Here is a 72,089-nt window from a genome sequence, read left to right on the forward strand (position 1 = left end):
TAAACCTACTCATTTATTGGAACTATCACCATAACTACAACAAACAGACCTTGTCACCAACTCTTAAGAGACTCAACCTTAATCCCAAAGATTATTCTCCATTGTGACATTACTCATTCCTGATTGCTTTTGCAAGAAGAAAAGGTGTGTGTGTGTGCATGGGGGGGGGGGGGGAGGCCCAGGGCTTTAATGACGTCTTTTTCTTTCAAAATCATCCCCAGCTGCAACATAAAGATGCTGTGTGAAGAATTTCTCATCTCAAAGAATGCCTTGTAGCCCCATCAGCAAAGTAGCACACTCTGGGAGGACAGCCAGAATGTGGAAACGCCCTCCTATATAAAACTGGGGTTTTATTATGTATATTGAAACCGGAGTCTACCTGTATTGCCGTGGTTCTGTATTAATGTCCTCAATGCTTTAGGAACACAACATTAAAACAGATTTCCTTTTCTTTAAAAAAAAATAAATTATCAAAGAAGGCAAACCAGATTTTAAGACTTTTCCCCTAGATTTCTGGCAATAGCTCAAGAACATTTATGGAGGTGCTTTGATACTTTCTCTGGCTAGAAAAGTTTCTGCAAGCCAGGCTGGAGAACAAAAATCTATATTGTGCCTTGGGAACTCATTTTGGCATACACCGAGGCAGTCGGTACCCGCACCGGTTTTTTGTTGTGTTTTTCTGGTACACCAGGTTGAATAGAAAACATTCACTAGTAAAATAACAGGCGGATGTGGAGAAGGCGACAAGGTTGGAATTCGACGACCTTGAGGGCCATCAGGCCTGAGAGCTGTCTCTCAGGTCTGGTGGTTCCCCCCCCCCCGCTCCTCCTCCCCGCCCTCCTCTTCGAAGCCTAGGCGGCAGGCGGGCAGAGGGCGCGGTGGGCTAGGCAGGCTCCCCGGGAACCCGCGCCCTCCCCGCGCCAGGCACCTGCCGCCGCCCCTGCTCCGTGCGCTCGTCCCCGGTGCGCGGACAGCGACTTCCCGCCGGACGCCAGGCCCCGCAGCACCCTGCCCCCCCTGGCCGGCCCACCTGCAGCCCTGCCCCGCGGGGCGGACGCCTCGTCTTTCCTTCCCCGTCCTCCCTCCTCCCCACCACGACCCTCAAGTCCGGCCGGCTCCCGGGGGCTGCCCTTGGAAATATTGTACTGGGGGACATGACGCACACTCCCGCTTGGATCTCAGCGGCCCGCCCGGCCCGGCGCCGTCCCCGGCGGGGAAGCAGGCCCCGGCGGCGGCCGCTGCACCCCGCCTCCGCCCCGGCGCCCCGCGGGACTCACGGGAGCCGCCCCCTCCGGGCGCCCACTTGGTTCCTCCCAGCTGCCGTGTGAATGGGCCGCGCTCCGGATTCCGGGGAGGGAGGGAAGGAGGGAGGGGGCGGTGGGGAGGCCGAACCCGGCGGCTGCGCCCCCGCCCGCGCTCCCGCCCGCGGCGGCCCACGCAGGGGTTGCGTCACTCGGCCGCGCGGGGGCGGGAGCCGGCGCGGCGACTGTAGCAAGCGCGGAATCTCCCAGCGTGACAGCGCGGGAGGGCGGGGTGGGGGGGGAGGCGGAGGCGGACCGGCGGGGAGGCGGCGGGGGCTGCGCGCGCGCCGGGGGCGGGGTGAGGGCCGCGCGGAGGGAGGACGCGGCGGGGGAGGTGTCGCCGCCGCCGCCGCCCGCGCGCCCCAGCCAGCCAGCAGCTGCCGCCGTCCCCGCCGCGGCCCCGCGCGAGCGCCGTCGGGGCGGGCGGGTCCCAGCCTCGGGTGGTGTTGGAGGAGTGGGGGGAGGACCGGGAGAGCGCGCCCACCGCGTTCCCTTCCCCCCCCTCGATGGGAGCGGGGGCGTCCCGGCCGCCGCAGCCGCCTGAGGAGGGAGAGCCGGGGGCCGCCACTTCGGAGTTGGGGCTGAGCAGTCCTCGGGGAGCGCGCGCTCAGACCGCTGCAGCCGCCGGCCGGGTACGTACCTCAGCCGCCGACGGCGGCGACTCCCGGGCCGCGCGGGCACCCGGGGGCGGCGTCCGGGGAGGCGGGAGCGGCGGGCCCCACGCGGCGGCCGCCGGGAGGCGAGGGCGGCCTCGGGCCGGAGTGGGCGACCCCCGCGGGGCGCGGCGTGGCGGGGGCGCGGCCGCGTCCACTCTCCTAACGGGCCGGGGTCGTGGAGGGCGCCCTCGGGGACCGGGCGGTGGCCCCGGAGCGTGGGAGCCGCTGTGGCCGGGCTGGGGGGTGGGGCGAGGGGAGGCGGCAGGATCGCCCCGTTTGTTTACTTCAGCAAAGTGCGGCCGCCGCATCTCAACTGTCTTCCCCCGCGTCCTCCCCTCCCGAGCCTAGTTTTCTTCCTCCAAGTGGAGGGAGAGTTTTGCCTGGAAGTGGGGCTTTCAGAAACTTGGCACCACCGAGGCGCAGGCAGGGAAGCCCGAGTGTCTCTCTCATTGTTGCCTTTGAGGCCCAGTGGGCAGGCAGACGTGCGTGTGGGATCGGGAAGCCCGGGGGTGTCGGGGCGAGGTTGAAATAGTATCACATACTTGTGATTTGTCGGGGTGCACGAGCTAGGAGACTTATGGCTCTCAGTCTGAACGTTGCAGCATTTTGGGGGGGGGGGGTAGAAGAGTAGACTTGGAGATTCTGCAGAGCAAGTTTCGCAGCAGGTGATCCAGAAGGATCGTGGATTGGCCTGTGTTCGTCTTTTAGGTCCCTGTGAGATACCGGGCCGCTGGGGAACATTTGGGGGGTGACCGTTAATTTACCATTTCATCCCAAAGAGCCGGTTGGTAGTAACTTGTCACACTACCAGTTAGTTTGCCAATGACGTGTCGGCCAACTCGAAAGGAGTGCAAAGATCAGGGTGTGTGTGTGTGGGGGGGGGAGGGAATGCTCAGATTTTGTTTAAAAAAATATTTGGGCAGTTTTAGTAGATAATACTAGATTGTATAGGAGCAGAAGAACCGAATGTAAAATACATTAGTCACATACGAATTGCTTAGCTGTTTTGTTAGAAAAGTGTACACACACGGAATTAATTACCTTCCTAGGTTCTCACTTTCTGAGGTTTGGGGGTTTCCCCCATTTATAACATAACCGATTGTGGTGTTCCTATGTTATCTGCGGGTCTCAAGAATGTTGGGGAGATAGGATATCCTAGGATTTGCAGTTGTGTTCTGGGTGGGTTGTCTTTCTGATGACTTGAAATAGCTGCTTCCGATCCAGTCAAACTGCCAGCAAAAGTGGCTGTGAGATTTACAAATGTCCTTTCTTTTCCCTTGCATTTAGATATTCAAGAAAATTTGAATTTGCCTGCCAGGTCAGCCTTCCTTAGTTCTGTTTTGGATTTAGATATTGGAACATTAAGGTCTTCAGTGACAGTAATTTCAAGAAATCTTTGGAAGATACTTTTTTTTTTTAAATGTTTACCTTCTTCCACTAAAGCTCATGTGTCATCACATTATTGGAAACGAATTTTTCTGACTCTGGTAATCTGTTTTTGTGTGTGACTACATCTGTATAAGAGCAGGCAGTGTCGATTTTTTTTTCATCTGCTTATTAAGGGGTGTAATTTAGATGGCAAAGTCCTTAGGAATACTCTAGCTGATGGAGAGAAATTTAGTGAATTTGCCTGTGGATACAAGTTCATATGTCCAATATTTTCTCATATCAAAATTAGCAGTTATATAATATTAGCTAAACTTAAACATTTCCTTTCTTATGACTAGTAAATAGCATCCATTGCATTATAAGAAAGAACAGGTTTTAATTCTTGTTATTTAGTCCTTTTAAAAAACATGCTGATTTATCACTGAAGGCTTTTGGGATTTGCAATGTGAAAGCCTTGGGGGAAAATTTTTAGAAATTTGATGCATGAACTTTTAATATAAATCAAGGTTGGATAGAAGTGCAGTATGTCAGATTTTTGTGTCTATAACTTACACTGTTTCCTAAAACTTAGGGCTCATCTAGTTCATTGTAATAAACCAGTCATAAGCTTTTGTTGTCATTTTTGTTATTTGTTGTTGTTGCCATTTGTGTACTCTTTTAAGAAATGAAAAAGCCTAAAATGTACCATTATGTATGAAACTCCATTTTGGATATCATAGAACCCACCATATGCTTGTGTTACTTTCATAGAAGTGACCATTTGACAGTGTAAGATCATGCGAATGTGTAATCATCTTGTCTGTGCAGTTTTATTATGGAATTGTTTAAACTATATGTGAGCATCTTATATGGTTTGTGTAGCTCCTTTGGTTTGGATTTATTTTTATGTGAGCTGCTACTTTTGAATAGTGGAAGGAAGAGTAATACAGTTACTATATTAAATGCAAATTTCAATTCTACTGTGACGCGTTCAATAACTTGTACAATAATATGACTTATTCCCCTAAACTTAATAATAGAGCATGTGGGAAATTCTAAAAAGTTGATGTATGTGTGGTGGGGGGGCATTAATCCTTGCGAGAATTCTCACAGCTAAAACATACCATTAAGTTTTCAAATAGTTTGTCATTTTTCAAAACATTGTATTTAGGGGGCTGCACATTAATTTTCATGGTATGTTAATTCTTACAGAGAAACTTTTGAAAAGATAAACTTTATACATTGTATTCAGTGCTCTTAATGATTGTTGAGCAACTTGACTTTTGAATGTTTGAGCAATTTCTAGCCATTACTTGAAATGCTAGTTTGTGCATATTGGTATTAAATTAATGCATAGTGTTGTTAACAGCCAGTGGATCTGATTTACCCTTTTCTAAATATTGAATACTTTGACTAAGTATACTTTTCAGCTGAATACTTTGAATACATTTTAAGAGGGTCTCTACATTTTTTCCAGCTATATTCAGAAAAGAATCAATAGGCGTTCAACATTTTAAGCTTCTCAAATTACTATTAATTTATTAGAAGGTATATGTTTAAATTCATATCCATGAGGGTAATAAGACCTAAAATGTTCTTGACTTAATATACATTACTATGGGACTGGAGGTCTAGCTCAATAGTAGAGCATGTATTTAACTTCCTGAGGCCCCTGGATTCAATCTCCAACACAAAGAAAGAAAAAGAAAAATATGTCACTGCATGCCTCCTGCTAAGTGTACCTCTCTTGGAACTTTAAACACACAGGAATTAATATCTAGGCCAACCCTGCCATCTTAAGTAACTCATGAAATATAACTGAACTACATTTAATCACTTTTTGTGTAGTAGAAGAATAGTAGTTATTGTATTAAATGCAAATTTCCTTCTGATGTGACATGTTCAATAACTTGTACAATAGTATGAGTTATTCTGTTAGACTTAGTAATAGAACAAGTGGGAAATTTAAAAAGAATTCATTTCCTAGAAGCTTATCCTTCCCTGAGCCAAAAATTTTTCAAAAAACTTTTCAGTTGCAACCTTCAGTACATCCATTTAACCCTTCCAACAGATTTCTTTACTTTCAAGTGACACGTTCCTAGACATAGTAGTCTTTAAATGTAGTTTTTGTCCGCAGATTTACAATTTCCTTTTGTCCCCATTTCCCATTCGAGCCTTTATTCCCTTGAAGTATGCAGCAAATCTCATGTAGATGTTGAGAAAAACAATCTTAGTGGAACTAATTCATCTTAATCTGTAAATGGCTCGAAGTTTAACCAAGCTTTTTTATGTCTGCAAGGGGTTGCTCTTAGCTCAAAGAATTTTAAAGTAAAAATTACAGGCTATGTTGGGAGGAAGAAATTTGTCCTCTACATAAATAAGTCAGACCTTATTGGGATTTTGCTTTTAGTTTTTATCTACTCATTGAAGAATTATCTCTTCCTAGGAATGTACACACTTCATAAAAATGTGTGTGTGTGGGTCTGTAGACGTGCATGCACACATAGTACGCACTAAATGTATATGTTTATGTAGTAGCAATTTCTATAACATGGGGGGAGCTATCTAAGAATAGTGATTATGAATCCATTCGAATGTAATGTTGAGGTTGATATTGTTTGTAGATGATAGTGTGACACCTAGGAACATCAGAAAAAAGGAGTCTAGCGTTCTTGTTGAGCTTGAATTTTTAAAAATATTGCTGTCATGGGTGAACTCACACATCGATGTTATAATTCGAACTGTTATATTTGGTTACATAACATATACAAATAAGGTTGTATTTATCCTGGGTATGTTGTATGCATATAATACACATGTATATTTACTTGCAAGAGCATATCCTTTGATTGCTTGGAAAAAATAGCCATATTCTGATTTACCATGTCCTCTCTGGACACACTGAGGTCACAGGACTGAAAAGGATTGGAGATAAAGCAACATGATGAAGCAGACTGTGCTGGCTATTCCATTGGGACACCAACTTATCCAGAGGTGTCCTTTCTAAAATCTGAAAAGCTTTTGATCAGATTCTGATGCATAAAATTTCTTTCACTAAACAGTCTTTATAGAGATATTTTTCTACATATAACACTTTGTTAGGAATAAATAAGAATAAAAGATTAAAGAGACCTAATTTCTATCTTTTAACCTAATTAGTAATAACTTGTTTTGCAGAACTAAGTTAAGTCATCTTTATTTAGTTCTTCATAATACCTTGCTTAGCATTTATCAGTGCTTAAGTGTCTGCTTCTTTGTCTCCTTCCTCTTAACTAAGTCTTCATGAAAGAACATCTTTATTCAGTATCTATAGATCAGCTTGTATTTGCATATTGGAATAAGTGGGGGGAAAAAGAAAAGTGAAGTTAAGGATACATTTATTTGTTTAAAATAGGGAAGAGATGGGGGAAGGAAACTGGTACAAAAACATAAGAAGGGGTATCAATGTGCCAGAAGTAATGTACGTACTACCTGATGGATGTAACTGTAACCCCCCCATATATTATCCCGAAAACAAAATAAATTTAACAAATTACAGAATTCAAAGAAGGGAAAGAATAACAGTTAAGGAGGTGGGCAAAAAGGCCTTATGTAAAAGGCTGTGAGAGCTGGGAGGGAGGATATCTTAACACAGGACAGGAAATTGGAAGGTACTTTTTGAGGAATGCCCAGTGGGTTTGTTTGGCAAGAAGGATCATGTTAAGGAACTGAGAACTTTGAAAGGTATGGTCTGGGAGATCTACTTGAGAAGTTGGGTTGCCTTCTCTAAACAAAGGGGAACATTTGCACAAAGAATTGAAAAGCCAGGCCTATCCTTTAGGAAGGTAAAGCTGGCATCGAAATATGGGAAACATTCAAGGTGAAGAAGCACTTTCCCATTTGTCAGGAAACAAGGAAAACCAGAATTAGGTACATCTGCGCTAGGTAAGATGGAATGTGTGGCCTAAGGATATGTGAAGATCTGAGCAAAGAGGAGGAGCAAACAAAGATGGGATCCAGACTTTCCTTAATCTAGGAAACAGAAAATGGAGCACTGACACTAAAAGGACCAGGAGGTTGCAAGGAGTATATTGGAATCTGGAAGACAAGAAGAAAATGAGGTAATACACATTCTTTTGGACAGGTCAAACTTGAAGTCCTGACAATCCTCAGAATGCCAGAATTATAGTTGAGAGCAATTCGGGCTGATGAGTCTTAACCTTTTCAGGTATGAGGATAACTTTTTTTTTTGCCAGTCCTGGACTTGAGCTCAGGGCCTGAGCACTGTCCTTGAACTTTCTCAAGGCTAGAGCTCTACCACTTTAGCCTCAGCACCACTTCTGTCTTTTTCCTATGTATGTGGTGTCGAGGAATCGAACCTGGGTCTTCATGCATGCTAGGCAAGCACTCTACCTCTAGGCCAAACACCTGGCCCTTTTAACATTGTTCATTGAGAATCATAATATTTTCAAAATAACATAATCAGTTGTAGTTTCAAAACCAGTTTATATTTCTTTTTAAATAGAAGTATTTATTTACATTTTAATTAAAAAATTAAGTAGTTGTACAAAAGAGTTTCCATTCAACAAAGCAGTTTATGAATATAGTGTGTCTTGACCAATGTTACCCCTTTGGACATTCTCACTCACCTCTCCCAACTCACCCCTTCCCTCTCAATTATTTTAGGATTTGTGAAAGAATGTTTGTCATTTAATAAAGCAGTTTATATATACAGTACATCTTAAACCTGACATCTTTTTCCCTCAATTATAACTAGAGATTGGTTTGTATTTGGATTTGAGAACACCTTGCAGAACTTCAAAGGTCTTTTTTTTTTAAATGAATGGTTTGATTAGTACAAAGTATAAAACAATTGAAGTTTCAGAATAGAAGATATAATCAAATGATAACATGGACAGAGTAGAAAATCAGTAGCCTGGTGCCAACAGCTCATGCTTATAATCCTAGCTACTCAGGAGACTGAGATCTGAGGGTCAGGGTTCAAAGCCAGCCCGGTATGAAAATCCACGAGACTCTTCTTTCCAGTTAACCACCAGAAAAGCGGAAGTGGTGCTGTGGTTCAAGCAGTAGAGTGTTAATCTTGAGCTGAAGAGTTGAGGGATAGCATCCAGGCCCACAGTTCAAGCCCCATGACTGACAAAAAAATAAAAATAATTTAGTAAGAAATCTTGGAAGCGAAATGTGGTAGCCCATGAATGTTGTCCTAGTACTTGGGAGACTTAAGAGTAGAGGATCACTTGAGACAAGCTGGTCAACCTAGTGAAATAACCTTGCTTTCTAGCTGCTACACTCGTCCCACACAGAGTAAGCAAACAGAAACCTGAAGAGAGATTTGGCAATGAGAATATAGTAGGAAAAAAGCCAAAATAATGTGTGACGTTACTAAAGTCAAATGAAGAGCATTTATTTCAAAGAATAATGATATACAGTAGAGAGATTGATAGAGAAAGGCTGTGGTGGTAGGTAACTCACTGTTACTGGAGATCAAGGCTAGTTTGGAGGAATGAGTCTTCTTTTTAGATACCATGAAAGGCCTCTCTGCCTGCAAATCCTCACATCACAGCTTGGAGAATGTCAGAAAAAAATTGGTTTACCTAACAAGCAGATTTTCAAGTCATATAGACTCTTATTTTACTCAGAATAGTTTGTAAGATGACTTGCTACTTTTATGAGGAGTTAAGACCATTTAAAACGGTGAAAAAGAGCAAGTGGGCTTATCTACTTTTTGTTTCTCTTCTTAATACTGACAGTGACAAACATTTAAGGGGTTGTAAGTAAAAGTTTGCTCTACAGGCACAGCAAGGCCTCAGGTTATCTTTTGGACACAGAATGAGTAACTGGTTTTTCTCAACTGTGGAATTCATGAAAAGGTCAGACTCAGCATGGTGTTCAGTATATATTGGAAAAGTTAGGTAACAGTAGTTTTCAGATGAGTGACTTAGTATACTGTAAGCTGCCAGTGTGTGTGTGTATATATATATATATATACACATACAGATATACATATACATATATATACATATATATGTATATATAATCTGACTTTCATGTTGAAACATACATAGGTACAGATTTAGTGAAAACAAAAAATCCCCCAAATTTTTCTTTTATACTAAATCAAGCTAGTGTATGAGGTGATGGGTATTTAAATTATTATAGCAAGATTTGAAGGAAACAAAAATATCTTTGTAAGGCAGAATTTTAGGGAGAAATTTTTCTTAGCAGTGTGAGCCTTGAGAAAGCCTCCTGAGACTCTGAATAGTTGTTTTGTCTTTCACCTATTTCTTGACTTTGAAAATTTACACTTAATCCTGACATTCCTTTTAATTTATAACCATTTACTAGTCTATGAGGGCTTCGCTATAAGAATTTGGGAGAAATGGATTAGGCTTAAAAATTATTTTCTAAAATCATTGCCTCATCTCAGAAGACTATAATTTAGATATTTTAATTTTTTTAAGTTTCTATTCTGTACATCCACACATTATCTATATATAGAGATAGATACTTTATATTTCTAATGTTCATAAAATTAAGTAGTCTGTTACCTGTATTCCATGATCTAGAGAGTAAATGCAGTGGTTGATTAATTATTCCACAAATTTTACAAAGTTACAGTCCTTTTATGAAAATGATGTGCATATATATTTCTATATGTATATTTCTATATGCTAGTTGAAGCATGTGGAGGAGTACATTAAGTGTGTGGTAAGAAAATTTCTTTCACCTCCAACATTCTCTGGAAACCTTTCTGTTATATTCAGTAGCTTTTAGAGACTTGGAGTTAGTTAGAATGTATCTCCTGGCACAAAGCCCTGAATTAATCCATAGCACCCTAAAAGAGACAACAGTGGGTGGGGCAGAGATACAGAAGTAGATGGGAAGGAGGGACTGAAAAAGCTGGATTTGTAACTCTCAAGAGATATGTTCTGGTGTCTAGTGTCCAACTAGATGATTAACTCTTTTTTGAATTGTAAAGATAAGTTAGGTACTCATTTAGGTGATTTACAAGACAGAAGAAAGAGTGGTATGGGCATGAAGATAATCATAGACCTGTAGAGTGTGTTGTCTGGAGTACACAGTATCCTAAATAGGAAATCTTTGTTTTTTGTTTTTTGTTTTTTTTTAGTACTAAAGGTGATGTACAGGGGGTTACAGTTACATTAGGTAATGAGTACATTTCTTTTTGAACAGTGTCATCTCTTCCCTCAGTTTTTCCTTCCTGACCATCCTTCCACACAATTTGTATAGTTCATGTTCAACATAGCATCTAGTGTGTATCACTGTTGAATGATTACCTTTTGTCTCACCATTTCTGTGCTTCCCCTTATCCTCTCCAAAACAGACACAATACAAAAAGTACAGGAATATGAGGGAAACCATTGAGCCTATGTTCCTTTGGGTCTGGCTTACTTGTTTTTTTTCCAAGACAGATGGGGCAATGTCATTCTTTCTAATGCAGCATAGAGCTCCATTGTGTATAAATACCACATTTTGATCCAATTGTATACTGAGGGACATCTGGGTTGGTTCCATATCTTTGTTATGGTAAATGGTGCTGCAGTGAACATCATTGTGCTAGTGGCGCTAGTATGTTCTTATTTCTGGACATTAGGATAAATGCCAAGTAGTGGAATTGTTGGATCATAGAGGAGCTCAATGTTTAGTCTTTAGAGGAATCGCCATACTGCTTTCCATAGTTGTTGAACGAGTTTGCAATCCCACCAACAGTGTACTAGTGATCCCTCCTGGCCACATCCCCTCCAGCATTTGTTGTTATTAGATTTCTTGAATGGCCATTCTAACTGGAGTGAGGTGGAATCTCAAAGTTATTTTGATTTGAATTTTTTTTTTATGGCCAGAGATTCGAGCATTTCTTCATTTGTTTATAGGCCATTCTTATTTCCTCTTCAGGGAAGTCTCTCTAAGTCTTTAGCCTATCTTTTAATGGAGGGTTGTTCCTTTGAAGATTTGTTTTGAAGAGATTGAATTTTTTTAACTATAGCTATATTTTAGATATGAGGCCTTTGTCTGTTGTATGGTTAGTGAAGATCTTCTCCCACTCTGTAGGCTTTGGTTAGTGAAGATCTTCTCCCACTCTGTAGGCTTTCTATTTAATAAACTTGCTAGCTATGTCCTTTGCCATACAGAAGCTCTGCAGTTTAATGCATTCCCATTTGTCCAAACTATCTTTGATTTGTTGTGTTTCTGGGTCTTTATTAAGAAAGTATGGACCTGTGCCAAGGAGACCTAGTTGGGACTTTCTTAGCAGAGGATTACAGTAGTGTAAAACCTAGATACTTAAGGCCATATAACATGAGGCTAAATGAAAGGATCTCCAGGGTATGGAAATAAGAGCTTTATCTTGTATGACAGTTGTTCTTTTTTTAAATTATAATTAATAAAAGGGTTACATGATATTTGCATCAGAAGGTGCATTAATTCACATACATTGATACCCTTTTACATGTCTTGGTACCCTTTACCCTCCCTCCCACCCCCCGTCTTGGTTTTCCCCCCTTCCCTATCAAATTTCAAATAACCAAATACAAATAAATTCAATATACCAGATAACAAAGTGAGGTACTGTTATTCTTAGTGTACTGTGTTATTTCTCTTCTCTTTTGTTGCCCTTTGGTTAATCGTATATTGTTACAGTATCTGATTTTGTTACCTGTCATATTGTATATACATTTATTTTTTTTATTTGAAATAGGAAAGGGAAGAGGTGGGATGTGGGGAGGGAAATGGGGACAAATACATGAGAAGGGGTATCGATGTGTGAGAAGTAATTCACCTATGATCTGGCGAATGTAACTGTAACCCCTCTATACATTACAATTTATAAAAAAAAATTACAGGAATAAAAAAGTGACAAAATGTGAAACAGAACTACCACAACAAAATAAAAACAAAAACCTCTAGTTTCCATTTCTTTGAGTTCATTTAGATCAGCATTAGAGGACATTACTTCTTAAAGCTTGATACCCCTTATCCTGTTTTTGTCTCATGTTTTCTAGTGATTAATTGGACTCATGGACTTCAGTACCTGGCTAGGCTTTGAACCTCAATCCTCAGATCTCAGCCTCTGAGGATTCATATACACGTAGATAATTGAGCCAAAAATACCCTCCTTTGGTCTCACTGTATGAATATTTAGAGTTCTGATTAGTTTATCATGTCCAGGTAAAATTTGTTGTGTTTTACCATCCATTGTGTTTGTTTACTTGAGAATTTATAGGCACATTCTAATTACTACAAGTGAGAGAAACCATACAAGTTGTGTCTCTGTGGGTCTGGCTTACTTTTTTTTTTTTTTTTTTGCCAGTCCTGGGCTTAAACTCAGGGCTTGAGCACTGTCCTTGGATTTTTCTCAAGGCTAGAACTCTACCGCTTGAGCCTCAGCACCACTTCTGGCTTTTTCCAAGTATGTGGTACCAAGGAATTGAGCCCGGGTCTTCATGCATGCCAGGCAAGCACTCTACCACTAGGCCAAACTCTCGGCCCCTTCTCTTTTTTTTAATTAATTTTTTTTTTGCTAGTCCTGGGGCTTGAATTTGGTACCTGGGCACTGTCCTTGAGCTTTTTTTGCTCAAGGCTATAACTTGAGACAAAGCACCACTTCTAGGTTTTGTTGTGTATAAGCTACTGATGACTTGAACCCAGGGCTTTGTGCCTGCTAAGGTATGCATTCTACCATTAGGCCAAACTACTGGCTGGCTTATTTCCCTTAATATTATTTTTTCAAGTCTTTCCATTTTCTTAATAATGGGGCAATGTCATTCTTTCTAATGGAAGCATAGAATAATCCATTGTATGTAGGCACCTCATTTCTTTCTTTTTTGGGGGTCATGGAGCTTGATCTAGGCCTGGGCATTATCCCTGAGCTCTTCAGCTCTAGGCCTATGGCCCTACCCCTGGGCCTGGTTGTTATCCCTTAGGTAGCCCATTTCTTGATTCATTCATCCACTGAGGGGCATCTGGGTTGATTTCATATCTTGGCTATGGTAAATAATGTGACAAGTGAACATGGATGTGCTGGTTGGTAGCTTTAGTGTGGCTTGGCTTGTGGTCATTTGGATAAATGCCCAGGAGTGGAATTGCTGGGTTATAGGGAATCCCCATGTTGAATCTTTGTGGACCTCCTTACTGCTTTCTAGAGTGTTTGAACAAGTTTATGTTGTATATCCTGGTGTATATCATAAGTAGGAAATCTTGAATAGTTTGCTTTTATGTGCCAGTTCTGGCAGTTTACTGAACGTAACTTAGGGACCTAGGAACCTTTTTCAAAAGCACCTGAGGTGATTCTCTGAACGTTGAGAGTTACTTTGTTGTGTCTCTTAGAAAGTCAACAGGCTATGATCAATGCCATAAGTGATAGCACTATTTGGGCAAAATAGATTCCAGATGACATGATTTCAAGATTCCAGTAGATACAGCTTTCTTGTAATTAGTTTAACAGTGATAGGAAGACTCATTCTTCTTGATTGGGATAACCAAGGTTAGAATCTCATGTAGCTTTCTAGCTGGTGGAATTTGAAAACTAGGTTTAAGTGTGGTGATATTTTGGCTATCAGGATTGTTCTGCTTCCTTTGTCTTCCAGTAGACTGTTGCTCTGTACTGAGTTGAGAATGAGTCTGTTGCTTTTCTTTGATATGTGTATTTTTTCTGGCTTTCTGTAATTTTAATCTGAGGGGTGCACTGATTAGAACAAGTTTGTTTTTCTCAAATGGAAGTATTTGGGCAACTTTTCTTTGTATGTGGGAGGTCTCCAGGCAACTGTAAACAATTTTTAAAGGCTGTGAAGAGGTCAACAAGTACTTTGCTGGATCTGTTTGGTCTCTTTTAAAACAGGATTTTCTATCTTGTTTGGACTCTAGAAGTGTATTTCTTCTGTGACTTTGCCTTGTTCTCTCTGCTACTGCTGTGGAGGGCTTGCCCGCATTCCAGATTTCATTCTGCATCTGTATTCCTGATAGATACAGATACTTAGAACTCAGTCTGTTATTCCACATGTAGGGCAGTTCTTTGTACGCATTTTAACCTTTGCTGTATTTGAATGACATACGTCCTTTTAAAGGAAACAAATATTTTTTATTTTTCTATCTTATGACTGTCATAATTCTGTGGAATTGCATATCTAAGAGTCCAAAATCATAGTAAGTTTTAGAAAATGGTAACTATAAGCCTCTTCTTACCATTTACACCTAAGTAATCTGAAGTTTTCCTAAATATGTCACTTATTAATTTAACTCATGAAAATCTGTATTATATCTTGCCAGTTTTTCTTTATATAATTACTTACATGATAATGTTTTTTTTTTCATGTGGTAGGCTATTGTTGTAAGGATTAACCATAGTGTGGTATAAAGTGTTTCTCATATCATATGGAACCAAGTAAGCAGTGAATGATAACACATACCTCTTATTCCTGCTAATTTTGATTATCTTTGCTCCAGAAAAGTATATAGCTAAAATAATGGGAAGTAGATCACTGTGGGCCTTGGTTTGGTCTTCAGTTTATTTCTTACTAGCTTTTTCCTGTTGGCAAAATAGCTCAGTTTAGTTATCAACGTTTAGGATTACTTGAAGTTCAAAATGACATGAAATATGTGTAGAGGAAGAATATTTCCTTAACAACTACTTGTTTTTTTTTCTTTTGCTGTGTTCCTAAATCCTATAGTGTCTAATCTATTTAGTTTAAGAAGTTTAAAGCAAATGTAATGAGTTTTTCTTCTGTTGTTTTTGTAGGTTAAACCCATCCACAGTAATGGCCTCGGCCTTACCCAGGACCCTGGGGGAATTGCAACTGTATAGGATACTTCAAAAAGCCAATCTGCTTTCTTACTTTGATGCCTTTATCCAGCAAGGTGGAGATGATGTTCAGCAACTCTGTGAAGCTGGAGAAGAGGAATTTTTAGAAATCATGGCACTGGTGGGCATGGCTAGCAAGCCCCTTCACGTTAGAAGGCTACAGAAGGCATTGAGAGACTGGGTTACAAACCCTGGTCTTTTCAATCAGCCACTGACTTCCCTTCCTGTCAGTAGCATACCTATCTATAAGTTACCGGAGGGATCTCCCACATGGCTGGGAATATCCTGCAGTAGTTATGAAAGGAATAGCAATGCCCGGGAACCTCATTTAAAAATCCCCAAATGTGCTGCCACCACCTGTGTGCAGAGCCTAGGGCAGGGGAAATCAGATGTGGTAGGGAGCCTAGCATTGCAGAGTGTTGGTGAGTCCAGACTCTGGCAAGGACACCATGCTACTGAGAGTGAGCACAGTCTCTCCCCAGCAGACCTTGGCTCCCCAGCTTCCCCAAAGGAAAGCAGTGAGGCGCTAGATGCTGCTGCTGCACTCTCTGTGGCTGAGTGTGTAGAGAGATTGGCACCCACACTGCCAAAAAGTGACATGAGTGAAGTCAAAGAGCTGCTAAAAACTAACAAGAAGTTAGCCAAAATGATCGGTCACATCTTTGAGATGAGTGATGATGATCCACACAAAGAGGAAGAAATTCGAAAATACAGTGCAATATATGGCAGATTTGACTCAAAAAGAAAGGATGGAAAACACCTCACACTTCATGAGGTAAGAAGAAAAATGTTTTCTTTTTCTGTTTATATAGTATGTTGCTACTTCTTAAAGTTTGATAGCAGTTTGCAGGGAGGGAAATACACTTCCTGTAAACAATTTTAAAAACAATTATACTTCAACTCCTTTGTGGAAAGAGACTGCTTATTGAGTTAGGGTTATTTTGTATTGAACTCAAATGAGTTTGAGTTTTGAAACTACAGGCAGGGTAAAGTGATTTAGAAAAAATGTCAGAAGAATATGTTGGAAATGAACTTTACAACCTGAGAGGGGGTAGGGAGAGGGACAGTGAGAGAACAACATAGAAAAGGGTAACAATGTTCAGGAAGTATTGTACTCACTACCTTACATAGTACTTGTAACCACTCTACACATTAACTTGACAATAAAATAAAATTTACTTAAAAATAAACTTTATTTTAAAAAGATCTCAATCATTTTGCTACTGGAGAAAAATAAAAAAGAAAAGAAAAAGAAATTTCAGAAGTTTAGTAGTGATAGCATAACCTCTGCACTTGTAAGTCAGTTTATCATTATCCAGAAACATTCTGTGTAAGTTTTTTATATATATGTGTATGCTTATATATACCTATTATATATGTTGTATGCATACCTTGTGTATGAATTTATAAACTTTTGAATTTACATCGTTTCTTCTTTATTTGGCTACCCCATCATCTTTAAAGTTAAGTAAGATTGTTTTCTGTTCTCTTTCTTTCCAAGTCATTGGAATTTTTATTCCCTTATAAACTTTCATTACAGTAGCTCTGGGAAACTTTACTGTATTTATTTGTATTGTGGTCTCTCCCTTTCAGTGTAGTTCCAGTTTCTCTGCGGTCTTATGTTTTGTCCTGAGTCTAATGTATCCTATAGGTACTTAGAAAGTATATGTCCAGAAGTATCCTGAGTCTAATGTATCAAGTAGGTGCTTAGAAAGTACATTCCAGAAGTAATAAAAAGCATTTGATAGTTTTTTTTATGTCCATATGTATTTTAGAAGAAAGGAATAAATTCTCAGAAAAAATGTTGAAGTTGAAAGCAGTATTTCAACACCAGAACTTTTCTTCTATATTTCTACTGTAACATGAAAAATCCTCACTTTTTAAATGACTATCATCAGATTTTATGTATTAATATTGTTTTCAGCAATTTCACCATCTGGTCTTTATAATAAATGATTTTAGATATGAATACTATAGCTTAATTCAGAGAACTGACTAGCAAGAATCACTTAAATCATAGTAATTCTGACTTGTTCTGTTTTGTATGTGTCATTTGCAATTATCATGTATCATTATTGCCACATAATAATTACAAGAACCCATGAGTAGATCTGGAAGGTATGGTTAGCATTATAATGAAAATTAGCCAATGGACGAGTCCAGGAAAAAGGCTAAAAGATGACTGCCATTAATAGAAAACAAAAGGTGAAATATGTTGATGATTTTAGTATCATACTTTAACCTAGTTTTCAGTTAATTCTTCCAACATGCAGATAAATCATAAAAGTTGAGTCAAAGGGCCTGTATTTCTATCAGAGTGTGTTTCTAAAGATTCAATAAATGTAATCAATCTTGCTATTAAAAAATTCCTAGACTAAAAAAAAATTCCTAGACTTTTTTTTAATTCAAAAAGAATCATTCTTACACTTGGCTTTTGCTAAGAGTTTCTTTTGTTGCTTCTTTAGATATGTAGGTACAGATAATATTTAAGTAATGAGACCATCATTGGTTTCCCAAAATACAGAGACTCTCAAAGTGAACACCAGTAAGCTGAGATATAGAAGTTTGTGAATGAAGAAACTTTCTTCAAACTAGTACCTTAAGATAATGGAAAACATTATGAAATACTGAAAAAATTAAAAGTACTAGTTAAATGTATCTTTTAAGTATTATGAGAATGGTGCATCATTTAACTATTTAAATCAGAGAAAGACTTCATTTAAAAAATTTTCTGAGATTAAAGAATGCTACTAGTTTAATCAATAGCTTCCAAATAAGGAACTATGTCTTAATTACCTCTCAGCTTAATCTAACTGTTGTGAGAGTTTTCTTTATAGAAACATGGATACTGTTTTTTTCATCTGTGAAGACACATTTTTATATGTAGGTCACTAGTAGATGAAAATCAAGAAGCTTTCTATACCTGAAATTTTTTTCAACCCTTACAAGTACATTTTCTTCCTGTAAACATTTTGTCTTTTTATAATGTATTTTGCACTGTACAGTAAAAAAAATAGGGAATGAATCATCACTTTTGTTTTTAAAGCTGAAGAATCAGTGATACTTTTAGACTGACTACATGTAGTTTTGTTTATAAGAGTCAGACCATGAAGAATTTATAGGAGTTAGACCCTTGTTTTTAAAGCTGAAGAATCAGTGATACTTTTAGGCTGACTACATGTAGTTTTGTTTATAAGAGTCAGACCATGAGGAGTTTATGGGAGTTAGATCTTGAAGAGTGTGTTGGGGATGATAAGCTTAGAACCATAAATTGTTGGTATGGGTAAGATGCTAAGATGGATTAGAATTTCCAAAACGGCAGAATATTTAATATATTCAAAAGTACACATGCAGATAGTTGTTGGTAATTAGGTAAGTAGTGTGCCTTAGATCTTAGTGAATGACAAGAGGTTAAAAAAAAAGTTGGGAATAGCAGTTTCATAGAGAACTTAAAATGAAGGAACTGAGCTGCAAGTAGGTTACTAAGGTAAGGACCCAGGCCCATACAATAAATAGTCTTGCCAAGCTTAGATCCGTTACCACTGTATGTGTAGCATTGAGAAGTCAAGACTGAGATTTTTTTTTTTTTTAGAAAAATCCAACCATTTGAGAGAAGAGGAATGTAGAATGTGGGAGCCCACAAACCCGGACACGTTGTTATTAGCAAGTTATACTTTTTATTCTGAACTCTCAGCTTTTTTGAGTGGATCGCTCTCAGCACCTAACACTTGAAAAGAAATGCTGCACATTTCCTTTGGTTGATTTTGAAAAATAAATGATATGACTGTTAAGGCTATTTCTTTTTTAATCACTTGTAAATTTCCTTTTAAAATATATTGATATGAAATTGTTTATAGTTTTTTATTTTTACTTATTTATTTTTTGCTGTTCCTGGGGCTTGAACTCAGAGTCTGGGGTCTGTCTCTGAGTCTCTCTGTGCTCAGGCACGCTACCACTTGAGTCTCTGCACCACTTGGCTTTTTCTCTTTATGTGGTGCTGAGGAATGGGACCAAGGGCTTCATGAATGCTAGGTAGGCACCCTATCACTAAGCCACATTCCCAGCCTTGTTTGTGAGACCTAATATGTTTGAATATTTATCTCTCCTCTCCCTTTATCAACTTTGCTGAGGTTTACTGATACTTATTTTTTAGCAATACTAAAATATAATCATCAGGGCAACCTTAGCCCACCTCCTTTTTTTTAAAGTAAACTTTTATCACAACATAGGCTTTGTCTATTTCAGTTATTTCAGTACTATCTGAGGTTGTATTAAAGCTGCAATGGCAAAGTTAATTACCTATGGCATAGACTGGCCAGTGAATCCTAAAATACTTTAATAAATCTCTGGAGTATAAGCAAGAGAAAGAGAAAGAGACAAACACACACACACTGTCTTCATTCATTTTGGTTTGCATTGTCCCTACTCTCCAGCTCACTGAGACTTTAAGGTTATATCTTCCCCAGCACTTTAACTTTCACTGAGAGGTCCTTCACTCTTCCGAGTGCTAGGGAGTCCTGACTGCCTCTTTTGAGCTTCTCATTCATAGCATTCACAGTGTTTTTTATACCAACAATACTTAATTAACAATTCTAATCGTTTGATTATTTTTTCTGTAAAGAAAAATTTTTGTAGTCATTTAACCATTGTTTCTGAAGATAAAAACGACTGAATTCACTTCTTAAAGCCAATCATAAGTTCTATTACATATAAAGCCACTTTAAGAATTTTTTCTGTGAAGATGTGGATGAAATTTGGTATTTTGGTCTATGAAAATAAGTAGGGGAAACAAGCCAGCAAGTGAGAATATGTTGTTATTTTATATTTTCATGAAATTAGAACATTGGCATTTTAGGAAAAGCTAACATAGTGTTGGAGCTAGTTACTGCTGTTTGGGAGTGCTTTTTTTTTTAAGTAGATAATATGGTTACCAATGGGTCTATGTCATATGTGTTTGTTTTTTTTTAATCAGTTAGGGAACATATAATGTAAATAACACTGACAGACACGTGTTTTTGAGGAAGAGACTTCATGAATTGGCTTTTATTATTTTAGTGGTACTGGGGTTTGAGTTCAGGCCCTCGTTCTTGCTAACCAGATGCTGTGTGTTTGAGCCACTTTGCCTCTTTTGGGATTAGTTATTTTTGAGATTGGATCTCTCATGTATGTTGATTCCTGTGTGGACTAAAAAATCCTCCTATTTGTATTTCTTCACGTCACTGGATGACAGATGTGCCATCTGGCTTAGCCATTGCTGGAGATGAAATCTACTGAATTTCTTTTGCCTGAGTTGGTCTCAAATTACCATTTTACACTCTTTATAACCCAGGTAGTTAAAGTAATAGGCTTGAGCCATCATTGCCAGCGTGAATATACTTCTTAGTAATAAGAACTTGGGAGTGAGCAAAAATTATTTCTCCACCCTTAATTTTCAGCTGCAAGGCTCCTTAAGTGCAGTCTACATATTAAAATGTCTGTGCTTAATTTTCTTGGTTTCTGATAAGAAAATAGGTCATATTAGAAAATGGTTTCTAGTTTATGATGACATTGTTTTTTTATGGATATATGCAAGCCAGTATGTTTATTTTACATATCTTCCTGGTAATCAGAAGTTCCATAGAAATCTAGAATTGTAAGTATTTTGTACTTTTTTTTAAAAAAAAAAGGAAATAGATACTTTAAAAAGCAATTTGAGAAGGGCCTTCAAGGTTATTAAAGCTACTACGATGTCAAAATTACAGTTTACTTAGGATATCATTTTTTAAAGTACATTTCACTTGTCTACAGTAAATTGAGCCTTTCAAAAGCATTTAGGGAAAAAATATCTGATTATTCTTTTGGAAGAAGGGAGAAGCCTGAAAATATATTATTCCCTCATAAAGTTATGAGTTTAAAATAAGAGGCAAATTAATTGAACAACTAGTATAAGCTGCAGTTGGAAATTTGAGGAGGAAGAAGTTGCATATAATATATACCATAACACATTCTAAATGGATTAAATACATGGTAGAAAAGTTAAACTATTAGGCTCAAATTTGAGGAAATACATGTGTTTTTAGGATAAGAAAAGTGTTCCTATGCCTAGCACCCAAGGCAAAAACTAAAAGGCTCTTGATATATCAATAGCTCTTAAAGGCGTCAGGTATAGTGGTGCTTATGTGTGATCTCAGCGACTAGGGCATCAGAGATTGGATGATCATGGGCTGAGATCAGTTCTGGAAAAAAGCAAGACCACCATCCCCCAAAACAACCTCAGAGTTTCAGTGCATACACCTTTTATCTCAACTACAAAGAGGATATCAGTAGGAGGATCACAGTACAGGTCTGACACAGATTTAAAAAAAATCTATGATGGGCTATATACTCTATAGATATAGTATTTTATTACATACATTAAGATGAACCTATGACATACAAACCCTCAGCTAATTTTTAATTATGTTCTAAAATCTAAGTGCCAGTGATTGTATATAGAGATTCCCTTCTTGAATACTTGTTTGTTAAACATGACATTTGAAATATGATTTAAAAATCAATGTTAATAAAATTTTTAATTAAAGATACAATACCAAATCTAAAAAGCAACCAAAGCTAAAAGAGTTAGAGGGTGTGTTTCAAATGATAAGAGTGAAGCCCAGAGTTCAAATCCAAATATTTCATGAATAATGTCTAAAGTCCATCAGAAAATGAAACACTATAGTAGAAGAAACTGGCAAATGCCACAGCAAGTAGATTTTAAAATAAACCAAAAGCATAGGAAAATTGTTTATTTTGTAGTCAAATAGTTGTGACTTGCATTAATAGTTGTTACATGTATACTTAATATACATGAATTAGTAAGGCTTTTAAAAAATAAAACTAAATGGGCAGGATTCCAGGATGTGAACTTTTCATATAATTGTTGATAGCCTTTTGAGTTTAATTTGGTTCAACATATGAATTTCTTTTTCTTTCTGTCTATCTGTCTGTCTGTCTTTCTGTTTGTCTGTCTATGTATTCGCCAGTCCTGGGGCGGCTTGAACTCAGGGCCTGAGCACTGTCTAGGCTTTCTCAATGCTAGAGCTCTACCACTTGAGCCACACAGCATCACTTCTGGCTTTTTTCTATGTATATGGTGTACATGGGAATTGAATCTGGGTCTTCGTGCATGCTAGGCAAGCACTCTATCTCTAGGCCAAACTCCAGGCCTCAAATCTTATTATTTTATGTTTTTATTGTCGGGATAATGTATATAGAAGGGTTACAGTTACATTGGCCAGGTAGTAGGTTTATTACTTCTCACACATTGATATCCCTTCTCATGTTTTTGTCCCCATTTCCTAATCAACTTGTTTACCCCCCTTTCCTTTCCTATTTCAAATAAACAAATAAACGTATATACAATATACCAGGTAACAAAGTCAGATACAGTAACAATATAAGATTAAACAAAGGGCAAAAAGAGAAGAGAAATAGCATAGTACATTAAGAACAACAATCATACAAGATAAAGCTCTTGTTTCCATAACCTAGTTCCTTTCATTTAGTCTTATCTTATATGACCTTATGTACCTAGATTTTGCGTTATTGTAATCCTCTGCTAGGAGAGTCCTAGAGGTGTACTAATTATTACAAATGCGGGAAACCATTGAGCCTATATTCCCTTGGTTCTGGCTTACTTCACTTAATATGATTTTTTCCCCAAGTCTTTCCATTTCCTTACAAATGGAGCAATGTCATTCTTTCTGATGGCAGCATAGAATTCCATTGTGTTATAAGTACCACATCTTCAAATCTTTTTTTTAAGTTATTTTCTTTTCTTACTCTTCCTATTGCCTGCAAGCCCTCTTTCCTAACAAAAGAAAGCACATGAATAAATAAAGCTAAGTAATTTTGAATTGATGTAAAATAGTCAATGAATTCATTTTTTCTCAACTTTGACATTAGGGATAAATATCACCTTAATTATAACACATTATTATTTCATTATGTAAAGATGTGAACATTCATGTTTTTAAGTGAACTCATTTATATATTGATCTAATAACCTAATCTTAAAAATTCTATCTTGGCACTTTGGATATCCAGCTTACTGTTAATGAAGCAGCTGCTCAGCTCTGTGTGAAGGATAATGCCCTGCTGACAAGAAGAGATGAACTTTTTGCCCTGGCTAGACAGATTTCTAGAGAAGTCACCTATAAATATACTTACAGGACCACCAAGTAAGTATTAACTAATTGACAACTTTTTTTCTCCTTTGTATTGAGGAGTGAAGCCAGGGCCTCATACTTACTAAGAAAGCACACTACTATTTTAACCACACCTCTGGTCCTTTCCTTTTTTCCCCCCTTGGTAGTTAGGGTTAACTTTACTTATGCTGCCTCTGTCTCCTGAGTAGAAGGAATTACAGGCTGTAATTGATGATATCTTTTTTTTTTTTTTTTTTTTTGCTAGTCGTGGGGCTTAAACTCAGGGCCTGAGCACTGTCCTTGGGCTTTTCTCAAGGCTAGCATTCTGCCACTTGAGCCACAGCACCACTTCCAGCTTTTTCTATGTATGAATTGAACCCGGGCCTTCATACATGCTAGGCAAGCACTCTTACCACTAGGCCAAACTCCTGGCCCCTAATTGATGATATCTTTGCATTGGATAGTTGAAGTAGAGCTTGAAACACTATCCACTGATAGAATATAACATTTTTTGAAAAGGCAGAATGTGATTATAGTTCTATAAACTTAAACAATAAATGAATTAAAAATTAAACAAGTAAATTCAGAAAATTGATGAAAACAATTTAACTAAATTAATTTTTAACTGGCACATAACAAAAATTATGGCTTATATCAGTATATACTCGCAGTCTGAAATTCTTAAGAAGAACATCTTATTGTTTCATTGTTTATAGTGAAAATCTTAAGAATATCTAGGTTTTTACAATATATAGTATATAATTATTATCACAAGTTACCCTACTGTGTAATTTATCACACCAAAACTTCTTAGTCTTACCCAACAAAGTGATGTGCTTTGTTTTCTTCAGTTTTCTGTCTGAAAGGCATAGTTTCTTAGTATTAATGTTTTATTATTTACTTATTAGTAGTAATGTTTTCTTTGTAATGGATTAGACATTTTCACACTTTGATATTGTGATGATGGTATTTAAATAGCCATTATGGACATACTACATTCACTACATAAACATGCTGATCTCTCAGGAAAACGTGGTTATTTTACAAGTACTTACCATCTGGTAGTAAGTAATTTTTTGTAAAGGGACTGCAAATCAAGGTCCAGTCCTATGTTGATATATACTTGGCTGTGATTTCTTTATTATTGGAAACAATACCACAATAAGTAAGTGCATACATATATTTAGCTGATTTCATGAGGTATTTTACAGTTTAACATCTCATATGTATAATGTAGCTGGACACCCGTGGCTTGGGCCTGTAATCCAAACTACTCAGGGGGCTAAAATCTAAGGATCATGATTTGAAGCCAATCCAGGAAGGAAAAAGGGGGGGGTATTTTAAGTGGTAGAGTGCTAGCTTTGACCAAAAAAGCTCACGGAAGCCCAGCACTGGTGGCTCACATCTACAATCCTAGCTACTAGGAAGCTGGGATCTAAGGATTACTGTACAAAGCAGCCTAGACAGGAAAGTTTGTGAGACCCTTATCTCCAATTAAACACCAGAAAGTATAATTGATGCTGTGGCTCAAAGTGGTAGAACAGTAGCCTGAGCGCAAAAGCTCAGGGACAGCATCCAGGCCCTGAGTTCAAGCACAGGACTGGCAAAAAAGAAGTGTAATGCAGAATGATAACTGAAATATGTATGTCTTATTATTGTTTTTCATTTTATTAAGTAGTTGTACAAAAAAGTTGTAATTCTATTAGTCAGACTATGAGTAAAATGCATTTTGTGTCTTATGATGGATCAGGTAGTATTTCACAGATACATTAGAACATCTGGGATAAGTTCCCAGTAGAAAGATTTCTAACCTAGGGTAACTATATTTATTAATGGTGGTAGAAAAGCAAAATAACATTTTAATTTCATGTTACATTAAGCATTTATTTATAAGTAATTTTTTTTCATTTTATCTTAAATTGTTCCTGTTGAACCATAAAGGGATGTTGTCTTGGTATTTTTTTCTCTTCTGTTGAATAATAATCATGTAATATTTATCTAGTGTCTTCTCTAAGGTGTGTCCTTACATTGGTGGTCTTTTAAAATGTGTCTATACATTCCCGAATGTTAGTTTAAAAATATTGAAAAGTCTTTTATTGTTTGAATGTATATCATTTTTCATATTGAAGTTTCAGGATTACATATTTTGGAGGAAGGTTATAGACATGATGAATTATGAATGAAATTTGTTACCTTTTGAAGTTTTCCTTTATTCCTTTTCCCTTAGATCAAAATGTGGTGAGAGAGATGAATTATCCCCAAAGAGAATCAAAGTGGAGGTATGATTATGTATATTTTATTATGTGAATACTGTTTGTTTAAAAATCTTAGAGAAATTGGGTCCAGACAAAAAGAATGCTCCCTTAAACTAGTCTTAGTATACAATTTTGTTACTCTGAAGTATGTGTAGTAATTTGAATTAGTAAGCCAAGAAAATTCTTGAAAAGTAAGTATATTGATATCCAGTTACAAAAAGAAAGTATATTGATTTCCAGTAACCAAAGATTATCTTGCAAATTAATGCTCTTGCCATCTAAAACTTTCTAGTTAAACAGTTCCTTTTATAATTTTGTGTCATTAGTCTTTATACATTTCAGAAAAATGAACTTTTAGTTTCTTTGTATTATCTGAAGGAAATGACAATTTGGGTAGCTTTCTTTTATTTTTTGGCAGTACTAGAGTTTGAACTCGGTCATGTGATTGCTAGGATCTGCTCTACCACTAAGTTATGCCTCTAGCCTTCAGAAAATGATAATCTAATAGCTATAAATTTTGGAAACTTTCCTATAATAAAATTTCTCCTGATCCAGACTGTTGATTTTAGACTTGAAAGTAGTAAGGTGAGAGATAAATAAGAAAAATGTGCTTTCTTTAGCGCTCATAGAAATATAGAGTGGTTTCAGAACTACTGTTCCTTGTCTACAGTAGAGTAGAATCTAAAGTTAGACTCTTCAGAGTATTGGTTCTCTTTTAGGCATGCTTTTATTTAATTTCAAGTTATAGCAGGTAATTTTTTTACTATCCTAAATTTTCATCAATACATTATTATATTTACTAAGTATTTGTACAGCAATAATCTTATATGAACATAAACCACTTTTAAAGACTCTCCTCCATGATCAGATTCTAGCTAGCTTCTCTTCCCTTGTTTGTTCCCGAGTGCCCTCAGGTGTTCCAGCGACCCAGAACGGCATTCTGTTCTAGAACCTGCTAAACCCATTTGTAGTCACCATTTGTTCCTCTACCTAGAGTTATAGGTCACAGCTGAGTTTTCCTTTCTTCCTGAGTCATCCTTTCTGAAGGGACTTTCTGTAAAACCATACTTAGGACGGTTCTTCTGATGGTTTCGTTTATTTCATACTCCTTAGCGCTGGAACCAGTGTGTTATTTGGGTTTAATTTAGTATCTGTATGCACCTAGAGGACAGAGTCTTATCTGTATATACTTAGAGTTTATAACAGTGTCGTATTTAATAAAATCTGTTGGAAAAAATAATAGATGGTTGTAAGTAAGCTTGTTTGACAAATAAAGATTTTATTCTAAAGTAATAATTTTCAAAGAAGAAAAGTATTTTGTTTCCAAAAGGGCAAATCTTTAAGAAATTGTAGGTTAGGCCAGGTGCAGTAGCTCATGCCTGTAATCCTAGTTACTTAGGAGGCTGAGATCTGAGGATCACAGCTCAAAGCCAAGCCAGGCACTACAAAGCCCATGAGACACTTATTTCCAATTAATCATCAGAAAACTGGAAGCCAGTGCAGTGGCTCAAGAGGTAGGTCAGTAGCCCTGAGCTGCCAAGCCCAGAGTTCAAGCCTCAAGACCTATGAAAGGAAAGAAGGAAGGAAGGAAGGAAGGAAGGGGAAGGGAAAGGGAAAAGGAAAGGGAAGGAAAGGAAAGGAAAGGAAGCAAGGGAAATTGTAGTTTGGGTGTGGTGACTACAGCCTATAATCCTAACTACCTAATGATGAAAAACCCATCGTTTGAGACTAGTCTGGGCAAAAATGCACTGAGATCCTCATGTCAGCCAGCAAATTGAGCTAGGTCCCAGTTACTTAAGAATCTGTAGGTAGGAGGACTGTGGTCAGAGACCATCCTCAAGAACAAAACTTGAGATTCTGCTTGAAATATAGCTAAAACAGAGAAAGAGTAGAAACACAGCTAAAATGGTAGAGCACCCACCTTCAAAGTGTAAGGTTCTGAGTTAAAACCCCTATAAAAGTGAAAAAATAAAAATGAATGAACCAGTTAATTATTCCTAGTCTAAATTCTGTTTAAGTCACACTTCAAATACCAGACATGTTCATTTGGTTTTAAAAGCTGATGCCATGTAGAGTAGATTAAAATTGGCTACAAAGGATTTTTACTCCTTTAAGACTTAGCACTTAGTATGTTAGTGCTTTGTGTTTACGTATGTCTTCTGTGTGGCTTCTGGTTAGAGGGAGACAGTCTAATATAAGAAGAGATTTGGATAGGGAGCTCTACTGGAGATAAGTCATTTGAGCTGGGTTTTAAAAGAATGATAGGATTTCAGAAGATAGGAATGTTGACCAGTGGGTAAGTGGCACTGTAAAGGAAAGCTACCATGAGCAAAGATTACAGAGTTAATCAAAATATTATACATGATCTCAAAATAGTAAGTGTGTAAGTTTGTTTAGAGAGGTAATTGACACAAAAGACTTCATAAATAAAACAATTTAGAACTGTTTGAATATATTTTTGCTCTCTGTTTTAATATTTCTCGGGCAGTATGTAGCTTCTTCGTTTCTCAAAGGAAATAACAAATTTAGATTCATTATGACTTAGGACCAAATTAATTAGACAATTACTTCTTTTTACTTTTTTGTATTTTTTTTAATCTGCTGCACCAACAAGGAAAGCACTACATGTCAAAATGGTCATTGTTTTCATCTTAAAGACAATTTTTACAATGAATAAAAATAAAACATCCAGTAGATAAGATAGAAATGATAGTCAAATAAAGAGAATGTTTTCTTGCCTGCATTAGGTATACTAGTAGGAGCAGTGCAGTGTTCAAGTTCAGTAGGATCTTGTTGCTAAGTGTAGTACTTCCCTATATCTTTGTACATAAAGGAAATGGAATTTTAATACTTTTTAATTTTAATACTTTTCTGATTCCTCCTCCCTCAACCCCCAGAAAACACTTATTAAATACTAGTTTGTTCTTTCATAAAGATAGCTACTATTTGAGTTTTTTAATGTCAGTATAACACATTGGACACATAATGTGTTAGCCTTAAATACAACTCCTCCCTATAGGATATATTAATTATTAAAAATATAGAGACTTTGAGCTTTCTTTCTCCTAATTCCCAGAGGTAAATGAAACAGCTACAGAGAAAAAGAGAAAAAGATGTAAGCCTTAGTGAAAGCATCTCTTGAAGCCTGTGTGTTGACTTGGGAAACATCTGCTGGGACTAGATTGGGCAGCTGATGTGAGTCCACTTTGAGCTAAATTGAAAGTGTGTTTTCTTTTCTTTTTCATTAGGATCACAAATCTAGCTGTGAGGAAAAATTGTAAAAATGATAGTTTTTAGAAAAATTTTTACTATTATGTGTCATTTGCTGCTAGGCATTTAGAATTCTTTGTCACAAACCTTATCTACACTATTGAAGCTTAAATATATTCATTCTATGACCCTGGAGACCCAGACAGTGACCTGACCAAGTTGCCCCATTGCTGTCCAGTGGCTGAACAGGGCTTCCATTGTATGACTCATTTCCAAACTTCAGTGCAGTATTACCTTTCTGGGTACGAATTTGCATTCACAAAACACTTTAGGTGTGAAAAGCACTATTGGTCATAGACATTTCCTTCTACTCATATGATATAAAGGGCAAAGTGTGTATAGAATCAGTGGTGTTTGAAGAGGGAGGGAATGTAATTACCATTTTCTAATCCAGACAAGCTTATCTATAAACAATTGAAATGGCAATTATAAAATATATGTAAAACATTGCCATGTGCTATGCCACTTATTTGTAGTGACTAAACATGTTACATTTGGCATATAAAGTAAACTGAGAAAAATTAGTCGACGTATTTGTACTCTGCCTATGACAACATGAATTTTGGGGATAGCTTGACAACTAGTTGAAGGACATGAAGGATCAAGAGCCAAAGTAATGTTTGTTTCTTTTTCCCTACAATTTAAAAATGTGAGCTAACAGTAGACTCAATTAGTGACTTTGCCTTTTTTCAGTAAGTTCATCAAGTTCCCTGAACAAACTTTATCATTACCTTTAGTGTGGTAAGGAGCATCTTAGAAGGGATGAAAGGCATAAAATCTACTAGTCCAGTCCTTGGATTGTTGATGTCGATGGCAGCTGATTTAATTGATGGATTGTTACTGTGTGTATGTCACCTCTAAGTTTTCTTCACAGAATTGCTGGAAATGAGGCAGAGATGGGAGGTAATACTTTTAATCACCCTGTGGGATTGAGGGTACAGATCAGTTAGAAGTGACTGGATGAAAGAAATGAAACTTGTTTATAGCCCAGAAAGCTTGGGTTTGAAGAAGAAAGACTCAGAGAAAACATCTGCTAGCAGTTTCAGCAGGGTGGGGGTAAGGTCATGAAGAAAAGAGAGGGAAGAGGGTCAGAATATCCACCCACGCTGTACTAAGTTCGTTGAAAAGAATGCTGATCCGATTTGATATAGATTCTTTCCCCCATGTGCATCAGAAAAACAGAAGCATTACAATCTGCTATTCATACAGAAAGTGTGAGTAGAATAAAGAAAAATGCACATGTGGGGCTGAGAACATCTTCTGTAAGGAGTCATTTAAAGACAGCTAAGCAGTGGCTTTAAAGCAACTTACTGATGTTTGGTGAAGAGGATGAAGAAGAATGACAATGGAGACCAGTGGTGTGAGAATAATTAGGTCATGAACAGCAGCCCACCTGACATCTTTTATATTCTTAATGTTCAGATCCAGAGTCTCATCAGCAAGGGAACACTATGATTAATTGTAGCAGCCAAGAATATGACATGGAGATAAATTGCTCATAGCATGGTACAGCTGGTGCCTGAGAGAAAACAAGCATAAGAGGCATATAACAAAAGTCCTGCTCCAAACCTAGTGTGAAAGAGACCCAGTTCTTGGGAATGTTCTCATTTTCATTTCTAAGGCATGTATTTTAGATAGCTTAAACCTATTTTATTTCTCCTATAGCCTTCCTATCCACAGAAAACTGTTAAAAGATTAGGGAAGAAAAGTCAGAATGAGTAATGTACTGAGTTGCAGAGAGATGACTGATGACTGGTGTCTTGTTTGTTACTCGCTGCAGGTTATTTCTCTGTTAATTATGGAACTATCTGTTTTTCAGAACTTTTTCATATTTCGGATTCTCCCTTTCACTTGTGCAACATTCTCATGGCTGAATGATGGTGACATACTGTATATTGTATATTTGGTGACTTACCTTTTGCATTACTTCATATAAGCTTTACAGATTTACACTGGACAGATAATGCATATGGTCTAATATCTATTAAAAGATTTAAGAGCACTGGAACTAATGAGGTTAACGCCTGAGACACATCTGGTTTCCAACACTGGAAGACTAGTTAACTCCTTTCTCCTTTTGCAAGCCTCATCTAAAAACTATGTGACATATTGGGGTAGCTAAGTATTCTTCCTGGGTTACTACACTCAGAATTTACTGATGAGTTAGTAATTTTCCAGTTTGAAATGCCAGCCCTGCTTTTGCTCCAGGCTCTAAACTCAACACACCTGCTTACCTGGTTTATGCACAAGGAAATCTCATCGGCCTGTAGACTCAACATATCCCCAACTGACTTCCTCAATTTTCTGGTCCCTCCCTTAAACTTCCTCACCCTGGAGTACCTTATTGTGGAAAGTGTCCCAACTCCCAACTGCTTAATCTCAGGAATTTATTTCTGTGGGGCATAAGCCACTAAGAGTAGACCACTCTAGGTCTTCACAGTCCATTGACTAGGCTCCACACACCATCCCAGACCCAGTTGCATTCAGAGTGGCTCTTGTAAAATTCACATCTGATGAGTTGCTTCTCCAACATCTCCTGTGGCGGTTTTCCTTTTTCACTGTTCTGGTACAAGGGCTTGAACTCAGGGCCACAGGGTCTCCACTTTCTTGCTTATGGCTGGCACTCTACCACTAGAACCATACCTCCAGTCTGGCTTTTGCTGGTTTATTGGTAATAAGATTCTCCCAGATTTTTCCTCCAAAGCCAGCTTTGAATTATGGTCATACAGGTCTTAGCCTCTTGAGTAAAATGACTTTTCTGTATATTTATGATAGTTTTTAAGGACTCAGAAAGCTGTCCTTGCATTTCTAACATCTCTAGATACTCCCTCTTTCTCAGTGTCCAGAAGCTATTTTAGCTTCTAGAGAAAATTCCTTTTGTCACCAGGCATTTAAATAATTTACTTTTTGCTCTTCCCTTCAAACCTCAACTTAGACATAATGCTGTCTCAGAAACTTCCTCTGCCAGAGTGTCTTATCTGTGCTCTGGATTGATTCTTTTCCCTTTCAACAATATTTGTCAAGAGGGCAGAAGGTATGCCTCTCTTGTTTGCCATTGTATCCTATATCTGTATCATATTTAAGCCAGTCAGGTGACAATTTTGTTGAATGATTAAGCACATTCTAGATTTCCCATGTGTTTTTCATCAAGATACTTCCCTATACTATATTGAGTATTTTCTTGCTGGTTTTAAGTGTGTGTGTGTGTGTATGTGTGTGTGTTTGCCTGTATACGCATGTACTCAGGGCCTGTCACTTTTGCTTAGTTTTCTTACTTCTGGCTGGCACTCTGCCACTTGAGCCATGCTCCAATCTAGCATTTTGCTTATCAATTGGAAATAGAATCTCTTGAGTTTTCTGTCAAGACTGGCTTTGAGAACATCAAGTCTTACTCTGAGTAAAATATACTTAAAGGCATGAGGTAGTGGTGCTGGCTCTAGTTTTTAAGTTTTTTAATTTTTTTTTAAAGTTTTATTTATTGTAAAGGTGATGAACAGCAGGATTACAGTTTTATAAGTAAGGTAATGAGTACATTTCTTTTTGAACAGTTATACTCGCCCTCATTTTCTTCTGCTTTCTGCTCCCCACAGCCCTCCCGCTCCAGTTGTAAAGTTCTTTTCCAACATAGTGTCAAGTGAGTCTCATTGTTGCATTAGTTCATCCTTTGTCCTGCTGTTTCTGTGATTCCCTTTTCCTTCCAAGGATCAGATAAGCTTATCTATAGGACAAAGGGTACAGAAAACTAAAACAAAACAAATAGAAAAACTGCAAACAGAACATAATAAGAACCTCTTATTTTCAGTTATTGGAGTTCATTTTGATGTGCTTCATTATATTTTAGTTTTAAATATCTAGCTTCTACTCATTCTAAGATATTTATATTATATAAATATCCCTGAGTATAAAGGAGCTTTAGAAAAAAACCACTTACAGCATGCCATTTGCATTTGTAATTAAGGGGTAATTTTAACAAGTATTAGTAACAAACATTTTATAAATAATTATGTATCAAGCACTGTGCTAAATATTTTCTGTGAATTTTTTGCCTTCTTAAAAACAATTCTGTATGTTGTCCCTCTTGTATAGATGAAAAAGCAGACAAAGAGGTGAAATAATCTGCTCTGAAAAAGTAGAACTGACTCTCAAAAGTTTAGTTCATTAGCGTTAATGCCAACTATTAAAAACAGCTATTAGAAAAGTCCTTTTTATTGTGAGTTCTGCAAAGGTTTTTATAAGTTGAGCAAAAACTTGGATTGTCTATAAAATGAGATATATCTAGGATTATGTTTAGGAAAAATTAAATGAGATAATGTCCATAAGATGAGCAACACACAAACTGGTACATGATAGGCTCCTGAAAATTGATAATTCACTAACTGATGTTTTTGTTCCTAGTCTTATAGCATACTTCACTGAACATTATAGAGAGCTTGCTAAAGAGTATGTTGGATTAAGTGCTGATTTTTTATAGAGCTACAAAAGCCCAGGCACTGGAGGCTAAGATGTGAGCAGTGAGGAGTGAGGACAGACGTTTAAAGCCAGCTAGGGAGGAAAGACATGAGACACTTACCTCCAGTCTACCACAACTCCAAGTGTGGAGTTGCATTCAGGAGGTAGCACACCAGCCTTGAGTGAAAAAAGCTCAGGGACAGCTAGTTCTTAGTTCAAGTCCTACTACTGGCACTAAAAACAAAACAAAAAATTTTAACTTTTAAAAAACAAAATTATTTAGGAAGTTAATTTTTAAATGAAATATTTGAAAACATAGGTTCTACAATGGAGAAATAATTTTTTCAAAAGACATTAATGGAGAAAATGTTTTGAACCAACATCTTATATCTCAAAGCAAAACATTTTAGTACTTGTTTTTTATTTACTTTTTTTGCTATGTTATTTTCAGAACTGGGTTTTTTAATGATTTACTCTCTGTACATGTTTGCTTTATATGTGATCTTGGGGCTTGAACTCAGGGCCGGGATACTGTCCAGCTTTTGTGCTCTGGCTTTGAGCCACAGCTCTACTTAAGACTTTTTGATGTTTAATTGGAGATGAGACACTCATGAACTTTACTGCCCAAGCTGGCTTCAGACACCCCTCAGATTTCAGCCTCTTGAGTAGCCAGCATTACAGATGTGAGCCAGTAGCACCTGGCAAAATACATGTCTTATAGTTAATGGTTAATGTGTTTCTGTGAATTTTTTTAGTAGCTTTTCTTACAAAATCATCAGAGTTGTTTGTAGTTTTAAAGTTCAAATGGAACATCAAAGAGTGAAAAGAAATTTGACATTGGTAGTAGGTAGCTTAACAAAAATATATATGAAGTATAAAACAAATAACAAGTTGAAAGTGGCACTATAGCTCTAAGTGGCAGAATGCTAACCTTGAGGAAAAGAGCTTAGGGATAGCACCCAGGCCCTGAGTTTAAACCTCACGACTGACCAAAACAAAAAAACATAAGTTGAAAACTTATCCAGGAATAGAGTTTCCAAATAGAATAGATCCTATGTAATATAAGAATTTAAGTGTGATGGGCTGGGATTTTGGCCTAGTGGAGGAGTGCTTGCCTAACATGCATAAAGACCCGGGTTCAATTCCTCAGTACCACATACATAGAAAAAAGCCGGAAGTGGTGCTGAGGCTCAAGTGGTAGATCTCTAGCCTTGAGAAAGTCCAAGGAACAGTGCTCAGGCCCTGAGCTCAAGTCTAGGACTGGCAAAAAAAAAAAAAGGAATTTTTGTTTTGCTAATCTTAGTAGTCATTAGATGCTAAAGGCATGATCTTACCTGGTTTATCTCATCTGTTCCTTACAAGCAACTCTTGACCGATAGTTTCTCTTATTCTCATTTTTCTTTTGAGGAAAATGACATTCAGCAAAGTTAGGTTGCCCATCACTGTCACATAGCTAATGAGTGGAGGAACTGGGCTACAGCCACAGCTCTTTCCAATGCCAAAGACCCATTATTCATCATAGGATATGTTAAAGGAGAAACCACAAACCAGCATGGATGAATTATTGGGAAATTGAGGTTGAGACTGTTGGATAGCATTTAAATCTTTTTTGTTTAGTTTGGATTCTTACACTGTATTACATAAAATAATAAATCTCAGATGGCTAAGAGAGTTATATTTTAGAAACAAAATTTTAGAAAACAAGAGTAGATCTGAGATAAACTCTTACCAGATTTCTAAAGCAGAATACCTTTTAAAACAGTTTATAAAACTGTGATATATAAAATTAAATTGTTTTGAATATTACAACAAAAATCAGTTTGCAAAAAATTAGGAAAAACTCAACAGGTCCTAATGTTGGTAAAGAAACTTTAATATGTGTTACTAATGTATAATAAAGATGCTGTAGTATAATGATTTGAAAACAATAAATGACATCCTTTTATAATTCTTCTTAGGATTCTTTTTGTAATGGATAATGTAAACACTGAAAAATGCTGTTTCCTTGAAAATATTTTCCAGTGTTTTTCATAAAGCCAGAAATTTGGAAATAAATCCAAAATGGCCATGGAGAGTCAGTGGTCAGTGGGAACTACTGTTTGGAATGTTAAATAGCATTATATCAGTGATCATAAAGTTTTCTTGCCAATAGAAATCAGTGGGAATTATTTCATTGATCATCCCTTTCATGTATATTTTTAGTAAGGTTATAACTGTAGTAAATAATGTATTTGTATCATAAAATGAAAGACTGGGTAATGAGATGAAGGTGGATATTTTGCTTTTGTTTGTTTGTTGTTATTGTTTTTGTGCCAGTCCTGGAACTTGAATTCTGCATCTGGACACTATTCCTGAGCTCCTTTTTGTCAAGGCTAGTATGACACTTGTGTGACAGCTCCATTCCCAGTTTCAATGGAAGGTATCCCTTCTGACTGCAAACTGTAATCCTCAGATCTCAGCCTCCTGAGTAGTTAGGATTACAGACAAGAGTCCACCAACACCCAGCTTTTGCTTTGTCTTTTTAGTTTTTGAATTGATTTCTTTAATGACAATTTTGTCATTTTATAAGTTTTAAATATAAAGGACTCATTCTTTAACACAGGATGGATTTCCAGATTTCCCAGATTCTGTTCAAACACTCTTCCAGCAGGCCAGAACTAAAAGTGAAGAATTCGGAACTCTTAGTTCTCAGGTAACTGAAACTTATAGTTACTATATCATAATATCTGCACATTAAAAAATAAGTGGCTGCTTCAACTAGTCTATTTTAGGTTTTTTAGGACTGAATTTATTTCTAGTTATTTTAAATTGTCATCTGATCCACAACTTTATCAACAAGATAATAATAGCTTGATTTGGTTTTTGAATAGTATGAAATGGTTCTTTTTATTCTTCGTAGTTTTATAGAGAATAAGACCCCATTCTTTATCAAGAAAAATCGAAAGTAGCAGTTTAGTATCATGAAGATACTATGTTGACCATGTATATAATACATCTCTGAGATAAACTAACTTTAGTTTTAAGTAAATATTATAATCATTAGTATAATTATTGATTGAGTTAAATTCATGTATCCTGGAAAACTGGTAAAATATAGCTTCAGGTAATTTCGTTATTTAGCTACGTGTGTTCATAGATACAAACATTTAAAAGTTCTTTTCTACGATAATTTTTTAAAGTGCTACAAGTTTTATTTTTGTTGAGCCACCCCACTGACTTGCTTCAATTTAGATTCAGTACCTGCCAACTTTTGCTTGTTCATATTAAGAAGATGCGCAAAATCTATTTTCCCTCAGAAAATTTTATTGAAATGTTATCAGTTAGCAAAAAGTTTAAATGAAATTATTCTGGTTTATATGTACATTTAGAAAAATTATATGAACTTTTCTCTTGTTTACTGAGAATATTTTCCACATACTGACTTTTAATATTATAAAACATGATTGTAACCAATTTTATAGAGTAGCTTTCTTGTACTATTCTTATATACTACAGTAGTGATTTATATTTGTACATTATTACTTTCATGGCAAAGTATCATAGGTATGTTGCCTTGAATATCACATATAAGTAATTTGGATAAATATACAGAAAATGAATGTGGCAAAGAAAAATTATGTATCAGCTCACTGATTTTGTGTTTTAAAGCATGCCCTTTTATAATTGGCTGGAAAATAACTGCAGTTACATTCCATGATGAAGGCCAAGAACCTTGTTGGCATTTATGTTTTTTCTGTAGAATTTACATTGTTTAATTTTAGTGGGAGGTGTGTTTGTCATTTTCAGAGAGCCGTTTTGCACCTATTCTCCATTCAACATAGTGTCCCCATGTGATAATGTGTGTAGTGCCAGATCCTAAAATAAAAATCCCAAGTTTTCACCCTGTGTGTTAGGAGCCGTTGATAGCAGATGTTGCTATTGATCTTAAGTTCCTTTTAAGAAAATCCTTTAAAGGACTCAGTATCTTAAAAAATAAATAAAGAAAACTGGAGTTGTGTTGCTTTTGAGCTAGGATGGAATTCTTTTTATAGATTGAAAGGAAATGCTTTTTTTGTTTGTACAATGTCAAGCCTTTTGTATTTTAGCATGATACATTTATTCATATTTATGGAATTAAGTGTGCCATATGAAGTGTGAACTAATTTTAATGAATGCTAAATATATTTGCTGGAGTCTGAATTTGGCATCTTTAAGCCATTTAAAAAACTTAGGATGTTTTAGATACTGATTTTATTTTTTGCATTACTTACTAGCAGTCTGAAAAGGTGGTGGCAAAACAGATGGAATTCCTCTGTGCCCAAGCTGGCTATGAGAGACTGCAGCATGCTGAGAGAAGACTGTCCACAGGACTTTACAGGCAAAGCTCAGAAGAGCACAGCCCTAATGGTCTGCCTTCCGATAATTCAGATGGACAGGGTATGTCTTCTGCAGGACCTTTACCTTCAGAGCCATCACTGTGTAACTGACAAAAAAAATGGTTTGTAAAGCTCGATGTTTTGTAGACAGTATTTTTATTAGTTCTCTATGAAGATTATTATCTTCCTTTTCCTCAAAAAGAATAAATTCAACTTGCATATTTAAACATAAGTTTTTGAACTTCATTGCTAGATACTGTCGGTACATATATAGCATGTATTTTGTAAAAGATTGATATAGATAGTAGATGTGAACACTACAGTTCATTTTTTTCCCAGAGAAGCAAATCTATCAGATATTTCTTGCATTTTTTTTTGGTTCTATTAAGAATTGATGGGCCTTGCAAGGACTAGGCTAGCACACCAGTTTTCTACACCTTCAGTTCTCATTCTTTTTTAAAAAACTGACTTCAACTTAACAGCATTTGTTTCTTTTTTTTTTTAGATTTTTTTATTGTAATTAATAGAAGGGTTACATTATATTCACCAGATAGAAGGTGCATTACTTCACAAACATTGATACCCTTTCTCATGTCTTGGTCCCCATTTCCCTCCCCCTTCCTCCCAGTCATCTTGATTTCCCCCTTCCCTATCCTATTTCAAATAACCAATTAAGCACATATAAAATATATCCGATAACAAGGTGAAATATTGTAATAATATGAGATAACCAAGGGATAGTAAAAGAGATGAGAGATAACAGTACATTAAGGAAAACGATCACTCATTATATGGCTTTTGTTTCCTTATCCTGGAGGTCCTTACATTTAGTGTCATACTATTTGGCCTTATGTCTCTAGATTTTGTTCTATTGTAAGTCTCTGTTAAGAGAGCCCAAGGTTTCTACTGATTTTGACAAATGAGGGAAACCACTAAGCCTATGTTCCTTTGAGTCTGGCTTACTTCACTTAATATGATTTTTTCTAAGTCTTTCCATTTCTTTACAAATTTGTTTCTTAAAGAATATGGTAGTTGCTTCTAAAGTACAGTGCAACTTCCAGTGTTAAATGATTCATGAATACTTTTATCATTCTGAAAATTCTTTAATTTTTCCCCATGTTGTCACATGAAGAAAAGCCAGTCTTTCTCCTTATTCACCAATTTTTCCTGAGGTATTTCCAGTGTCAGGCATACTTCTGAGAACTGAAGATACAGCAGTGAACAAATTAAGCCACTGCCCATTTGGAGTTTATACGCCTAGTGAAATAGCAAGAAATGATTTGCCATTTTCTTTTAAATTATTATTTAAATTTTTCCCCTGCTGTTGACGGTGCCTAAGTAATGTTCAGGAAATTTTATGAAAACTTATTGTAAATAGAGAAATATGGTGTGTTTTAACTATTTTTTATCTCAGCAGAACGACCATTGAATCTCCGAATGCCTAACTTACAGAATAGACAACCCCATCATTTTGTGGTGGATGGAGAACTGAGTAGGCTTTACTCCAATGAGTCAAAGTCCCACTCATCAGGTGAGAATGTGGAAAAACATTAAAAATAACAGGTAATGGGTTTAATAAGAATAGTGAGAAAAATTTAGGTAATGGGTTTAAATTCCTTTGGGAAATTATAGATAACAATGCCATTAGTCTTGTGTGAGAACATAGTATTAAGAATATAGGAAAAACTCACAAAGATTGAGAGTGTTTTGATGAGCTAATACATGAATAGTATCCTTTCTTTTCTTTTTTTTTGGGGGGGGGGTTAGGTCATGGGGCTTGAACTCTGGGCCTTGGAGCTGTCCCTGAGCTCTTCAGCTCAAGGCGACCATCCTAGCCCTTCAGCAACAGCACCACTTCGGTTTTCTAGTGGTTAATTGGAGATGAGTCTCTCGGACTTCAATGCCCAGGCTGGCTTTGAACCAGGATCCTCAGATCTCAGCCTCCTGAGTAGCTAGGATAACAGGCTTGAGCCAGCATGAATAGTATCCTTTAGCCTAAAATTTAAACTGATTAACAGATGTCTCATTTGAGCTTAACCAGTTTACCCACTTCTGATAACTAGCATTAAATTGGTGAGCTGTGTATTTGCTGTCGTGATAAGAGACCTCTGTGCCAGGAATCATGGCTCAAGCCTGAATCTTAGCTAAGAGATGTCAGCGATCTCACTTTATGAACTTTTTCGGCAAAAAAATTTTTTTTACAATACTCCATCTCAATCAATAGTTGGGCACAATGGTATGTGCCTATTATGTCAGATATGGGTGAAGCACAATATTTGGGTACAGTGGTGTGTATTTGTCGTTATTACTCACACAGGGAGTCATGAGTAGAAAGATTGTAGCTCAGGCTAGCATAAAGCAGGACCCTACCTCAAAAATAATGGGGCTGGAATTGTGGCTTCTAACAAACTTAAGGCCACATTTAATCTTGATACTACAAAGAGGAAAAGAAACCTTCAGTACCAAAGCTAAACTTTGCATGCCTGCACATTTGGAGATAATATTTATATTTAAAAAGTAAGCTGAATTCTATAAATGGATGATGAGCATTTTGTAATTAACGTTCATGCATTTTTACTCAAGGAAAGAAGAGTAAGATTAAGTAATAGAGATTAACACCATTCTAAAGGATCTGTTATCATTTGATCTTTGAGTTGAAGGAATTTGAGGAGTCAGTCACTGGTTTTATAGATAAAGCCAAGTAAAATAGTTAAATGGTTTTTAAGTCGGTGTGAAAAGTGTTTTTATTAGAAATGGGAATTAAACCTGACTTTTTTTATCTGATAGTGATATTTAAGTTATCAAGAGTCTCTTAGTTTTAGTTCATACCCTTAAGCAGCAATACTGTACTAAGAAGATTTAGAGTCCTAAATAATACTCTGTGCTTGACTTTAACCTGCTCTTTCATAGTGATTTCAAGACTAAGAGGTTAAGAAATGGAAATTAGCCTTAAATGATAACACATTGGTCTCCTTTTTTTCACAAGATGAAAAAAACTTATTCAAAACATAACTAAGATGGTTTCTACCAGTGTACTCTGAAATACTACAATACAACAATACTTCCCACTCTGAGATACAATTTCTCATGGTGGGAAGACACACTTTTGTATCTATCCCAGAAATAGTTGAACGAGAGTGTTCTATAGAACTACAAAAAAAGACATCTTGTTTGTTTTTTTAAGCCTTTTTTGATGTGGTATTTATACACAATAGAATTCTATGCTGCTGTCAGAAAGAATGACATCACCCCATTTGTATGGAAATGGAAAGACTTAGGAAAAAAAATCATATTAACTGAAGTAAGCCAGACTCTAAGGAACATAGGCTCAATGGTTTCCCTCATTTGTCATAATCAGAAACCTTGGGCTCTTCTAGCAGAGATTTACAATAGAGCAAAACCTAGATACATAAGACCATATAGTATGACACTAAATGAAAAGACCTCCAGGGTATAGAAACAAAAGCCATATAATGAGTGATTGTTGTCCTTAATGTACTATGTTATCTCTCATCTCTTTTGCTGTCCCTCAGTTACCTCATATTGTTACAATATTTTACCTTGTTGTCTGATAAATATGCTTATTTGATTATTTGAAATCAGATAGGGAAGGGGGGAAAACAAGATGAGAGGCGAGGGTAGGGGAAAGGAAATGGGGACCAAGACATGAGAAAGGGTATCAATGTTTGTGAAGTATTGTACCTGCTATCTGGTGAATATAATGTTAACCCTTCAATTAATTACAATAAAAGGATATATAAATATTTGTATAAAAAGCCTTTTTCCTGGGCCTGGAGTTTGGCCTAGTGGTATGGTGATTGCCTAGCATGCGAGAAGACCCAGGTTCGATTCCTCGGTACCACATACATGGAAAAAAGCCGGAAGTGGTGCTGAGGCTAGAGTGGTAGAGCTCTAGCCTTGAGAAAGTCCAAGGACAGTGCTCAGGCCTTGAGCCCAAGCCCAGGACTGGCAAAAAAAAATTGAGTAGAAATAATAAACATTCCATACTGTGAGATGTGGCACCAGATCTCAACACTATTATTTCACTGTGAAATCTAGGTTAGTAGCTATCTGTATTACTTTGTGTGCAGTCTAAAACCTCTTTGTGAAAAGTCTTTAATCCCATTTTATACCATAATTGCCGTTACTCCCTGGAATTTTTTTTCATATATATTTTTATTGTAATTAATAGAAGGGTTACATTATATTCACCAGATAGAAGGTACATTACTTTACAAATATTGATACCCTTTCTCATGTCATGGTCCCCATTTCCCTTCTCCCACCCCCACCCCTCATCTTGTTTTCCCCCCTTCCCTATCCTATTTCAAATAATCAATTAAGCATATATAAAATAGATCAAATAACAAGGTGAAATATTGTAACAATATGAGATAACCAAGGGACAGTAAAAGAGATGAGAGATAACATAGTACTTAAGGACAGCAATCACTCATTATATGGCTTTTGTTTCTTTATCCTGGAGGTCCTTACATTTAGCGTCATACTATATGGCTTTATGTATCTAGATTTTGTTCTATTGTGAATCTCTGCTAGCAGAGCCCAAGGTTTCTACTGATTATGACAAATGAGGGAAACCATTGAGCCTATGTTCCTTTGAGACTGGCTTCTTCACTTAATATGATTTTTTTTAAGTCTTTCCATTTCCTTACAAATGGGGCGATGTCGTTTGTTCTGAAGGCAGCATAATATTCCATTGTGTATAAATACCACATCTTGTTGATCCACTCATCAACTGAGGGACATCTGGTTGTTCCATATTTTTGCTATGGTAAATAGTGCTGCAATGAACATTGTTGTGTTAGTGGATTTAGTATGTCCTTGTTTCTGGACGATTGGATAAATGCCAAGTAGTGGAATTGCTGGGTCATAGGGGAGTTTTATATTTAGTCTTTAGAGGAACCGCCATACTGCTTTCTGTAGTATTCCCTGGAATTTCTTACGAAAGTAGACCATTCTTTCATCCTTAGTTTCCCAATGTCATGGCTAGAGTAACTTTTAGAAATGGTTCCATGTTTAAAGTTGTTTTCTGTCTCATTTCTTCTTTGTTAATTGTATTTGAATGGTTTATTTCATATGCAATTTTTATTTTATATGCTTATGATGGATGATCAAGCATACATCATTTATTTTTCATGCCATTTTATGCAGATACTATCCTTATTGTATAGATGAAGACACCATGTCTTAGGTGTATAAGTTGCCCAGACAAGCAGTATAGTTCATAATTGACTTCATTGGAATTTAGATCCACAATCCAAGCTTGTTACCAAACTTTATAAAAAAAACTTGATATGAAATTGCAGAATTGCAATTAATACTGTATGCTATAGCGTTTGGGAGTTTGTCTTTTAAGTTTGATTTTTGTTTTTATTTTCATACAGAGAGCCTTGGGATTTTAAAAGACTATCCTCACTCTGCTTTTCCATTGGAAAAGAAAGTCATCAAAACAGAACCTGAGGATTCAAGATAGCTGTGATTCATTCAGTCCTCCAACTGTTCTCTGGAATTGGCATCAGATTTAAGGATAATGCTCCATCATAGAAATAAGCCTTAATAACCAATGTTGCCTCATTCAGCTCAAACAGATCTCATAGCCAAAGCATAAGGACTCATACAGTAGTCTGTGGAAACCAGGAAGAAAGACAGCAACCACAAAGAGAAAATCGATTGTTGCAATCTGTAATAAATACTGATCCATTCACATTCCTATGTAAGTCAATTTATGTGGAACAGCTTGCAAATTAATACTGTAAGCATTTATTATTTAAGAATGTACAATGTATTTGTGTAATTCATAGAAAATCTAGATGTTGAGGCCTGTTTGGTCTAGTAGATATGGATGCAGTTATTTTACTTGAAATTTTGTTGTCTACTTTTAAGTGTATTTAGTGTAATTAATATTATACATCAGAGTTTAGAACCTTTTGCAGTCATATCAAAGAAAGCTTGGATGATGTAGCTACTGATGAGGTTGAAATGGCTATAGAAAAATGAAAACCAAATACACAATGTAAGCCAAGGAAAATATTGTGTATTTAATACTTGATAAAGCAGATTTTGTTTAACAAGAAATATGTAGCAGTCATTGGATAATGTCGTTTTCACTGGTTTGATCAGTACACAATTAATAAATACTGGGGGAAAGCTAAAAAGGTGAGCAGTAGCGTAACAAGTATCTTATCTAGATGGCATGAATTATATTACGTAATAGCGACTTAAGATGTAGCTGAGATAGGAAGCTATTACTGGGGCAGAGAACTTGGAACAAGTGGACTAATATATAAAATGTAAAATCTTTGACTTAAACATTGATATGTTAATAGGTTAAGACATACTATGTTAATTCTAAATGTGATTAAAGATGGTGACTTAACAAAAGCTATAATAGATTAAGTATGTTTTATATCCAGAAATTCTTCTCCATGTACAGGAGTCAGAGAGACTCTCATTGAGGAATGTCTTCCCACCCAACCAGCTATCACAAGTGTGAATAATCACTGCATCCATATTTGCAGGCATACTCCTATGGAAGTTTAGTTGATAGCTATGTGCATTATTTATTTTACAATTTCATTTTTATACATCTTTCAGAATTTTTGTAAAATTCATTTTAACTCAAAACTATGTTATTTTTCCCTATTTAATAATGGACTGTGTGTATACACACACACACACACACATACATAAGGGATATAGGTAAATGTTAGTGTAGTAGCAAACAAGAGAATTTCACATTGGAATATAGTGATTTTAAAAAATTGACCATCTACTTATATATATGTCTTACTGTGCAACAAGATGGTATTGGATAATTCTTCATTAGATCAAGAGTCTTTTTTGTTTTTTCCTACAGATTGATTTAAACCCAGATATAGTTAAGAAAAGTGTATTGACATGGGATGTGTTTTTTTTCTGTTTTAAGCTCTGTTTTAGGTCTTAACTGTGTAATAAATATTGTCATAATCTGTTAAATTTGAAATTTTGCCAGCCAAATGTTAGATGAAATGTCTGCACTGTACTCTCTAATCACTGTCACATGTGTATTAACTTTTTCATTTTATTTGTAGAAGAGCTTTATAGTAGAAATACCAGTAAACAACTTTTATACTATTAAAAGGCTTTTTGCCCTTCCGAAATATTTTAATTGTACCATAATATTCTGCCCATTGAAGAAGCTTCTTTTGGACCTTGCAACATTGTTGCTAGCTTGAGGTTAATTATTGTGGTTGTATTGTTCACTGTAACTAGTATGAGTATGATTTAAATAGATTGTTCAGTTTTTAATATTAGCCATAGCACTGGTTAGTATCTCAGTAGTTTCATGAAACGTTTCCTGTATTCTAATCTATTTTGAGAAATTTTGTGGTCTTTATTTTTAATTGCGTCTTACAGTTCAAGTTTTGTAGATTTTAATAAGCAGCAGTTTTTGAAGATGCAGTAATCTTCCAACTAATATTTACCCATCTTTCATGAATCTGAAAACTGCATCTTTAAATCCATAAGTAAGTTTCCGTAAGTATATATACTTTTATGATCTTTCAAGTTCAGTGACAAGAAGGAAGCACAAGAGAATTTTCAGTAGAATTCAATTTTTATTTTGTAAACACTAAGGTATTAAACTTGCTATACATTAAAGCAAATAATATATATTTTTATTTGAATTGTATATATGAATTAGATGTTATAACTAGTTGATTTTTTTCATTGTGTTAGAGGTATTTTCACTGAACAAGGTCAATTGATTACCTCAGTATTACAGCCAATATAGTCCAAGGGACCATTTCCTCCATATCTGTGTTATATTTTATTGTGTGAAGTCTGCATTCTTGTGATTTGTAAAGCTGTTGGTGAGATGGGATGAGTGCACTTGCTTTCTGTGGCAATAAAGATTTCTGTGCCTCACTTATGTTTGTGGCACTTTCTGCATAGTAATATTAGCCTATTCTGCCTCTTCTATCTACTCATTTTGGCTGAGCTTGAATATCAGGGGACAGTAGTCTTGAGTGTGATTGTGAGCCTCCCTCATTACTAAATTGTTGTTTGGAAAATGATCAAATCAGTTGACCGATGTGTCAGCAAGGTTACATTATATTGTTCTTATTTATGAGAAGTTTATAAGACATAAAACTTATTTCTAACAAGTTAAATGTTAATAAAAACATCAATAATATTACATATTTATAAAAATGAATATGATTTGGCCTTACTGTTACAGACTACTTATATGAAATTGAGCTAATCTATGGTGAAGAACAGGCAAAAGCATTGCACTGAGCATTGAATTCATGTATTTCATAAATTAATCTTGGATGAAGAGCTTTCAGTGTGTCAGGTGCCAGATAAGAGTGACCACCACAGAAGACATACACTATCTTTGTTCTTTATCAACCCAAGACCTAACTGAATAGGAACTAGTACTACTTAAATACAAATTTTAGTATTATAAAATTGGAATGAATGATAGTTGACATCGAAGTGCATTCTGTTTATGTGGGCATGGTAATAGGCATTGAACAGGTAGAAGAAAGTACATTCACTGAAAGATAATTTTTTAAGTGAGAAGCAAAAGAAAAAACCAGAAAGTCTGTTGAGCAACTGAGCTGCAGAATAGATCAAGCAGACTAAAACAATTAACATTATAGGGGTCAGATGTAATATAAAGCCACCTCACAGATGAAGATACATTGTATATATAAACTGCTTTGTTAAGCGGCAAAAATTCATACCTTAAAAAAAAGAAGCACTACAATTTTGCCTTTTCCCTGTCCTTAATGAAATTACTTGGGTTTAAAAAAAAAAGAAAACTGTAAATTTTGTTGATTTGGAAGCCTGTAGGAGGCTACTAGCTAGTATCCCTTTATAATTGTATAGCTGATCCTATTTAAGACTTAAACCCTAAATAACCTAGCATATGGCTCATTCAGCCATTGTATTAGAAACAACCATTTCAAGCCCAATTGTGTTCATGACTTCACTTAATACTGCATTGAATTTTCAAAAGAAAACTAGCAGTATTAATCTGATACAACCAGAAGCTATATCTTTTTTAGAAAGTGAATTCATGTAGCAAATTGCTGAAGTTAAAATTGAGCAAACATCTTGTGTTTGTAACAGCTTGAGGGATATAACCAAATATAATAGTTGATATTTAACTAAAAACTCCCGGCTAGTCCAGCTGTGCAGGGGTGGTGTTTCAAGGAATACAAGAGCATTCATTTGTTATTTTCTGTGGGTGTCCTCATAAATGAGATTCTTATGTGGGCCTCAAAAGTTAATAAAGGAGTGATCCAACATGCTATTTATTGTTATTGGAAAAACAAAGTAATCTCAGAACTTTGATGTTAACTATTTCCTTAATCACCCTTTAAGATAATTTTACCTCACATAGAAGTGATCAGAAGCTCAACACTGGGTCTAGGATTTTTTCTTTATAATTGTGTTAATTTTTTAAAGTTTTTATGACATATGAGAATGAAGAAAGATCACCTTGATTCTTATGCAGAAAATTCTTATCTGAAATAAATTTTTTATGTTCACATTCAACTTAAAGTTAGAATCCAAGAACTTCGTAAAATTTTAAATTCAAGTTTATAAATCCTTTTCTATCTGTAAGTTTAACAAAACGTTGGCAGTCATTGTTTTAAAAGTCATAAATAAGCCAGGTACGGTGGCTCACACTTGTAATCCTAGCTACTCAGGAGACTGAGATCTGAGGATCAGGGTTCAAAGCCTGCCAGGCACAAAAGAACCTGAGAACCTGAGACTCGTATCTCCATTAACGTCTAGAAAATGGGAGTTGGAGCTTGGCTCAAGGATAAGTGGTAGCCTTGAGCGAAGAGCTCCGGGCAGCACCCAGGCCAAGATCAAGCCCCATGACCCACAAAAAAAAAAAAAGTCATAAATAAAGGCTGGTACTGGTTATTCATGACTATAATTGCTACTTGGGAGTCTCAGATGTAAGGATTGTGGTTCAAAACCAGCCTGGACAGGAAAGTCCATGAGACTTAACCTCAAATAGTCACCCAAAAGGCCAGAAATGGAGCTGTGGCTTAAGTGGTAGAGCCTTTTTTTCCCCTTTTCGCAACAAAGCTAAACAACATCCAGTTCCTGAGTTTAAGCCCCTAGTACAGGTGAGAGAGGGGCAAAGGAGGGAGGGAAAGACTATTTTCAGACTTCGTTATTCCTTCATATTTTCCTCATACTTTAGGGCTGTGTCTGACTGAAAATTTCCAAGATTATTTTGACTACTAAGTGATTTTACTTGCGAAGTATTAGATTAATGATATTAAAGGCCTACTGGTTATCACTTTCTCTTTAGCCAAAGGACATTTTTTATATTTTTCTAGCAATTGGATCAGACCTTCAAATAAAGACCATTAGAAATGAATCACAAGATACTAATCTTAGTTTTTATTTCAATATTTGAAATGCTAAATTGACATTTTTCCATTCTATTCAAATTTTAAAATATCTAGTTGACAAGAATTGTACATATTTTAAGAATTGTACAACACAATGGCATAATGATTACTGCAGTCTAAGACTCCTCAATGAGAAATTGCCTTCTAATTTTGGTTGAGTTGATATTTTAATTTTTAATGTTTACACTTTAATTCATTTATTTCTCTTTATTAAACTTTCAGTAAGATATTTTAACTATGCACAGGAATCTGTTACCTACATTGACAGAGAAAACCTAAGAATTGTTTTAAGTTCTATAATTTTCAACCTTTTAAACCTGTATTTGCCTTCTATTTAAGTTTATCATTGCATCTTAAAAGAATAGACTCACATCTTGAGAAATAGTAGTTGAATACTGCCAGTGAAGCATAATTAAGACTATAACTGATTCACAATGATAGTAACACACATGTTAAAAATCACCAATTCAAGAATTTTCCCCATCAGTTATTGAGTGGCATATGCGAGCTTTGTAGTCAAAATGATTTCGTTATTAACCCAGGCTAGTTTTGCTGTGGCTGCACCCCAGAGGTGATATAAATTAGATTGTGTTTCATATTTACACATTCTGGAACCTTATGAGTCATCCTTGCATTAAAAGTTTGCACCTCATAAATTAATGTTTAGAAGTGCCATATTCAGATCAACACCCACACAGTCCTAAGCAAGCCATGCCAGTCTTCTGTCACTAAATATTGGCAGGTCACTTAGGCTTGAGTATGTAGGAAGATATTTAGTGCATATGTAGGTGGAATCTTACCAGTAACTGGCTTAGCAAAGGCATATGATAATTTTCTGACACTACCTGCAACCTTCAGCTGTGAAATGTTAAACCAAACATCTGTGGTCTAGCACTATACCCTGCTATTCTTCCTTCCCAGAAGACAAAGTGGGTTTTTTGCTAGTGTGTTCTCTCTCTCTCTCTCTCTCTCTCTCTCTCTCTCTCTCTCTCTCTCTCTCTCTCTCTCTCTCTCTCTCTCTCTCTCTCTCCCTCCCTCCCTCCCTCCTTCCCTCCCTCCCTCCCTCCCTCCCTCTCTCTCCCTGTCCCTGTCCCTGTCCCTCTCTCCCCCTCCCTCTCTCTCTCCTCTCTTCCTCCTCTCTCCTCTCTCTTTCTCCTATCTCCTCTCTCTTTCTCCTATCTCCTCTCTCTCTCTCTCTCTCTCTCTCCAGTCTCCCCCCCCCTCTCTCCTCTCTCTCTTGCCAGTCCCAGGGCTTGAACTCAGGGCCTGAGCACTGTCCTTGGGCTTTCTCAAAGCTAGAGTTTTACCACTTGAGCCACAGCACCATTTCTGGCTTTTTGCTATGTATGTGATACCAAGGAATGGAACCCAGGTCTTCGTGCATGCTAGGCAAGCACTCTACCACTAGGCCAAACTCCAGGCCTCTGCTAGTGTGTTCTTACAGGGTCTCCAGAGTCTTCAACATTTTACTTACATGTTTCCCATAATACATAACTCCCATCCTCAGCTCCCTGACAACATAAGGATATTTTCTGTCAGTTAAAAGAGGCCTAAGTGGTAAGTCACACTAAAAATTTCTTTCAGTAAAAACAGTCCTAAAATTCAATATGATATTTAACTAAGTAACATATATATACATATATGTGTGTACCTTAGATTTCTACAAGGGAAAAAATTTTTTAAAAGAGACACTAGCTTATTTTTCCTTCTGAATGTCACCAATGTTTTCTCTCATCAGAAACATATCTGTGTACCGAGTATATGATTTTCCCTATTGAATATCAGCTAACTCAAATGCGACTCTTTCTGACTAATGAGAAGCTAACAAAGTAGCTTGTATAATGAGATGGATTTGATGATCTATGTCTCAGATATAGCTAAGTACTTTGGTTCTTGTGGTGTTACAAGACAATTTCCAGTTAAAATTAACATTGAAGGTAAAATAAATGGGAGGCTACATTAGTTTATACAAAGAGAAAACCATTCCCAAGACTAAACTTACACATGTTTGTTGACCTATGGGAGAAATGACTTCTTTTCTGTGATTCCTTATTAGCAAGATAGGAATTACTTGTTATTGTAGAAGTAATTAAAATAGTGCCATTCCTAGCATAGAGCCAGCATTTGCACTTACCCTTTACCCTCTTTGCTACTTCAGGAAGTAGGCATATCACTCCCATTTTGCAGATGAGAAGTGAGCACATAAAGAGATTAGGAATAGTTAGAATGCAAATAGGTATGACCTGAACATAGTCATCCTAAGATGTCAAGGATCCCTTAGGTCTGCATTTTATGTGGACATGGTACACAAGGAGCCCTTTATAGAAATGAAAAAAAGCTTTAAATACACATGTAAAAATAACTAGGGCTTATGTCTAGATGATCATACTGATAAGAATGAGTATTGATCAGCTGGCTAATTGCTAGTGGTGTTCAGATTTCCAGCAGAAGTTTCCTAACAAAAAATTCAGATAAAAAAGTTGAAACATCTAGAAAAGAAGATGCTTTGAAACAATTGACCAAGTTTTTGTTTAGTTTGGTAATCAATGAAAAATGTTTCACAAGGAGACAAAAATCGTCCAAAAGTATTTGGAATATAATCCCAAAATAATCCTTAATATATGATGATTCCAAGAACCATCCTAGGTTTGATGTAGCCCTGATGGAGAGGGTTGGGCTATGTGAAGAGAGAGTGACAGGCATGCTGTTATAGGTGTCCAGCCACTGAGTGTTCAAACTGGATTCACATTGTACATCTGAGGTAATTAGAATGGACATGTAATTCGGTAACTCATCAAACATTTGTTAAGCCATCTGCCCAAAAATATTGGCAGTGCATTAGGAAGTAGTGCTATAAGATCCTAAGACAGTCCCTGCTGTTGAGACACATCTGCTTAACAGAGAGAGGCCATGATTGTTAATGATGAAGTGACTGTATACTATCTATTTCATGCAAAGAGAACTTGCTAACTGGATGAAAGTTGACCTTGGTTATGAACCTAGGACTAGGAGAGAACAATAATACCACCATCTAAGAGAGAAGTGAAGTTTAGCAGGGAAAGTGAATAGGAAGGAAAGAATTAGTTGTTCACTATTTTGTTTAGAATAAATTATTTGGGGATTGGTAGCATCTGTTAGGAGAGCTCTCTTGCAACAAAAAACAAGTAATGAATCAACTAAACTTAGTTGATATTTTAAATTTTGGAGTCATTTTTATAGAGAAATTTCAACAGCAAAGTTACAGATAAGTGGCTAATCCACAAGTAACCTTAGAGAACCCTGAAATATGAGCTGTGTTGTGTAGGGTACTAGGTGGAAGGATTACAGAAGGAAAGAAATTAGCTAAGTTTCAAACCCTGTTTCATTTTAACTTCATTGCATTTCCAAATTTTACCCAAAGTTATTGCTAATTTTAAAGGAGAAAAATTAATTAAAATTGTGAACTCTTGCTCTCCTTTCTTCAGTGAGTGAAAAGTACTAGAAATAGCACCTTCACTTAAAGCTTCCAATGGTAATTTTATCCTTATATTTGACCTAACTCTGTGGAAGAAAAAAAACTACCAAGAGATCTGAGAACTCCTTGACATGAACTAGTGTCCACGTGATAACTTTGCTTCTTTTTAAGTTTCTGTCTAAAATAAGGAAGCAATTACAGATTGCATAGCTAAGCGGGTTAATTCCAGGTCCTTTGAATGTGGATCAATATGCAGGTTCCTATGAGATCATTGTGCAGTAGTTAAGGAAGAACCAACTTAGATGCCAGTGACTGGAAATAAATCCCAAATCAAGTGTAAATGCTATTCTTTCCCTATTTCTTACATTGAGGAGTTTTGAGATTTTTAAGATGGAGAAATAATGGTTTATTATAAAATTTTCAACTCAAGTATTTCTTCAGTAAAACCAAATGTTGCAAATAAAACAGTATTTGGTGTTTCCATTATTGTCCAGCTATGCTGCATAAAGAGCATTTGCATTAAACCTAAGTTCATCAGGGTCACACTTCATAAACTTCTTGCAAACTTCTGTGGCATCCTCTAATAACGTTACATCACTAGTTTTCCCATGGTTAATTGGAAATGGTTTCCTCCCATCTAATTCATAGAGATGCCCATCTACATGAACTAACGCAATAAAATGAAGATCTACTTTCTCATCTAGGCTTGGTGCCTCATTCTGACCTTCATAGGCACTGGTCTCATGAGTAACTCGAATGGCATCATAGCTCTCTAGGTATCTGGCTCCTCTAGGAATTTTTTCAACGTTGATCCAGATTCAAAGTTCATCTTGTCTTTGTTGTTCACAATAGCATGGATTAATCCAATTGTTTCACAGGCATTGCTGATCATTTGCTTCATGAAGTACACTGATGAGGTAACATCCTGTCCCTGAGATTTAATTTTTTCTTCCTCCTCTGTTCTGAATACTTCATACTTTTCTGTAATAGGGTAGAGAAGTAACTGCACACATTGGTCTTGGTACCATGCTAAGAAGTTCAGGATCCATCCCGAAAACATTAACAGATTGCTGGCTAGGATGTAGACCTAACTGTTTGAGAAACGGGTTGGTGACCTTGGGGTTGGTCGCCAGCACTAACCCTCCATGGCCGCTCTACCCTGCCCCTCACCACTTCTGACAGCCCCGCTGTCTGGAGCTACCTTCTTTTATTTTTTAAATTTAATCCTTTTGTCAGACTGAGACTCAAACGCACTACATGATTCTTTACACTTATTGGCAGAACGTTTAACAATTGAAGCCAGGTGAATAAATGAAAACAAAATAGAAGGTGTTGGAGGATAAAAACCCTTGGGAAATAGCCACACACTGAGCAAGTAGACAGGAGACATCAAAGATGATAAGAAGGTATCTGGAGAAAGACTAGTGGAAGACAGAGGGACATTCCAGAGATCCAAGGCAGAAAACGGAAGTAACGTCAGATTAGGCAAGAGGAAAAGGGGATGAAGATAGGCTGGAGTTAATTGTTAAAGAGGTCTTCAGTAATTTTCAGAACATGCTACCAAACTACTTGGAGGGAATAGTGCCATTGTTTAATTGCACTAATCAGTAAAACTCAACATACTGATAAAAGTTATTGAAATATGAACATCAGCAATCATCTTGATAAAAGACATCATTTAGTCAAATGTAATTTACCTATTCCCCACAAATAGCACCTCTCTTCTTCATTCACAGGTTTTAGAGCTAGTTGACAACATCCAAACTTAACTTACCATGACAGCAGAATCTGGTGCACCTAGAACCCTGGAATTCCAGCCTGCCTCAAAAGGTCAAAGAAGAATCCATATGGAAATTGGTCAGTCAACCTTTTGTTGTAACTTAAGGCAGAATAGATTTGAGAGAAAGAGACAGACAGAGAAAGGGAGACAGGAAGAAGAAGGAAGAGGAGGAGAAGGGAAGAAGGGAAAAGAAAAGGAGGAAGAGGAAGCAGGCTTTGATTTCTATATATTTTAGTAAAATGATATTTGTACTACGAAATGCTAATGATTTTTGAATAGAAACCCAGGCCATCTTCATGAACATAGTCTTATTTTTCTTTTTTTTTGAAACATTTATTCTACTACTGTGTCTTCAACTCTTAAGGCTTCAAAAAATAGCTAGTAAAAATCAAGGCATGCAGGGATCTTAGAAAGTGGTAAATGAATATATTTTTAAAGACTTGAAATCTTTTTTTTTTTTTTTTTGGTCATGGGGCTTGAGCTCTGGGCCTGCCACAACACCACTTCCAGTTTTCTAGTGGTTAATTGGACTTCAGTACCCAGACTGACTTTGAACCTGATCCTCAGATCTCAGCTCCCTGAGTAGCTAAGATTACAGGCTGAGCCACTGGAGCCCAGCTAAAAGATTTGAAATCACCTGAAGTCTTTAAAATGGATTTGTTTCTATACTCCAAGCATAGTTCAGTTTAAATATATTCTTCCTGATATTTCAAAATAAATTTTTGGAGACAATGTTTCAATATATAGTCCAGGTTGGCCTTGAACTTGAGAGCTGGTATTACCATTACACCCAATTTGAAAATGACAAAGTTTGATTCTTAGTTCCCTAAAATAATTCCTGCTGCATCTACTCATAGCTTCTGTTACCAGAGAGAGTGACTACATACAACCTGCCTAAAGGCGAATGCACATCTTCAGAAAAGGAAAAAACCTGGTCAAACACAAAGATCATAAAAAATAAAGATCATTAGTAGAGAGCTATAACATCTTATCATTGTAGTAATCAATAATCCACTATTCTTAGGTAAAATATAATGGTTTTAAAGATTTATGAATAAAATCAGATCACTGGTGTTAACTTTACATGGATTCATCCTTTTATCCAAATTCTTTTACATCAGATCCATTATGGTTGACAACAGGAACAGCACAAAAATTCTAATAAGGTAAACATTAGCACATGCTCTATGACACATCCAGTCAGATGGAAGAGTGAAATACCATAGAAAACGGAGATCATCTGTCCACTTCTCTGTATGAACCCAGGCATAGTTGTTAAGAGATTTGTTAAAGGTCTCACAGCAAACAAGTGACAGAGCCTAGGGAAATCCAAGGTCCCCTCCCCTTAGTGCAGTGCTCATACTCTCCTGCCACTCTTCCTGTCAGTATTGAGATTTTTATTAATTAACAAAAATGAGGACTAGTCCACTTTAAAAAAATTACATCCACAGTTAGAGAAAATCAGAAATGGTGAGTTTGAGTGCTGGTTCATTGGTGAGTGCTGGTGCCACCACCTAGTCCTTTTACCTCTCTGTACTGGTTTCCCTTGTCCACACAAGTGTAACTGGGTAGTTCAAAAAGCATTGTGCTACAGATCAAAGTACTAAGGATCAAAAAGCATTTTATAATTGGTTTGATTTTCAGATCATGAGATGCTGACACAAGTTATTGAAGTCTTTTTGACCTTCAGGTTTCTCATTTGTGAGATGTGAATCATAAGAAATGTCCTCCATTGTGATTGTGATGGGGCCTTGAAATATAAAGACATTAAGGTGTTCTAAGATTGTCAGGGCCTTGTAGAATGTGTAAGTCCTTTTTTTTCCCCTGATGACATGTATGCTTTCAAACCTCCATGATTAATCTTTTTCAAATTTTTACTTTTATTTATTTTTTTCATATATTTTTATTGTAATTAATAGAAGGATTACATGATATTTGCCAGATAGATGGTGCATTAATTCCCATACATTGATAATGGTTTCCCTCATTTATCATAATCAGTAGAAACCTGGGTCTCTCCTAGCAGAGATTTGCAATAGAGCAAAACCTTGATACAAAAGGCCATATAGTAGGATGTTAAATGAAAGGATCTCTAGGATATAGAAACATAAGTCATATAATGAATGATTGTTGTTCTTAAGGTACTATGTTATCTCTCATCTCTTTTGCTGTCCCTTGGTTATCTCATATTTTTACAGTATCTCACTTTGTTACCTGATATATTGGATATATTTGTATTTGGTTATTTGAAATTGGATAGGGAATGGGGGAAAACAAGATGAGGGGTAGGGGTGGGGGGGAGGGAAATGGGGACCAAGACATGTGAAAGCTCTGAGTGCCTACAATAACAAATTGGAAAAATCGCAAACCAACAATTTAATGTCTCACCTTAAGCTCCTGGAAAAAGAGCAACAAACCAACCCTAATCCCACTAGAAGGAAGCAAATTATTAAAATCAAAGCAGAATTAAATGAATTGGAATCCAAAAAACTATAGAAAGAATCAACAAAACAAGGAGTTGGTTCTTTGAAAGAATTAACAAAATTGACAACCCTTAGCAAATCTTACCAAAAAAAAAAGAAGAGAGCATACCGAAATAAACAAAATCACAGACGAAAATGGTAATATCATGACAGAAATTACCAAGATCCAGAGTATCATGAGGGAATACTTCTCAATCCTTTACACCGACAAATTTGAGAATCTAGAAGAAATGGACGAATTCCTAGCCAATATTAATATACCCACACTGAACCAAGAAGAACTATCCCAACTAAACAGGCCTATTTCAAGCACTGAAATAGAAATAGCAATAAGAGATCTTCCACCTAAGAAAAGCCCAGGGTCCGATGGATTCACAGCTGAATTCTATAAAGTCTTCAAAGCAGAGCTCGCACCAATATTCCTCAAGCTCTTCAACGAAATTGAAAATGAAGGTTCTTTACCAAACTCATTCTATGAAGCCAGTATAACCCTCATCCTCAAACCAGACAGAGATTCATCAAAGAAAGAGAACTATAGACCTATTTCTTTGATGAACATCAATGCAAAACTTCTCAACAAAATACTGGCCAACTGTCTACAACAACTCATCAAAAAATTATACACTATGATCAAACATGTTTCATCACAGGGAGGCAAAGCTGGTTCAACATACGCAAATCAATTAATATAATTCAACACATCAACAGGAGCAGGGACAAAAATCACATGATTGTCTCAATAGATGCGGAAAAGGCATTTGACAAGATCCAACACCCCTTTATGTTAAAAGCTCTGGAGAAACTAGGAATCCATGGTACATTCCTCAATATAATAAAGGCTGTGTATGAGAAACCTACTGCTAGTATTACACTTAATGGTGAAAATCTAAAGCCATTCCCTCTAAAATCAGGAATGAGACAAGGATGCCCACTCTCTCCACTCCTCTTTAACATAGTATTACAATTCCTAACCAGTGCAATAAGGCAAGAAGCAAGCATAAAGGGGATCCAAATAGGGAAAGAAGAAGTAAAATTTTCCCTCTTTGCAGATGACATGATCCTGTGTTTAAAGAACCCTATAGACTCTACTCCCAAGCTCCTTGAGCTGATTCAAAACTTTGGAAGGGTAGCAGGGTATAAAATTAACTCTCAAAAACAACTGCCTTCCTGTATGCCAACAGTGAGAGGAAGGAGGCAACAATCAGGAAAGGAACTCCTTTTGCAATAGCCTCAAAGAAAATAAAGTACCTAGGAATTAGCTTAAATAAGAATGTAAAGGACCTTTTTGATGAAAACTTTAAAACCTGAAAAAGGAAATTAAAGCAGAACTGAGGAAATGGAAAAACCTCCCATGCTCCTGGATTGGAAGAATCAATATCGTGAAAATGACAATCTTGCCAAGGGCTATCTACAAATTCAACGCATAACTTTTTACTTTTATTATCTTTAAATAGTTGTATAAAGAAGTTGTCATTTACCAAAGCACTTTATGATTACAATGCATTTTGGTCAATATCACTCCTTACAACAATCTTTTAATATTGAAATAATTGCTGACACTTACTGAGAAAAATAAGTTTAACTACCTTTCTCTTTTCATTAAAGAACATGCTTATTGGAAACATGCTCACTTTAAAGGAACTTTTTTTCAAACACACAAGAGGCACTATTGCAGTTAAAGAATATCAATAAGTGCAAGCATCTGGGTTCTAGTCCTTGGATCTGCTATTGCATTCATGTGTGATTCACCCAATTTATTTATTTATCTGTTTATTAATTATGGATTTAAAGAAACCAAGGAATTAAGGGAATAATAAGCAGGAATTGCTCTTTCTAGGAGGAAACATGGTCCCTAATTCCCTTTACTCTCTGCACATTTGCTTTGTGTCTCTCAGACCAGCAATGCCTGCTTTAGGATTTTCACCCTCCCCCCCCCAAAAAAAAAACCAGGAAAGGAACCCTTGACTTGGAGGAGGAGGTACACAGAGCCAGTTTGGGGTTTTTTTTCTTTTGTTTTTTTGTCAGTCCTGGGACTTGAACTCTGGTCCTAAGCATTGTTCCTGAACTAACTAACTCTTCAGCTCAAGGCTGAAGCTCCACTTCTGACTTTCTGGTGGTTCATTGGAGATAAGCGTGTCATAGACTTTAGTGCCTGGGCTGGCTTTGAACCGAGGTCCTCAGATCTCAGCCTCCCAAGTAGCTAGGATTACAGGCGGGAGCCACCGCATCCTGGTTAACTACCATTTTTTTATAGGAAGGGTAAGGTAGCCTATACCCTAGGTCTATTCCTTTTCAGATAGTTTCCAGTTCCAAAGCCTTTATGCTACTACCATATTCTGGAGTTTTCATCAGGGACGTAAAAACTACAGGATGGCAATGAATAATACATACTCTCATAACAAAAGCTATTGTACCATTTAACTATTAATATGAGTGAGCCTCCACAGTGTTTCCTTTTTAACACAGCTGGGAAAATGTAGCTTAGCCCTGAAACTATAAACTGTATTAATTAGCACTGTTTTGGGTGCTAAAAATACAAGCTTCCTTGAGCTATCCTAAGAAAGATGACAATTTTATTTTAAGAATACAGAGATGTTTGAGAACAAGAGGACACAAGGGCAGCTCTAGTGAAATGAGACCCCCAAAGCGTTAGGTACCCCCTGGCTTCTCTGGACCTTACTACTAGTTCTTCTCATTATCTCTGCAGAGTATCTTTAACCTGAGTCTTAATTCCTAATGTGGAATATGACTCCCTATAGTAATGAGCTTACACACTTGTGTGATTTCTTGAGGTGTGTGTGTGTGTGTGTGTGTGTGTGTGATTGTCTACAGTTCTACTGTACATTTTTCCTGTTCACCCTGGGGCCCATATATATCAACTTAAAGGTATGCATGGCTCCAGACAGTATATGATGGTAAAGGATTAGTGATGCTTTTTAAGTCTTGTTTTTCACGTTTTAATTTTTATCTTACGAAAGAAGCTGTTTCCTAAGCCTTCACTGGAAACAATAGTTCTGAACATCAAAGCCTTTAATTTGAATGAGTTAAGTCTGAGAGAGGACAGACAAAGACATAGAGATGGAGAAAAAGATTGTGAGGATTGAAAGGAAAAGACTTGGAAGGAAAGAGACATATAATTTATGGGATAACACCACCACAGATAGATATTGGAAGAAGGCCCAGACTGAAACTACCCCCTTCCCTCAGGGAGCAGGGAGGGAAGAAGAGGAGCACCTTGGACAATTGAATTTGCCAGGATGAGGAAAGTGAGTAAAACAAAGAGGTAGAGTTGGGAAGAGAAAAATGGAATGACTTACTCAGCAGGGCTAGGCCTCTGCCAAGCATGAGGTGAGAGTGGGAGTGGGGAGTCCAACCCTGTCTGCAGAGTCCAGATCCCTGCTGGAATGAGCCCCCACTTCCCCTGGTCCTATGTGCCAAGGAGCCATAATTAGCTGGGGATTGTTGCTTTGTCACCCAGAGAAGCCCTTCCATGGACAGTAACCAGCGTGTCACTTGACCCACCTAGCAAAAGGGGGCTTCCTAGACTCAGAATCCATAGCCCACCGTGCCCCTTGCAGACAATCCCTCTTTCAGTTCAGCAGGAGTAGTGGAAGTGAGGAAAGGCTGAGCTGTCCTGAACTTAGAACCCACTGGACAGTGGGGAGCCTGAGAGCTCTTACTACATCCATGACTCCTATCTCAGGTCCCATATCACATGCCAAGGAAGAGACACTGAGTGGCTTAGCCTGAGTTAGGTGTGCAGTCCAGCTAAACCAAGTGTGGACAGCAAATGGAAATTCACCTACTTGAAGGAGAATACTTTCAACCATGAAAAATACTCCAAAGAAAGTTCATATGGGATTCTTCACCACGTTATAAATTTACAGGAGGATCAACTGATTACAGGTTTTAGATTTTGGATGTATGGAATTTGATCTTTTATTAGCCATTGTGTAACCTTGGACACACCATTTCTTGTGCCCCAATCTCTTAAACTTCAAACATAGTGGCAAGATTAACTTTAAGATTGCTTAAGACTCCTTGATCTTCCTTACCTTACCATATCTGTAGATAGGGAAAGCATTTAAAATATTCCACTGTGGCATTTGACTATTTTGAATTAAACACTTGAAAAACAGCAGGTGCAAGAAGATCATTCTGACCTATTTTCTGTTTCTCAAATGCCAGAGATGAAATTCTCATGTGAAAGACACTCTTTCCATACTAAAAGGGAAAGCAACTTCTGATCACAGATTAAGGAGTCAAAACTTAGACAATTTTATGCAGACCTTACAAAAATTCACGTTTTAGGACCATTTCACATAATTTGTCCAATTCTGCCTCTTAAGCAACTTCCTCTAACCACTTCTTCAGGTCTTCATTTTTTTTTCCTTTTTCTTTTTGTCTGTGTGTGTGTGTGTGTGTGTGTGTGTGTGTGTGTGTGTGTGTGTGTGTGTGTGTGTGTGTGTGTGTGTGTGTGTGTGCTGGTACTGTGGTTTGGCCCTCAGCCCTGTCTGGCTATACAGAATCATTTGGCTTTCTTTTTGTTGGCACTCTTATCAATCGAAGCCACAGCTTCACTTCTGACATTTTACTGGTTAATTAGAGATCAGTGTCTCATAGAATCTCCTGTCCTGGCTGGTGTTGAACCAGCTATAATCCTCACATCTCAGCCTCCTCTGTACCTAGGATTATAGGCATGAACAACCAGCACCCAATGGAACTCCCTTTCTTTATTTCATGAAAAACTTATACTAGATAAATTTGTAAGCTTTTTTTCCTTGTTGATCTGTCTCATGTTAATTTAACTCCTAGGCCCAGCAGTAAAGACACTCTAAAGGGGAATCTTGTCCCCTACAATGACTACAGATTGAGAGCGTTTGCACACAAAAGTCAAACTCTATTCCAAAATAAGAAATGTCTTTCTCTGACATTTTCACCCCCATGCATTCACATCCCTGAGGTTGCTTGTTTTTATTTTTAAGGATTAGGTGATTTTTAAAAAAAGGATTTAGGGTCCCTATCTAGAAAGTGCTACACGAAACAGAACATTGTATAGGATGAATGGGCTGAGGGAAGGAAAGACTAGCGAGGGCCTGTTGAAATCTCTCCTTAGACAGGTTTGGGGCTTTCTCTGAGCCATGGGTGTTGAACTCGGGCAGTGTTGCATCAAGAGGCCAGATGAGGGATATGGCTGGGAGCATGGCTGACATACCCCATGGGTTGGTCCCCTATACAGAGACTCTGGAATACTCAGGGACACAGAACTATGCACAAGGACAGTGCTCATGCACTTTTGAGACAACTTGGGACCCAAGTTGCCTGAGACCAGAGTCAGTAATTCAAAGTCGAAGGGTTTGATATGTTAAAGTCCATCGAACTAAAAATCAGTCTTGAGTTATGGGCTTACTTGTGTGTCCCTCAAAATTTATGTAATGGGGCCCGGAGTTTGGCCTAGTGGTAGAATGCTTGCCTAGTATGCACGAAAGCCCAGGTTCCATTCCTTGGCACCACATACATAGAGAAAAGCTGGAAGTGGTGCTGAGGCTCAAATAGTAGAGCTCTAGCCTTGAGAAAGTCCAAGGACAGTGCTCAGGCCCTGGCAAAAAAAAAAAAAAGGTATATAATAAATTCCTAACCGTCAGCACACAGTAGCCCCTGCTTATCCACAATGATTAATGCCTACATTTTCAGTTATCTTTGGCCAACCACAGTCCAAAAATATGAAATGGATAATTCTGGAAAGAAAGTATTTACAAGGGTTTTCTTTCTTCTACCAATATCGGGATTTGAATTCAGGGCATTTGACTTGCCAGGCAGGTGCTCCTCCACTGAGCCATGCCTCCAGCCCTCTCTTGCACTGCTTTATTTGAGATGGATCCTTTTGCAATTGGTCTGTACCTAAACACAATCTTCCCATTTTACTCTTCCCGTCATAGTCAGAATGACACATTCATGCCACTGCCCCCAGCTTCCTCCACTCAGGTGGAATCCTGTATACTTTCCTGCCTGGCCTAGCCTCAAACCATAATACTTCCAATCCAAGCTTCCCAAGGAACTAGGATTACAAGCAGGAGAAAGCTGCAAAAGGCCAGCAAATTTACAAGTTTTAAACAACTTTTTTAGAAGTCTTGTAATTGTTCTCACTATTAATTATTTATTAACATCTTACTGTGCCTTTTATAAACTAAATCCTGTAAGTATGTATGCATAGGAAAACACGTCATATATGTATATGTTAGGTATATATAATGTAGATATGTGCATATTATGTATGTATATGTGTATGCATATGTGTTATATACATATGAAATGTATGTATATATAATATATATAATTTACACCAAATATATATTTATACAAAATAAATATGCGAGGCATCTACTGGAGTCTATTGAGCCCTTTGGATAAGGGGTTGGAAGAATGACTGTATTTGAAGGTAGGATCTTTAATTCAGAATGAGGACATTTAATGTGGGTCCATATAAAGTATGACTCAGGTTCGTTTAAGCAGACAATATTTGTACCTACACATACATAAAGGAAAGGTGAAGAGAAGACACAGGGATCAGAAGCCCATTTGAAGCCAGATAAAGAGGCTTGGAACAGAACCTTCCCACACACATCCCTTGTAGAGTAGCAACCCAACTAACAACTCAGATTCCTATAAAGTCTGTGGTGCTTTGTTTAAAAAACCTCAGAAAACTAACATGCTGGAACACTGTTTTCTAAAGGACTTCCTTGACTTCCATATATTATGTATTTCCTTAGGTCAGGGACAAAAAAGATTTACTAACAAAAACATAGCAAACAATGATATAATCCTTGAAAGGTAAAACTTCACTGAAGAGAAGAAACAAAAACTACATCTTTATTTCCACTAGTGATCAGTCACCTTATAGGTAGCACTGAGGCAGAAAAGATCAGAGAAAATGAGAAATTCAGAGACAAATACTGTATTAATGAACAGTTTGCTTAAAAGCAAAGCTGCACTATTTTGAGCTAAAGCTTTACAATGGAGGCTGCTCAGTTGATAGCTGCACTCAAGAGAAAAGTATGTCAATCAAAAAGCCAAATTGGGACTGGGAGTTTAGCCTAGTGGTGGAGTGCTTGCCTAGCATACATGAAGACCTGGGTTCGATTCCTTGGTACTACATACAAAAAAAAAGCCAGAAATGATGCTGTGGCTCAAGTGGTAGAGCTCTTGCTCAGGACCTAAGTTCAATGCCCAGAACTGGCAAAAAAAAGAAAATCAAACCGGCCTGTCCTCAAGAGTTTAGTTTATTTGTAGAAAATGTAAACAATTAAAGAGCATTAAAGAGTGCTAGCAGTAAAGCTCTATTATTAACCTTAACAGTTTTTGGATTATTTAACAGTGCTTTCATCCTAGCCAAATAGACTTAAGGTGAGTTAGTTCCTATCTAATTCAAAAGCAACTGTTCATTTTTAAAAATAATTAGTGTCCTCTAAAAGGAATTATGTTAAACTCAGTGCTGGCAAAGAAAAATAGGTCATTGACTTCATGGAGACTTCAGACAATTCATATGACTATGTGAAAAATGCAGAATATTTTGCTAGCTAACTAATTCCTTACAGAAGAGGTTAAATGTTAAAATTTCTTCCTCTTGATGTTTTAGGTGACATATCAAGCAGAAAATTCTGAAGAGTATCTTGTAACATACAAATGCATGTTTAATACTACAATTTTAAGTTGTATCCCACCCATGAAATCAGCTGACAGTTTCCTGAAATCTCAATCAGTGATAATTATGAAGCAATATAGTTTACTAGAAACAAGTAATTTGTTTAAATCTTAAAAATGTCAGCATTCTATTAAGTGTTTAGTTGTATTGCATTATGATTTTAATTTGAATTTCCCTTATGATTATCTTTTCATGTGTTTGTCTTTCATAGACCCTTTAAAAATATTTGATTGACAAAGATTATCTCAAAATAGAAGAGATTATTTTGACCATATTCAGGAATAAAGAAATGAGAAAGTTTAAGGTGATGAATCTATTTATCTATCTGTATGTCTACCTATCTATCCCTCTTACTGAACTCTTACTTAAATTCATAACACAACTCTCCATATGTTTCCTATCAAAAATAAATAAGAATACATAGAAAAAAAATCTATGAAAACATAAATTATTTTGTCAAAATTTTTACATCGTGACTTGATGCTACATAAGGAAAGACTTAAATGATTTATGTATTTTCTTGTTTCTTTTAAAGTATTCTAGTCTACAGCCATACTGCCCTGAATGTGCCTGATCTCGTCTAAAAGTATTCTACATAGAATATGTTTAATTTCCTGATTTTGACATAAAAATGGAATAGAATAGTTTTGGGTGGCTGTTAGGTCAAATCCTACAATGAAAGCTGATTGAAATTGGAAAAGTGTTTTCTTCCAAATAAAGCAATCATCAATGGGTTCACTAAGATAAAATTTTACTGACAGTATTGACATACATAATGGGAAATTTTGGAATGTGAAAACATTATGCTACTTTAGGTCAAGTTAGTTGTTGAAGTAAATTCATTTGAACATAAAGAGGTGTATGACTTTTTCAAATGTCAAGTAATTGGACAATATCTACGTGGAGATATATAATTTTGGTTAATAAAACTTGTTTGACCCACTAAACACATATAGAACAATAGTTGAAGAATATTGAATTGAAAGAATCATTCATTAGGTTCTGTTAGATTATCTTTCCTATCTAGTTAAGATTTTATAATTAGAAAAAGGGTTCAGGGCTGGGAGTTTGGCCTAGTGGTAGAGTGCTTGACTAGCATGTATGAAGACCCAGGTTCGATTTCTCTATACCACATATATAGAAAAATGCCAGAAGTGGTGCTATGGCTAAAGTGGTAGAGCTCTAGCCTTGAGAAAACCCAAGGACAGTGCTCATGCCCTGAGCCCAAGCCCAGGACTGGCAAAAAAAAAGTGTTCAATCTTTCTTTGCCCTTAATTAAATTAACTGATTCAAACATTTTTATATTGTCAATTACCGTCAAATATGCTGTTTCACCAAAGTACGCTCAAGGAAACTTAACAGGTGAAAATAATTACTTCTAATTAGTGCCAGTATTTTCCTTTTTCCTTAGATTTGAAACCTGAAACCATATTTGACATTATCTTTCTCTATTGTTCAGATTCAGCTGGTCCTAATGAATTCTTATCTGTTCTCCTTTCTTTGTCTTTCCCAGGTTACATACATAGCCATTTCTATCTATTCCAACTGTTATTACATATGTAATTTAGTACCTTATAAAACTCCACTGTTTATTATTTTCTTATTTTTTCACTCTTTCTCTACATCATTTCCACAAAAATGTCCTTCAACTTCACTTTTTCTTTGCTAAAACTAAAACAAAACACAGCAAAACAAACAATTCAAATCTCTACTCCTAATAAAATGAAATCCAAATTCCCTAAGCAAGCACATTTTTTTTTCCAGGCCAACTCAACCCAAAGACCTTTCTCCACCCAGATAGTAGAGCATTCTGTGTGCTTTGGCTCAGAGGATCCTTCCACCTGGAGCTTCAGACCTTCTATCCTGTCACCATTTTTCACTGCTTGATCCCTTTCGTTTTGGGGATCCAGCATCATACAGTGCAGCCGATGGCATTCTCTGACAAATGTGACCAGACTGAGGAAAAGCACCTGGTCTTCACCATTGAAGTAAGTGAGGTAGCCCTTACAGGTCTCTTCAATATGGCCTATGTATGTATTTTCTTTTCCAGTCTCTTCCTATGCAAATGATACTCCAACATAGAATCTACCTATGATTCCCTAATTCTCCCCCAATCCACATGCCCTAGGTCCTGCTATGATAACCTAGTGTATTTTCCCAGATCAGAATCCCTATGATTCATCATCCCATTCTATTAGTTTTCCAAGGCTGTTCTCTTCTAACATCTGGATACAACTGAGAAGATTAGATTTCTGCTTCTGTGGAGTTTCCCTTTTGGGTTCATTATTTCTTTTGGTTTCAAAGTCCCATCCAAATATCTGTTTCACCTATTGGCCTGCTAGTTTCCACTTGACTGAACAAGAAGAGCTTCGGTGAAAGTCTTGTTCTTCTTAATTTTCATAGGAGAGTTCATGATAGTGTTATAAACCCATTTCCTAACTTGCCCCTCTGAACCTCAGGAGATACATTTGTGTGGACTTTATGGTACAGATATAGATAAACAAGACCATCTGAATAAGCTAATACAAGCTTGTAGACAATGTAAATATGTCAGCAACTGTTCATGATGTCCAAAATGAAATCACTGCCTTAACAAGGTACAGTACTAGAAGGATATTGACGTTTTTCCCTAGGAAGTATTGTTTTGAACAGAAGGAATGCCACTGAAGTTCCTTCAAAGTGAAATAGATTTCATAGATCTGAACGAAGTCACATAGGAAGGGCAAAAACTATGTTTCCATTTTTAAGAAGAGCATACTCATCTACCTTTTGGTGGTGATAGAACAACTCTACAATCAGTGAGAAGGCTGGATTTGGAAAGTATATTTATCGTATGCCTCTTTATAATGCCGGTGAGCTCTGCCTGGGTGTTTCATGTTTCCCTGAGGCCCTCAGCACCTAGTGGGAATTCTGTTCTACCACTAAATACACCTGGGTCTTCTTTGTTGCTTGGAGCCTTGTGTCTCAACTGCTTCTAGGAATCCATAGAGAAGGTCAATCCATACAAATTCATCAGTGTATTTACACATTCAGAGACTGAAATACCCCTGAAGGTACATAATACAAAACAGACAAGAAATAGATAAGAAATGTAAAAGAAAAAGCTAGTAAAGTGAATGTATAATATGCTAATACCACTTTAATATTAAACTATATAATCATTATGACTGTTATATATGTTTGAAGATCCATGAAATTGATTTTCTACCCACTGGGGAATAAATGGACTATTTAAAACCACAGGCCCACAAACAAGTCCCCTGAGGTATATGAGAACACATTTCCCTGCTGGTAATCACCCACAATTAGAGCCAATTCTTTCAGATACATAAATTAAAGCAATAAAATGAGGTAGCTATAAATAGCACTGCTTGCTCCCACTGAAGGAATTGAGCTGTACACTACAAATCCTCTCCCAAAATAATTTTGTTCTGCAATTGCAAGAACTGATAAGAATAGGTTATGGAATCACCAGATGGAAGAAATCCTATATTCTGGTGTAAATCTTCTGAGCTAGATTTGATCAAATCTCCCAAAGGGATAAGTATCTGTCTTGCTTTAGTCACCCAAATATATGTTCAGTGAGTGTTTAGAGTAGACTGAAAAGAATAGCAATTTCCAATAGTTATCCCTCACAGGTCAAATCTATGCTGTGTTCCTCCTCGTGAGAGTTGAGATGTGGGTAAAGCTGGTAGACCTCACCAATTGTGGTAAGGCCTTTTAAAATTATAGCAGAATTATATGAAAGATAGCAATTTCACAATAGTTACAGTCATATACACCAACATATCTATCAAGTAACTGTAAGAAGTCTACTCTTTTAGAAAAAGGTCAAGCTCATGTAAAATTGAACTCCCATTTTATAGAGCCAACTTGATGGTGGCAACCTCACAATCATTAGCTGTAATAAACAAAGCACTGCTAGTAGAGCCGGGACAGTGGCAGGAATGCCATTGATTCTTTATAGATGTATGTTGCTATGGTGAAACTGAGCTCTACCTTCCCTGCTTTTTTTCTCAGTTCCATCTTCTCTCTGCTTCCTTAGTTGGGAATGCCTCCTCCTTCTGCCCCATTTGCTATTCTCAGTGTTAGGCAATTTCAGATGTTCCTGCTCTACTTTTGTTCTCTGGCTATAAATATACTCAGTGACCCCTCTAGTGAATTTCATAAAGAACCTCCCATCACCCCCAATCTCACACACACTGTTCCTTCCTCTGTGACACTCCTGCCTTCTTCATTGCAGTTGGTTGGGTCCTGCCCCAGAAGTTGGCTGAAATGCTTTGACAAAGGTCTCCAAAGTTCCCTTATTGCCGGACCTAATGCCTTCTTTTCAGTCCTCAGTTTCCCTCTGACTCTGACATGTGATTCTCCTGATCATTTCATGTTTTCCTCCTTTGGTTTCTGAGAAAACCCTCAATTTGTCTGCGTCCTATTTCTTCTCGGTCTTTTTAATGTTGGTATTATCCAGGGCTGGGCTCAGGTTAGTGGTGGTTCCTGTGCCTTCAGTGACGGTTCCACCACCAGCAATATCATCATCAGCATGGAACCTGCTGGAAATGCAAATTGGATTGGCAAAAAAATTAAAAAACACTCAAGTTGAATCTGTTCTTTTCTCCACTTTTTCTTAATATTCTTCAATAGAATCCTCAGGATCCTCAAAATGAAACCCTGGGAAGCTACTCTAATTGTTACTTATAATTTGAAATTCCATGTTCCTGTTGTGTCAATATCATCCAGAGAGTATTTTACATAAAAACCTCATGAAGATTGAGAATCTTCACAAAGTAATTTAATCATTCTTTCTTCAATAGGATAATACTAATGTTGACTATTAAAAAATGAATAAGCATTTTCATTATAAAATAATATAACCACATCATATATATGTGTGTGTCCATATATCTATTAATGTAGAAATTAGAGGAAAGAAATCTACTAAGAAATCAACTATGATCTCACCAGACTAAAAAAATCTACTCCAATGCTGGCATGGGTTTTACATGTTTGTTCATGAAGAGGTTTTTTCTTATACATATTTTTAGAAGATAAGCCCACTGTGAAGATATACTGTCTCCTTTTACCTCTTACCATTGATGCATAAGCATTAAAAGTCAAATTTTGACTCTTCTGTTAAGAGAGATAGGAGACTAGAAAGTCCTTCACCCTTCAAGTGATTCTCTGAGAATCATTTAGAAGGGTGAAGGGCTTTTGAATCCGACATACATGTCTAAGACCTGGGATTACCATAATTAATGGTGTGATCTTGAGAAATATACTTCAACCCTCTGAGTTACTAGTCCCTCACTAGTAAAATAAAGGTAAGATTATGCAGATATATATATGCGTGCGTATATATATATATATATATATACATATCCAATATTTGGTAGTTGTAATGTGGGCTTTTTCTTCTTGCCGAGGAATCAACACCTGGAATCCAAAGTTGAGAGCAAAGACAAAAGTGTCAAGAACCAAGGAACAAATACCTGGCGGAGAAAGATTATCACTGTATGGGAGAGCATGTGCTTAACAGTCCTGAGCTCCTGGGTCTAATACCCAGCACTCTCAAAACTTAATAGAAGTAGGCACACAGTTAAACAAGTAAACACAGATGTGTGTTGTTTAACAACTGGGAGGCTTTGGGGAAAATACAGCATGAGGTGCTCTTGTGTGAACTTCATAGAGCTACAATGGTATAGGCTCAGTCATATGGTACAGCCTAGGCATTGTGGTCTATCTACACCGAATAGGCTATTGTTCCTAGGATCCTGGTGACTGAATGAGGTTGTGGCCAGGTTAACACAGCATAGTTTCTTTTTCTTAATAGTAAACTTTCTTTCAATAAGAAGGAATACATTATAAAGCAATAATAAAAAGAGTAGTATAGTAACTATACAAACGAGCAACTTAGTTACATAGCCTTATAAAGTATTATAAACTGTTCAGAATTGTTTACAATTTGGTTTTATATGACTGGTAGAATTTGTTTATATCAGCAGCACCATAAACAAACAAGTGATGCCGAGTGCTGGCAGCCTACCACAGCTATGACCTAAAGAAGGGATAGGAATGTTCAGCTTTGTTATCATCTCAGGAGAGCATGATTGCATCCAGCATTGTTGGTCCAGCACGGGTCAAAATACACTTATATAGTGTACGATTGTAATAAATGAACAGGGACAGATATATCTTTGAGGGTTTGTCAAGAAGTAGCTGAACTTGTTCTATTTCTTCATCCTTTACCTGTACCACCATTTAAGCAGGTAGGAGCTGAGAGGAGAATTCTGGGGAGTCATTTGCATTCGCAGGACACTGCATGGCGTTGAGATGCTTTTCTTGCTTCTTTCTCATTTAGCAATTGGCTGTCTGCTTAGACCACAGACGGCCTGGTCTACCTCTGTCAAATCTGACAGGTGAAGAGAAGGGAGAGCAGAGAGAAAGTATGCTGCATCAGCCATGCCCAATGCTTACCATTTGGTAATAGTAATTTTACAGTGGATCAAAGGGATGAGATGAACGGCAGTCTGGCTTGTGCCTGTCTCATCCGCATCCCACCCAAGAGAACCGACTGACAAAAGTAACTAGTGTTAGCTGCCTATTTCAGACACTTAATACTCACAGAGATCCATGTTACATTTACCACACTGGTTTGTTTTTAAAGAATCACCCTCATTGTTGAAAGTAAATGTACTCTTAGGGTGCGACTATTAGTGTTCCAATAAGCATGTGCTTATATTGAGGCGGTGGTAGCGGGAAGGTAATCTTGATTCCATTGGGAATCTTAGGTTTTCGTAAATTTATTGGGAAAATAGTTTTTCCTGTACTGCTGAAGTTTCTTTTTGGTAAACAGTATCTTTCTAAAAGAAAAAGCATGAAGGAGAACTTGAGGTGTGTATACATTTCCTCAATGACCAGCATTGTATTCGTGAATACTGTGTATCTTTGCGACTAACAGTGTGGACACTGTTCAGTTTTCAATCTGAAGTAAAATACTTTCAAGAAAAAAAAAAGTAACTAGTGGACTTGACCCTGACAACAACCAGAGTGAATCACCAAAGGCAAGGCAGATGGTGAGTCTGTGATGTGGGAGGTCTACTATGAGACCTATGAGGCTTCTGGAAAATTCACATAGACACTTTTGAGGAAGCCAGTATTTGGCATAAAGGGACAGCCAGTGATGACCAGAGAGTAAAAGGGTACAGTAATAAACAAAAAGACCCCTAGAGAAGATAGAAACTCTTGGGCTAAGGGAGAGGACATGGTTATTGTATTGGATCAACAATGAAGTTTTAAATGTAAGCAGATTGCATTAGGCTTCTTTGTACAGAAAGTGGCCAAAACCCTAGAGGTCTACCAGAGCTACCATCACAGGATCCAACAGAGAGGCTATGTACATAGCAGAGTTAAAGGCAAAGGACTGTAAGAAATAAAGTCAAGTTCCTCTAGACTAGCATTGTTCAGTAAACCAGATGTGGTAGCCACTGTTTTCATTAAGGACAAAGTGGCAACAGGCAAGTCTGAATGATGCATCTTTGGGGAAATGTAGGGGTGATGAATCACTGTGTGATTATGAGGGTGGGGTTTCCCCTGAAGGGCCTGGAGCTGCTCAACACCAGCTGTCCTCAGAAGAGGTCAGTGCTGGGCCAGGAAATCAGAACTCTGAGGCCTGCAGTCAGGCTCACAAGCTCTCCCTCACAGGAATAATACCTATGGGTCCCTGAGGCACTTTCTTCTTGAGTGGACAGAGCCCAGGCATCCAGACAGACTGATATTCTGTGTTCCTGTTTCCTGGTCACCATCCCTTGACCTTTGTTGTGATCTCATGACAATTCCGACTACGTCAAAGTCTCATATCCTGACCAGTATTAAGGGGAAGCATCTACAGCTCCAGTCAGAGTGTGAGGCAGTGGAATGGAACATCGCAACTGTGGTTACCAGCTGAGAACACTCTTGCTTAGGGACAGTAATGATGATATCATGCATAATGGATTGAAGGACGGGTTCCTGAAAACACAAGACCCAGGACCTGAGACGCTCAAGATTCACAAGTAACACAACTAGTATAAGTAAAGCCATTGTCACCCTGTATTTACTTACCCACCAATGCAACAAGCTTCTCGTAACTACAGAGCTTAAAAGATGAATATTGTCCACCTAGGAAGCATTCCAGTGGTGTTCCCATAGCATGCATTTTGCTGTGCATCAGGAATTGTGCTGTCTGTTATGTACAGACCCTGTAAAAAAGATGATAGGGAAGGGGGGAAAACCAAGACGGGTGGGGAGGGGTGGGGGGGAGGGTAATGGGTACCAAGACATGTGAAAGGGTATCAATGTATGTGAATTAATGCACCTTCTATCTGGCAAATATCATGTAACCCTTTTATTAATTACAATAAAAATATTAAAAAAAGAAGGGATAGACATAATAAATATGATTTTAATGAGGAAAAAAAAGATGGTAATACAGATGAGGAAACTGAAGATTTCAAATTTAAACCACTCACCTAAGAGCTTATTTAATTCATCTTAATTGTGGTAGACTTGGGAGGTGAACTGTAAGTTCCTAATTTAACAATGGTGGTACTTTT

General features: G+C 37.1%; 1 protein-coding gene and 1 pseudogene across 4 annotated transcripts; one reads left to right on the forward strand and one right to left on the reverse strand.

Annotated features, from left to right (window-relative positions):
- Nucleotides 1-1,689: 1,689 nt before the first annotated feature.
- Nab1 (NGFI-A binding protein 1) lies at nt 1,690-45,593 on the forward strand. 4 transcript variants are annotated; one of them, XM_090354493.1, is made up of 8 exons: nt 1,690-1,933; nt 15,078-15,915; nt 23,208-23,341; nt 25,536-25,587; nt 35,885-35,974; nt 37,536-37,698; nt 39,052-39,168; nt 43,043-45,593. In XM_090354493.1, the coding sequence occupies exons 2-8, from the start codon at nt 15,097-15,099 to the stop codon at nt 43,129-43,131; spliced, it is 1,464 nt and encodes a 487-aa protein (XP_090210619.1). In that variant the 5' UTR covers nt 1,690-1,933; nt 15,078-15,096; the 3' UTR covers nt 43,132-45,593. The 4 variants fall into 4 exon arrangements, with proteins under 4 accessions (XP_090210619.1, XP_090210618.1, XP_090210616.1 ...); XM_090354492.1 differs by lacking the exon at nt 1,690-1,933 and adding an exon at nt 6,520-7,425 and having other exon boundaries at nt 37,539-37,698; XM_090354490.1 differs by lacking the exon at nt 1,690-1,933 and adding an exon at nt 6,521-7,425.
- A 6,437-nt stretch (nt 45,594-52,030) lies between these two features.
- LOC150048557 (ubiquitin carboxyl-terminal hydrolase isozyme L3 pseudogene) lies at nt 52,031-52,600 on the reverse strand (annotated as a pseudogene).
- Nucleotides 52,601-72,089: the final 19,489 nt, after the last annotated feature.

This window comes from Megascapheus bottae, chromosome 21 (assembly GCF_031878675.1).
Source record: "Megascapheus bottae isolate mThoBot1 chromosome 21, mThoBot2.hap1, whole genome shotgun sequence".
NCBI classification, from domain to species: Eukaryota; Metazoa; Chordata; class Mammalia; order Rodentia; family Geomyidae; genus Megascapheus; species Megascapheus bottae.

Excerpts from the sequence above, each read along its gene's own strand:
- Nab1 (XM_090354490.1), top strand. Across the intron at positions 37,699-39,051 it reads CGATAATTCAGATGGACAGG|CAGAACGACCATTGAATCTC; the intron begins GTATGTCTTCTG and ends TTTTTATCTCAG. Across the intron at positions 39,169-43,042 it reads GTCAAAGTCCCACTCATCAG|AGAGCCTTGGGATTTTAAAA; the intron begins GTGAGAATGTGG and ends ATTTTCATACAG.